The sequence below is a fragment of the Microtus oregoni genome, unplaced genomic scaffold, assembly GCF_018167655.1.
Source record: "Microtus oregoni isolate MIOR12 unplaced genomic scaffold, Mior012 000058F_ref0000040, whole genome shotgun sequence".
In the NCBI taxonomy this organism is placed as follows: Eukaryota; Metazoa; Chordata; class Mammalia; order Rodentia; family Cricetidae; genus Microtus; species Microtus oregoni.
In genome coordinates this window covers 9147269-9208216 of record NW_024543834.1, presented here as the reverse complement: position 1 = coordinate 9208216, position 60948 = coordinate 9147269, and the positions used below count along the sequence as shown (strand labels likewise).

The window sequence follows — 60948 nt, the reverse complement described above, 5'->3', positions numbered from 1 at the left end:
GAAGTATGCCTGCCATCGTCATGTGTGAGTCTGGCTGGGCAGCCCAGGGTTAGCGTTCTCCTCCGTGGGGGCCAGGAGCCTTTGCCGCTTCCCTCTTGTTCTTGTGCCATGCATGGTTGGTCTCTGCTTTGAGTTCTACTTCATGGCCCAAGAGGGTTATCCCAGCTGCAGTCATATCTGTGTTCTAGCTAGGAGGAAAGGTAAAAGGGGAGGAAGAGGGTATGTCATCTTCTCTCAGAGCATTCCTGAAGGTGTGTGTGTGTGTGTGTGTGTGTGTATGAATATATAAATACATAGGAATATATACCAATATGTGTGAATATATACCTATATTGATATATATGGGAATATATACCAATATATGGTATATATATGAATATCACACATACACACATAAATACATATAGTCTCTGATCATTTGCCACTGGCAAACTCCAAATCACATGGCTTCACACAGCTGTAAAGTATGCTGGGAGAGGTGCTCTTTCCTTACAATGGCTAAAAACATGGCTGAAATTTAGGGGATTAAACAGAAGTATTTATTGTTATTGTATGTGCAGGATATGTGGTCAAAGGACAAGTCTGTGGGGTTGATACTCCCCTTCTACCTTCAGGTGGGTTCCAGAGATTGAGCTGTGGTCATCAGGCTTGTTCACTGAGCACTTTACTGGCTAAGCCACCTCACTGGCCCAATTTGGGGGAACTTGTGTCGAGAAAGGGGTGGAGAGCAGACTGGGAAGCAAGCAACGAGGTCTTCCCAACCAGGCAGCAATGAAAGATGTCAACAAGATGCTTTATGATGGGAAAGACGCTGGGAAATCAAACAACAGTGAGGTACTGTAAGGTGACCTGAACCCAACGGACAAAACAGAAAAGGTCCATCCTTACCAAGGCATAGAAAGGACTGTCAAAGAATGGCCAGGTGGACTAGAGTTCAGTGGGACAGGTCAGTCGCTTGCCACCAAGCCTGTGGACTTGGGTTTGATCCCGAGGACCCACGTGATTGAAGGAGAGAACTCTTGAGAGCTTTCCTCCATCTCCACATATACACAGTAACACATGTGTCTCCTATTCTCCAGACACACACAAAATAAATCAATATTTTTTAAAAAAAGAATGCCGATTTTCCTAACTGCCATTGGGAATAAACATGGTTATGGGTCATTTGGAGACCGATTTGTTTAGAGGAACTGCTTAAAATAATTTATAAGAAATTTGAAAATATTTGTTTGATAATCCAGGCATTGCATTTCTAGAGGTAAGTTTCACGTACACACTTGAGGGGACTGACGTAAGCATTCACAGAAGGACGCAGTGGTAGAATACTTGCCTAGCCTGTTCTGTCCTCAGTACCAAGAAAAAAAACAAAACAAATAACAAAAGCAAAGGGCTGCCAGTAGCCTTGCATATAACTTCTTAAAACCAACAGCACAGCAACAACCAGAAACAACAAAGTGTCCACAGATACATTGTGGCATTTTTATAATGCAACAATGAGGAGGATTATAATACAGCAATTAAAATACATGAATCAGGGCTACAAGTGTCAACATGAATTAACTCTTAACATGGAACATAAATTGGGAGAGCACAGTTGTGTCTGTGTATTACTCAGGGGCCTCCAGAGAAGCAGAACTAACAGGATATAAATATCAGCAATAAGTTTACTATGGGAATTGGTACTTGAGATTATTTAGGCACAAATCACACAGTCTCTTGCCTGTGGGCTACAGATCCAAGTTCAGGTGTTGTTATCATTCTCTGAATTTAAGGGCCAGGCATTGGGGCAGAATGCAAGTCTAGTTCAAGGAGAGAGAGAGAGAGAGTGAGCGAGAGAGAGAGAGAGAGAGAGAGAGAGAAGCAGAGACAGAGATAGAGACACACAGAGACAGAGAGACCAAGATAGAGACAGAAAGATATAGAAAAGTAGAGAGACAGACAGAGATAGAGACAGAGAGAGACTGAGAGACAAACAAAGAGATAGATAGGGAGACAGAGATAGAGAGCGAAACAGAGACATTCAGAGATACAGAGAGAGAAACAGAGACAGAGAGATAGAGGCAGACAGAGAGACAAGACACACACAGAGAGACTGCCTCTTCTTGTTATTCCCCGATACTCAGTCTTGAGTGATGTTCACCTGTACTGATGGAAGTAAATATTCTTTACTCTGTCTGCTAATTCAAACATCATCTCTTCAGGAAGCACACTCAATACACGTGAATATATTTATTATCTACCTGGGCCCATTTAACCCAGTGGAGTTGACACATGAAATTTCAAAACAAAAAATGGGGGTGGTGGTGGTGAGCAAGATGGCTTAGTGGATAAGGCCACTGACTGAAAAGCCAGTCCTGACACAAATGGTAATGGTCCTGTTATTCAGGCTTGAGGGGAGTTTATTGTTGAGGTTAAAAGTAACTCAAAGTCTTGCCTAACGTGAAGCCCCAAGTGTGGTCTTTAACACTGCGTATACATCTGTGCAACACCCAGTACTGGGAAGCAGAGGAAGACAGACCACGGTTCATGGTCATCAGCTACATAGTAGGTATAGGCTAGCCTGGGATACATGGGTCTCAAAAAAGAAAAAAAAAATCAAGCACATCTTTAATCCCAGCCCTGGGAGGCTGGTCAGGAGGACTGCTGTGAGTTTGAGACAGTCTGGCCAAGAAAGGAAAACCCTACCTGGAAGCAATACAAATGAAACCAGTAATATAAACAGATATTTTTTTTTTGTTTTAAATGCTTTAAGAATACAGAATGAGCTTGGCACTCTTGCATGTGCTGTCCTGTGCAGTACCAACCAAGCCCTGGGATTTATGCACCTACTGGTGAGCCCAGGAATCTCGTTAAGAGTCCAGCCCAGCCTATACTTCTTCGTCATTTCTAGGGTCCTGCTTTGTGTAGATAAAATGCTTAGTGTTTTACATGTGTTATGTCAGAATACTTAAGGAACTTGCCTAAAGTTACAGGGAGAGTGGACAATAAGATTGTCATGTATGGCCGGGCGGTGGTGGTATATGCCTTTAATCCCAGCACTTGGGAGACAGGCAAGTTTCGAGGCTAGCTTGGTCTACAGAGCAAGTTTCAGGACAGCCAGAATTGCACAGAGAAACTCTACCGGCAAAAAAAAAAAAAAAACAAAAACAAACAAAAAAACCCAAAAAACAAAACAAAACAAAAACAAACAAACCCAAAAAACAAAACAAAACAAAAAAAAAAACAACCAACCAACCAAACAAAACAACCCAAAACAATCGACTGAACACAGAGACTGTCTTCTGTGGTTCTTATCCCCAGACCTTTCTTATTATCTACTTTTTTTGTTTATTTGTTTTGTGTTTTGGTTTTTCAAGACAAGGTCTCACTACACAGCTCTGACTGTCTAGGAATTCACTGTGTAGACCAGGCTGGCCTCAAAGTCATAGAGACCCACCTGCCTTTGTCTCCCAAGTGCTGGGATTAGGGGCATATACCATTATACCAGGCTATTTACATTATATATATTTTTTGTTTTTGTTTTTTTGGGGGGTTTTCGAGACAGGGCTTCTTTATAGCTTTGAAACCTGTCCTGGAACTAGCTCTCGTAGACCAGGCTGGGCTCGAACTCACAGAGATCCTCCTGCCTCTGCCTCCCAAGTACTGGGATTAAAGGCGTGCGCCACCACCACCCGGTTATATACATTTTTTCTTTTTTTGTTTTTCGAGACAGGGTTTCTCTGTGGTTTTGGAGCGGTTATATACATTTTTAAAAAAACAGTATGGACATTAATAGATGTATGTACACATATCACTATGTGTAGCGTATGTTCTATATATTAGACATTTTTACCTAAAACACACATTTCGCCTCAAAATAAGTTTTGGAAAGCTTTACATGCCAGGAGTTAACCATCTTCATTTTAGAACTACTACACAGAATTCAAATGTGGGACCACACACAGTGATTTCACTTTCTCTTCCGTGATGGACGTTAGCAATGCCCTCTGAGACAGTGGGAAGAGGAACGGCCTAGAGAAGTCAGTCTTCGTTGGTGAGAGGGCTGGTGCATTTTCAGCTTGACAGATACAGTCAACCTCCCTCCAAAGAGACGAAGAGATGTTAGGTTCCCATGCAGGTGCCCCTCGCATGCAGCCCTACAGTCAGGTGCTAAACTTCCCACCCACTCACCACCAGTTGCTACCTCAACCAAGAGTGGGCATGTCTCCCAGTGGGAAGCCATATGTGTTTGTAGGAAGAATAAGAAAGTGACCCATAGATGATCGGCTTGTCCTTGGAGGAACTTTGTTAAGAAAGAAAGAAAGAAAGAAAGAAAGAAAGAAAGCAGCAGACTGAGGGATTCACCAACGATGGAAAGGAAAATATTTAATAATCCATGGTTAGAACACAAAGCAAGATGTCCTTGTCTGAGGCCCTCTAGCCTCAGAAAGGCTAGAGCCTTTCTTCTAAGCCAGGCATTAATTTCCTAGTATCCAACTCTTTTTGCTTTATTTATTTATTTTTTCAAAACAGGCTTTCTCTGTGTAGCCTTGGCTGTCCTAGAACTTGTTCTGTAGATCAAGCTGGCCTCGAACTCACAGAAATCTGCCTGCCGCTGCCTCCTGAGTGCTGGGATTAAAGGTGTGTGTCACCACTGCCCAGCGAGTTCTCAGTCACCAGCCCCCTCTCTGCACAGGCAGAGGTAATCAACCACAGCAGTGTGTATTGGCTGTAAGAGGTGCCAGCAGGAATGATCCCTTAGATGTAAGGGGTGGTAGAGGCAGAGGCGCTCTTGTGGACGGAGGGCGGGGAGGTGTCTGGGCTCTAAGGCCAGTAGAGCTATCACCTCCTTTCTCTGTATATATGCCTTTTTACATCCTCTTTATAGGCGTCCTTTTCCTTGTCTGCCCCCAAACAGACTCATGGATCGGAGGTAAATTTATTCAGTTTGAAGGAAACATCAAACTGGTCATGTTTAGAACATGAGACACCCCCGCCAATCCCTTCCTGTTCCATTTCCCCCCCTATTTTGAGAGGACCAGAAGGTAACATACCAGGTTGTTCTATTTTTTTTTCTCCGTATTGGGTTGGGAGGATTGAAGAGCTGACTTCAGACCCTGGAGCCAGCCTCCACGAGGGACCTGCTTTTGGGGTCTTAGGCTTCCCTGAGCCTTGCTATTAGGGTGCTCCTTACCAAGACCCCGAGGATCCAAGCAAGAATTCAGCAGGATCTATAGCCCATAGATAGACCTGGGTAATTTGGGACCTGCTTGCTAAGGGAGAGTTTTCCGATGTCATACACTGTTGAGTGCTGGGCTATGGGCCACTGCTGGAGGCCTCTGTGTGTGTGGGGGGGAGGGGGGTGTTGGGGTAAAGGTGGTTACTGAACTTCCAGAAGGCGGGCTCCATAGTGTAGTCTCTACACACTGGAGACTTCTAAGAGCTTAAGGTGTCTTTAGCCCTGCCCATGGAACAAGGATGAAGAAGATGCCGTCTTTGGCCTCTGCCTTTCAGGTACGAAGGTCCTTTGGCACCATCTACAGATTGAAGGCAAGATAGGGCCAGTTCTTCCCCTTTGCTCTCACTTCAGTTTGCCACTCCCGCAGGCTCTCTCGGCTCTTTTCTTTTTTTAATTTTTATTTTTTGACTGACGTGCTTGAAGGGTGTTGGAAACCGTGGGGTCCAGGCCCCATAGAGAATCGTTAAGGAACAGGAACTCAACTGGAGCTCCTCAGATGCCTGAGGTCACCTGGAAACAAAGAGACCATTTATTTTTTTCCTTTGGTCTTCGGCTACGAAGAGAGAGCGCTTTGTCTCTTATAGAAAGACAACAAAAACTTAAACAAAACAAAACAAAAAATTCAGCTCTTCCAGAGAGCTTTAAAAGACCCAGAGTTCCCAACACTTTGCGGGTAAAGGCTCCAAGACACCAGGGGCCCATCCTCAGCCGGTGGGGAGGTGGGAACAACACATCTGTCCTTCGGTTTATATATAGCCTCATCGCTGTGGGGCTCCGTGGTGGCCCCCAGAATCTTGCTCACCTGGAGGGCGCTGGGCGCCCTCATCCAGAGGGCGCTGCAACCTAACACGCAGGGGACCTATAATCGCCCTTCTCCAGGGCAGCGCTTCAGTACTCCGGAACAGGCCGTAGTAGTAGATGCATCTGGGTCTCCATCAGCCACGCGTCAAGGAAGACACCACACGGGTATCACAGATAGCCCGCACCAGTGCTCAGGGAAAGAAGGCAGGGCTCAGACCCGCGGGAGCTCAGGAGTGGGGTGGGCTTCGATCCTAGGAGGCGTGGAAGGGGTGGGGCGCTCCAAGGGGGCGGGGCAGTCAAGAGGGCGGGGCCAAAGGGGTGGGGACTGGGGCTACCCAGGCCCGCGGAGCTGGGGGTGGGCGGCTAGTTTTTGCAACGGCCAGGAGCCTGTGGGTTTATTATAAGGCGGAGCTCGGCGGGAGAGGTGCGGGCCAGAGCAGACAGAGCCTGGCGCAAAGGAAGGGATCTGGCAGTTGGAAGCTGACTCCAGCCGGAGGAACCTGCAACCCTCGCTCAGGACAGCAGCGTGCTGGGCAGGCGTTCAGGACAGCAAAGCGCAGCGCAATCAGTAGAGCGGTCCCGCAGCTCCGCGCAACCCGCAACTCCGATCCGCGCAGCCTGCCGAGCTCCCGCCGCTGGTCTGGGAAGCATGAGGCGCGCGGCGCTCTGGCTCTGGCTCTGCGCGTTGGCGCTGCGCCTGCAGCCTGTCCTCCCGGTGAGTGTGGCCCGGGGCAGGGCTGGAAGGCGGCGGGAAGCCTGGACTCGCCACCCGCCGATGCCGTGCAGGCGGCGGCACGTGGAGGGGGAGGGGAGCGGGACTTCTTCCCGCGCTGCCTGGCGGATCCAGGGATGGTGAGCCCTTAAATAAGGACTCCTCTCCCAATTCCCTCCACGGTCCGTGGGTGCCGCGCGAGTCCCACAGCTTGTGGTAGGGGCTGGGGCGTCCCGCAGAGTGGAGCCTTCACTGGTTCCCGGCTCCCAGTTAAGTAAAATGACTCCACATGGGTCTGAGTCCGCCGGCCTGTGGCGGCGCCTGGAGTCACTCTCTCCCGTGGCTGTCTCGCTGGCCACCTCAGCGGCCTGGCCTCCGCCAGTGACCCGAAGGGATGCAGTGGCCATGGCCACAACGCCCTTTCCGCAGACCCTAATTCAAACCAGACTGCGTCGGCTGCGCCCCCAGCGCCGGGGAGCCCGGGCGCCCGGCCCTTTGCACCCGGACAAGTTTGGGCGCAGCAGAGCCGGCGTGGGAGCGGGAGGGGGCGGACGTGCGGGTTGCCGGAGGGACCGGGATCAGGACTGTGCGTGGGACACAGGAGGGTGGCGTGGGGCCCTTGAGTTTTTCTCTGGCTGTCCCAGGTGAGCTGGGCCGAGCCGGCAGTGGGAGACTCCGGGAAGTTGGCTTCACAACGCTAAAGATCCTAAGAACCTAACTTTGGGGTCGCTGAAGTTGTGCTGCCCCCCGGAGGGCCTCCTCCGCATGGCCGGCGCTGGGGACCCTCCCCGCGAGTGGACCCCGGTACGGCTCTTCCCCTCCCCCGACTCGGCTTTGTGCTGAAGCCGCGCGCAGGGAAGGCGGGTCCCTTGGCCCGCCCAGTAGGGCCGCGGGGAAAGAGGGACGAACGTGGAGCTGGCGATTGGTGGGGGGAGGCCTCTGAGTAGGATGCAGCCATCCACCTTTGGCGGGGGTCGGTCTCTCTAACGAGCGACTTGGCCGACAAAGAGCTTGTCGAGGGTCCCCAGAAAGTGCTCTCCCGCCCCAGACGCCGTCCGCTAGCCCGCCTTCCCCAACGGGGGCGCTTTGTTCTCAGCCCCTATAACCCTTCCCTGGGAACCGCCCCGCAGCGCCGGCCCTTGACGTGGGCTGGGTCCCGGGTCGCCGCCAGGTGTCAGCGCTGCCCGCCGGGTGTCCACGCCCCTAGCCCCCGCACCCACTATGGAGTACCGGGGGTCCTTTCGACTGGCCGGCTTGACCATCCCCCTGAGAGGCAGAGACGAGGTGCCGAGCCTCAGGCTTTATCCTTTCCGGAAGTGGCAGTCTCCCACCGCCACATCTGGTCTGCTTAACTTCGATAGTCCTGGCTAAGAGAGGCACGTGCACAGGGAGGGAGAGCTGAGCGCTGGTAGACACCCAGGTCGTGTGCATATCAAGTGGCACCTGGACACATCCCCGATCACTGCTAATGGGCATTGTCTTCGCCGCTTCCCAGGTGACTCCATCACTCTGGAGTCCGAGAGGACCTCGATACCTATCAAATTGCAAATGAGTTGGGGGGCTGTAGGGTGCTGAATCAAGGTTCTCAGGGAGGGATATGGTTTCCAAACTGAGTCTCCGTTGCACTCCCTGCTTTAAGGTCCAAGAAATTGCTCTTGAGGGTTGTGGTTTCTGTGGGACTCAGATCATGCCTGGAATCAAAGTTACCACTGTGGAGAAGAAAGTGGAGCCGCTTGGCTTGTCTCCCTGACCCGCCTGGCATTACCTCCTCCAGCCCGACTCTCCAGGCCCAATGTGAGGCCTCACTGGGGCAGTAGAGATGCTGTATTGCATTTCTTTGCAGCCAGGATCTGAAGAGGTGTCGATCGCTTTCCTGCTGTCTTTGGTGAGGCAGATATTCCTGTGAACTAGGGCCCTCAAGCTCCCGTTATCACGGCTGGGTAGGCAATTGGCAGCCGTTTCTCTATGGACTGTGTTTCCTTTCTGGCCTGGGAGCTTGAGCCCTCTAGGCAGACCCAAGGTGAGAGACCTCCAGACCTGGGAGGGCTTCCTGGAGGAAGGGTTTGAGCTGATTCTGAGCTCAGTCACTGTCTGAGCTTTGGGGACAGACTCCTACTTGAAGACAAGGGTGTACTCTTTGCTTCTTATTTTATAAAGTTGGGTTTGTTCTCTTCCATAAAAAACAAAAAACCATGTTGGGTTAGAAGTGGGTACGTAAGACTGAGGGCATTTCCAGAGCGTCCCCCCCCCCCCCAATAACGAAAGCAGTTGGGATTTGCTTTAAATGGAAGCAGATACCCAGAGGTTGCCAGAGATCTTGTCCCCTTCCGAGGGCTCCCTTAGCTCCTGTGGGAAGCAGGTCAGAACACCTCTGGGGACCAGTGAGTGGGACAGAGAGTGCCTGTTGGGTGTCTGCCTTTGAATGGGCCAGGGGAGTCTGCTGTGAACCACTCCCCAGAGACTGCAACAGGTTTGTCTAAACTGTCCCTCAGTGTGTGTGTCCCCAAGGTCTTTTGTTTCAGCTATGTAAGGAAAAAAAGTCACTCTGAAATAGTTCTTTGCTGTTTTTTCTTCTTTCTTTCCTTAATTATTTGGACTAGTAGAGACATTTCCCCTGAGGTCTGGCAGAGTGGGAGGGAGGGGGGGAGGATGGGCCCAGCCTTTGGAGGTGATGTCACTGCTGGCTTCAGCTCCCCAGAGAGGGTGGAGCTGGTTTTAGCCTACCTGTGGCTCCTGATGGGCCCCAGTAAAACCTCATTAACACACATTGGTGGGGAGCAGGGCCTGGAAAGAATGACAGGAAAACTTGGTTTTTGCAGTACTTTCTAGACGCCTCCATCCCCCCTCCTCCCAGAGCTGCAGCAGAATTTGGGATTCCTGAAATCCTCTGAGAATGTATCATCATGGTAGTCAGACGCTTTTCCCTGAGTTAAAATCGCCTCCTTACAAAGTATCCTTTTTTGTTGTTGTTTGGAGACAGGGTCTCGGTTATTGTAGCACTAGCCGCCCTGGAACTCACTGTTTAGACCAGGCTGTCCCGGAACTCACAGAGATCCACCTGCTTCTGACTCTTAAGTGCTGAATTTTTTTTGTTTGTTTGTTTTGTTTTGTTTTTCGAGACAGGGTTTCTCTGTAGCTTTGGTGCCTGTCCCGGAACTAGCTCTTGTAGACTAGGCTGGCCTCGAACTCCCAGAGATCCGCCTGCCTCTGCCTCCCGAGTGCTGGGATTAAAGGCGTGCTCCACCACCGCTTAAGTGCTGGATTTAAAGATGCATGCCACTACTTCCTGCTTTTACAAAGCATTCTTTCTTGGAGCAGAATTCTGAAACCCTTATTTCCTCTCCGTTATCCTCAACAATAAAAGGCTAGTTGTTTTTAATCCCTCATGATGCCAGGTCAAGCAGTCTCCTGGTTCTGTGCGGCTCTGCAGAACACGGTGTCCTCGTGCCTGATGGTCTTTACTCTTAACTGCCCCTTTCCTTCTTATACTCTGGTAGTGACACTGGTGTGCCCAAGCGCAAACACATTTTCTCTTCAATTCTGGTTTATTTTCTTTAGCAGGCCGAAAAACAAATCAGATTGGTTATAATTCTTACAAGAACAAAGGTCTCACCTTTGGGTGACTCTCAGGCTGTGTGAATTTGATACCCCTCATGGATCTCTGTTGAGGTCGCTGCAGTGTGGTGGTAGACTGGACAAAAGGGAGCTGTCACCCCTACAGTCTTGGACCTGGAGTGATGTGGAGGCACTAGCTAGGTGAAGGACTTAGGGACCTCCCTCAGTGAAGACGTGTACACAGTGCCAGGAAGCATCCGTGAGCATGAGCCCCGGTTCCCTAGACGCCTCTCCTCTTTGAGTTTTGGGCTCCAGCTACCTCGGACTAACAAGGCTAGCTCACTCTATGTGTTGATTAGCAAAGGCCTTTGTTTTTGTTTTGAGACCGATTCTCAACTCTGTGGCCTAGCCTGGCCTTGATGTCTTAGCCATTCTCCTGCCTCGACTTCCAAAGTGCTGACATGACACACATGAGCCCACCGTGCCTGGCTGGGACTCTTAGCTTTGGTCTTTTCCCCCCTTCTCTTCAGCGTATGTTTCTAGTCTGTGTTCTACACAGTTGAGCCCCCATGCTGTCTGGCAGGTCAGAAACAGCTTTGGATCAAGTAGCACCCCATACTGAAGCTCAACTCTGCCACTAATTTACTATGTAATCTTAAGTGACTCACTTTCCACTCTGCCCATCCTCGTCCGCAGGACAGACGTTGCCGTACCTGTTCTTTCTGCCCTCATTCTGTCATTTCCTCAGAGATGGTGTGAAAGTGCTGGTACTGAAAGTCCCGAGGAAAGACAGCTCTTGATACTAGTTAAGGTTACCTTTGATTGCGTGCTTGCTGCTTTTCCTCCTGTCCAGCTCAGTCTTTCCTCCTCAGCCTTTATGATCCACACCATCGCCTCATCTTTTGAATGGGGAAGAAACGGCTTAGAGAGGCCAGCCCTCCACAGAGAGGAAAGTGGCAGAAACAGGCCTTTTGGTATGAGGTTGCTTGTGTGTGCTTGCGTGTATATGTATACACTTAAGTATATGTATGATATAAATATGCTGTAGCGTTGTCAGTGCCTACAACCTCAAGACACCCTGCATATGAGGTCTGGCTGAGCCCTGTGAGGCCCTGCCTGGTGTTTCCAGGTCTTACTTGGTTGTGAGCACTTTGTGTAGAGGGGGCACTTGGCTGGACTGAGTTGGCCTACACTGTGCCTTTGGGCAAATCCTGGGTACTGGGCAATACCCTGGGCCTTGGTTGGGTGTACCTGATGGTTGCTTGGGTACAGGCAAGAGCTCTTCATAGAAAGGCAAGGTCAGGAGACAGCAGTGGAGTCCTGACAGTGGGCAATATGTACCCTAGGTTACACAAAGTTCACACGCTGTTGACTGAATGCCAAGGAGTCTGTCTGGGCAGGGCATGGAGGACACACAGATTTAGCAGAACCTTTGTAAGCCCTGGGGAGGTGGGTATCCTGGCCACAAGACTTCTGGCTCCTATGCTGCACACTCCTTCTGGCTCTCTCCAATGCCGGGGGTATGATAGGGGAGTGTTTTGGACATTAAGTTATGTCTAGTCTAGTCCCAAAGCTCACAGAACATACTGTTTCCTAGTTGCCTTTTTTTTTTTTTTTTGCCCCAATTCAATGATTTTGAAGTGCTGGGTTTGGAAATTCCCCTGAGAGCCTGCTTTAGTGCATGCAGAGGGAAGATACTGGAACAGGAAGTCTAGAAAGAGTGCTTTCACCTCCAGGACCTTGTGCCCTGGAGCAGAGTCAGCACGGTGTCATTTCCCTATTGGTTATTCCAGGAGAGACTGAGTGTTAGGTGGAAATGCACTTTCTAGAACCTTCTATCGAGAATGACAGGAGTACCGTGGCAAGTGCCAAAAGTGCATGGGTATTTGTCTTTTACCATAAGCAGATAGCTTCTGGTGCAGACTGTAGACACATGAGGTCCTTAGAGTGAGACCCCGAATTTGGTGCCATTTCAGCTCCAGAGGGACATTGGGGGTGGGGCTGGGCAGCCCGCTCGCTCTGGGATGGCTTGCTTTGTAGATACAAGATACTGCTGCCTGTTCTGTAGGAGCTTTCCAGATTACTCCCCATTGTTGATGCTGGGGAAGCCCTGGCAAGGGGTGGGTATTGGAAGAGGGGCGTCCCACCGCCATCTGTGTGCTGTGTGATTGGGGAGTCAGGAGGCCTGGTGAAGGCTGCAAGTGGAGGCAGGTTTCACATGACTGGGAAGAACTCAGGAGGAAGTCTTTGGACCACTGACAGGTGGGTGTGGTGGTGTTGGTCTTGGTGGTAGACTAACTCTCCTTTTAGAGATTTGCCTAGGAATCTTTCCTGCTGACTCTGGAACTCAGAGGCTTCCAGAGGTAGCTTTGCTGGGAGCCTCTCAAGGGTCTCAGACTGTCTCCTGGTGTTTGTGGCTTCGTGGGCTGCCTAATTATATAGAGAGGTTACGTTTCTCTGGCCTCCAGCCCTGGGAAAAGTTCTGCCCAGTGACTCACCTGAGGCCTGCAGCCGTGTGTGTGCTCAAGCACACAGGCATGCTCAGGGGCTGCAGCCATGCCTGCACAGCCCTGGCGGTCTCTTTCCACCAGGCTTTCCTTTGACTTCTTCAGCAGTGGTAGAAACATCTGGGAAACCTGGTCACCTCTTATTTGCAGCCCCCTCCTTTTCTGGGTGTCTTCCCCCTTCTGAACTGCGCATCTGATGTTCTTTGTATCCCTGGCTTAGAAACATGCAGAAATTATTCCTTTCTTTGTCCTAGCCTTGTCCCTGACTTCCTTGTGGTCCAGGTAAGTAGTTGACCCTCTGGGCCTGTGACATCTGCTCCAGGACCTCTTCCTTCCCACTCCTGCGTCTTTAAGAGTCATGCGCTAGCAGTGAGACCTTGTCTTGGGATAGGTAAAGGTGGCCCTGCAGGACCTCCCAGACTGCTTTTGCTCTGTCCTTATTCCTTCTGGGGACTCATCAGAGACAGCTGGCTGCTCCAGGGGTCTCAGGAGAGACCACTCTGGAAACAGAGGTGAGGCAGGTTTTCAGATCTGTGCCCTTGGCATTCATTGTGGGAACTAGAGTGGATGAAGCCCTCTGGGCCAGGTCAGACTGGGGGTGGAGGCCAGGTGCTGTTCTCTGCACCCACACCCAGGCACCCTGGCATCCTGGCATCCTCCCCAAGGTCCGCTCATCAGCAGGAACGAAAGCTGTGCCGGGCAGGTTGGGGCAGTGGGCAGGTGGGCGTGTTTATCACTGCGCTCATCAGCTGAGTCACGATGCCCCATGAATCCTCCCTGGAGACTCACCCAATCCACCTTGACCCACTGGCGCCCACTGGCATGAGGTGGGGTGGGGCAGGGCAGTGAGACAAGACAGGCCTCGGGGGGCCGAGAGGCAAAGGGGAATTCATTGTCTTCGGGTGTTCATGACCTATCCTGGCTGTGTCACGGGGCTTGTGGGCGTCTCAGGTGCCACCTGGGTCTCTGCTGCCCTAGGAGGATTCTGCCTGAAATGCCAACCTGGCTAGAATACCTGTTGGGGGTACCCAGGGAATGCACCAAGGGAGAGTGCCCGTCTGTGGAGTAGACCCACCATAGTAGACCAGAGACAGTGGTGAAGGGCATTCGAGACTCAGCCCTCTCCTGGGTCTCCCTGGCCAGCTGGAGGGTTTTATCTCAGAGTTTCACAAGCCCTCATAAGATCTACTTGGGAGCCTAGACTACAAAGCAGACTTCGTTCATGCTTTTAGACTTGCCAGCGTTTTGGCTATGGAGAGTGCTTGGGGAGGGTCTCGTAGATGGGGCGTCAGGAAATACAAGATGGCCTTGTGCCTCTGTCTCCAAGGATGGTAAGAGAAGCCTTCCAGTACAATGACAGGGACGAGATACCTTTATCTTTCCCACTTAGGTCTATCCCAGATTTTTATGTGGCCACAGAGGCCCCGTTCTGTCTCATGGAAGGGCAGGAACTGGGCCTGATGCCTGGATCTGCTCACCTATAGCCATTGGGCAAACCAGGGGAGGGGGACCCAGAACTGGAAGGCTGAGAACACTAGTCATGGGGTCCTAGGATGGGGCTTCTTTGGGGGAACTTGGGGACTGATGTCTACCAGTGGCATCCAGTGTGTGCTGGTCCTTGGTTGCCATACAGCAGTGGCTAAGGATGTTCCTGGGGCTTCACTGGTTGGGGACATGATTGTATCGGAGGGGCACAGAGTAATGCTAAGGTATTCTCTGCAGCAGCCCTTGGCCTCGCTGCTGACCCGGAAGCACTCAGACCTTGGAGGTCCAGGTTCCTAGGAGAGTTCCAGGTGGATATGGGGGTCAGGTTTGGGCTCGCAGGGCCCCAGGCTGTAGAGTGTCTAAGGAGCCTCCAAGACCGTTGTGGGAGCGTGGAGGCTGACGTCATTTCAGCTTCTCCCAGAGAAAACTGAGGGGTGTGGTACAGTGTTCCCAGGATGGCATGTTGGGGAGTGATGGGGCCCTTGTTTCCGGGCCCTAGGTTTGGTCTGTGGGCTGTGTGGTCTCCCCTACCTCCCTGCCCTTGCACTCTGAAGGGCATTCCAAGTAGGCACCGCATTCCCTCTGTTCCCCCACCCCCAGGAGGAGGCTGGCCTGGATTGTAACTTCCTAGAAGTGGTCCTGAGGACTCCATTGGTGGATCTGAGGCAGGACAGGACAGGCATCCACTGGACTCACCGGCCATCTGTCTTTCCACAGAAGTCTGGGTCTGCCTACCTTTGGGTGTCCAAGCTCACTCGTATCTCCGGGGCTTGAATAAGGGGCTCCTGGAGGATTAGCTGGCTTCTTCACCCAGGGTAGGTTAGAGAGAAGTGTAGGGTAGAATCTGGCCCACCCGGACTACATCCTGCCTTTTTTGGTTCCTATGCCATCTTGCACATAATTCTGCTACGCCTCAGTTTTCACACTCGTGAAATGGGGTCATACTATCCTGCCTGGAAGGACTTTTGAATATGTGAAGTGGTTGGCATTCTCTGTCGTCTGGCAGGGGCTCAGACTATATAGGAGTACTGAGTATGGGCTACACCAGCGGCTGTGCCCACGTAGGAGAGTGTAGAGTCTCCTTCATGTGAATGACCCTCCTGATCTTGCCCCGGGAGTGTTATTGTCACAGGGTCTGCAAACACGGCTTTTGTCCTTCCTCAGAAGCCCAAACCTTTTCTGACAGTCCAGACTTTCGTCTTCACTGAGTCTCTCTATGAGGCTGGGCCCTGATGTGAGCTGCATGGGCTGGGCTATCAAAGGTGGAGGAAATGGGGGAAACACAGGCACCAGGGAACGGTTAGCGGGAGACTTGGGGGAACAGGGTTCCAGTTGTAGGGAGCTGTAGGTTACCTTGAGAGGAAGCAGGTTTTCTTTAGACGCTAACACACTGGGCCAGAGTGCAAAGTGGGTGGAGGCCCTTGCCCTGAGCCCACTCAGTGCTGGTGAGGGCTGCTCTTCTGTGGAGTAGGGCTCTGGGCTGCGTTGTGATGATGACTGGGGTCTGGCGAAGCAAATCTGCCTGGCCTTTCTTCACGCTGACGAGTGACTGTCCCCTTTGCCTCAGTGTCCACACTGTGTAAGGTGGGCACAGCACGAGGGCCCGAAAGTGGCTTTAAAGACAGGTTAGCTCATTGAGGGAAAGTGCTCAAACCGGTACCCCACGTGTTACTCAAGAAAGAGTGTCTGCTGATGACTGATTTCCTAAAGTCTCGATTTGCTTCTGTGCCTCATGTGACCCCCAACAGCCTGGGTCACGTGCCGGCTACAGCCTGGGTCAGGTCCTTAGTTTCTCCCACCCACTGCTGGCCCCAGGACCTAGGTAGCTGAAGGCTGCCCCCATATTCCCTGTTAGTCACCTTTGTGACTGTGTGCTTGTGCGAGCCTCCAGCCTCTCCAGGCTGTGAGGTGTCAGCGAAAGGGCCTAGGGTGTTTTGTTCCTGTGGGGCTGGGGCTGGTCCAGGAACTGAGGAACCCACCCACCCTTTCAGCCACAGGCTCCTCTCAGACTAGCCCACCCTGCCATGGGACCCCTCCCAGAGTGCTCTGCCTTCTGCTTGCTTCCCTGTGGCTTTGGTGTCTTTTCTGTCTGAATTGTACTTTTCATACGTGAGAGGGGGAAGGCACAGACATCTTGTAGTTCAAGAGGGAAGGGGAATGTAATATATTTCCTGGGTGTTTCCGTCACCTGCCTCCTGACAAAGGCTATAAAGACGTTTGCTCTTGGTCCCTTCTAGTCTCCCTTTGATAATCTTTTTCGGTTACAGCTTCTACCCATCTGTAGAACCCCAGTTCCCGAATCGGCCCCTCCCCCATAGGAAACTGATTGTTCTAATGTGAATGACTAGTACCCCTTAGTCCCTCCCACGGGCATTTTAATTTTTTCGGGAGGGCATTGCACAACTGCAGGGACTCAAGAAGAGAGATTTGGTGGTTAGAGTTGGAGTCGCTTCCCCAGCCTCCCAGCTGGAGCCCTGGCTGCTGCAGGTGTGTCAAGTGTCTGTGTCTCTGAAACCCAAGGACACTTTATTTAGCCAGTTCAGGGGTCAAAGGGCCAGAGAAGTCCAGGAGGCACCGGTGTCGGGTCCCCATGCCCCTCTGAGTCTATAATCAGCTAGGTAGCAGTTTTTGGGGGTGCTGGCAGCCTAGAGGTGATCATGGTGAGGGTTCCTGCACTGCTCTCTATCCTCCAGACTCGTCAGTCATCTCCAGTCCCTTGGCCCTGGCCAGCAAGATGTGCCCAAGGGAAGCCGAGAGGACCCAGTTTCTCTTTAGGTAGCCTGGGGTCAGGACGATGGTGGGGGTGGGGTGGGGGACAGTGCAAATGCCTTGGCTGCCCCTTTCCTCCACACAGTCTGCTACCCAGAGATCCTTTGATTCCAGTCCTCTCCAGCAGCCTCCTGGGCCTGCTCTTTGGAAGTGGCAAGAGATGACATCAAGTCACTGTGTCCAGTGTCCCTGCCCTCCACCTAACCACCACTGTTGGATGTCATGTTTGTGGTCTGCTGCCTGTCACTTCAGTCACGATGGTGTCTGGTTGACCCTTGAGAATGACCTGACCCGCCCAGCCGGAGAACATTTAGTATACAAGTCGTAGGCTGGACCCTGGAAGCCCTCTTGCTAGTGTTCTGTCAAATCCCTGTGGTATATGGATGGGTAGCCGAGTCAGGTTTGTTCCAAGAAAGGAGAGCCCAAATTATAAGACAACTTTTTTTCTTTTTTCTTTTTTTCTTCCTTTTTCTTTTTTTTTTTTCTGGAACTAGCTCTTGTAGACCAGGCTGGCCTCGAACTCATAGAGATCCGCCTGCCTCTGCCTCCCTAGTGCTGGAAAGGCATGCGCCACCACCTGGCTAAGACATCTTTTTTTGCTATTTTGGGTTTTCTCATTTTCTCTAAGCATATCCAGCTAGTCAGGGCCCAAGGGCTTGAAGAGAGGTGGTGGCCGTCAGGAGTGGGGTTCTGTCTGGCTCCCTCCAGGAGCAGTATCTGGTAAGAGGCTAGCTGGGCCTTCGCCAGGTGCCCTTGCTCTACACTGACTGAAATCTCGCCCTGCCTGTCCTAGCTGGGTTCTGGCACGAGGGACCTGTGGAGGAACTGGTCTTCCAGTCCCAGCGCCACACCCAGATCTCAGCTGAGCCTGCTCAGAGGCTAGTCCTGGCATGTGGACTGTAGGGCAGGTGCCAGCCACACAGGGAGGTGTGGGCATCAGGGTGTTCGAATGACACTGACCTATTGTGGGTCCCGAGATTGGAGGTATGGTACAGGGAAGGGGCCTAGTGCTGGGAGACTTGGCTCTGGCATTGACCTTGGTTTGCCCTCTGATGTTACACTAAAGGGAGATGCTGACCAAGAGGGGTTATTGCAACCGTGAAAGGATACTGTCTTTGCACTCTACCCATTCCCAGGAGTCGCATGACACGCACAGGGTGACTGGCAGGTGTAGAGCAGCGATGGGGATTGCTGAGGTGGGGGAATGTGTGTGCACCCAGGGGATCCTGGGAAATCGGTTCTGTCTGTGGAAATGCTGCCAGGGTCTGGGCCATGGAGGTGCTTCGGGGTCCTGTGCTGCCTAGTGAGGCAGCTGATACTCCTCTTCACCTGCCTGTCCTCACCTTGGCTCCACCCTGGGTTGGGCCTCTCCCTCCCTCCCTACTGGGTCACCAGTCACCTTCTCTGCAGGTCCCAGCTTGACTGTTGGTGGAGAGACAGAAAGCTGATAAATCATCGTGCCTGTCAGCCGGAAATTTGGGTGTTGCCTCAAGGCACCAGTGGGGGCCCTCCCTCCTGGAGGTGGCTTTAGGAGGGGCAGGGAGGGGGGTTCTGGATCTTGAGGCTTCCCTATCGTTTCTTAGGTCCCTGAGAGAGAAGTGAGAGACTGGGTATCACCTCAGCATGAAACTCTGGCCTCTAATCCTCACACATTGTCCAGCATGACCCGTGAGGTCCTTAAAAGAATTCAGGATTATCCAAACAAGCCACGTTATTCCCTACCCACACAGTGGGTCCGGAGACACACAGGGAGTTTCTCAGACACCCAGCGTGGGAGTAGTTGAGCTAGGACTGTCCCAGAGACCCTCGTTGGAGATGTTTTGGGACAATCCACCCTATCGCTACATGCTCCCAGCACTTCATCTAGGACTGAGGAAAAGGTGACCGTGGGAAGGGGAACAGCCAAGACCCCAGGCTGAGGACTACCAGGATAGGAGGGAATTTTAGCCATGTTCTTTCTTGTCTGCTCTACCCTTCTGGAGAAACATTGCACCTTGTAGCACAGCTGCCCCCGAGGCCCATCTTTTACCTTTGGGGCACCCTGGGATAGCTCAGTGTCGCTAGCATCTTCCCACTGATGTCGGTCACATTGCACTATGGGGCAGCTAGGGTGAGGGTGTTGGGCTAGGAAGTCAGCTGCTTGGGAAAAACAAGGTTGTTCCTGGTTGGCCCTGGCAGGAAGGAGGTCCTTGCTTTCCTTGGTGAGTTCAAGGGCCTTTGGAAGATCGAATGTTCCCTCAGCTCCTTGGTGAAGTAACTCCTTGCACCACGGTGTTTGATGGCTGAGAGTGAAGACATCCGAAGTAAAGAATAATCTGGAGCCTTCCCAGGTTGCTTTGCTCCTGGCTCCGACTTACTGACTCTCTTGCCCACTTGGTGCCTTGTCTTTGAACACTGAGTTCAGTCAGAGAACTGGAGTTGAGGTCTTGCCTCCCTCAGCTCCTGGCCACGCACCTGTACCTGGACCCTTGTCTCAGATGACTGCTCTCGGAGTACAATCTGACATTGTGGTAGTTCTTGGGGTCCCTGAAGACAGGTGGTGGTTTGGATGTCGTTCTCTGGTCATGTGTCCAGTTGCACAGAGGGAGGTGAAATCTAGAATTCTGTATAGCTCAGAATCCTCAGCACCCCAGAGCTGTGAATTCTGTGGGGAGAGGACTTCCTCATAGCTCTTATTTCCTTAGGTCTAACCAAGACACTGGGGCAGGGGTAGATCTCTTGTATACCGTGAACCTGCTTGAAGCCTCCTGGGGTGCTGGTTATGGCGTGGAGTCTTGGCTGGATGAGAGTGAAAGGTGTTTATCCTGGTGTGCCCGTGGGGCCCGTGTATCCCTGCCCTTCTCAGCGGTGCGTGTTGATTGGACGGAGATCGTGTGACTGGAGCCTGGGCTTCTGGAACAGGTGTGGAGGCCCCAGACTAGCTGGGATCCAGGCTGCCTGGGAATGGCTGTGACCCAACTGCTTTGATAACAGCGGCCCTTTGTCACTGGCTGTCGTGACTAATGGGGCTTGTTGATTCAGTGACTAGGCTCCCACCCACGGAAGCTGGGCTTCTGTCATGGCACCAGGCAGCCACAGACAACCCATAGTTCTCCCTCCCTTTCCCACTCCGTGACCAGACATTCCCAGCACTGCCCAAGTGAACTGTCTTATTCTCTACTGGGGCTCTTCCTATCCCAGCCCCTGAGGCTTCTCCTTCCTGAAGCCCCTGTGGTGAGGCACTGGGTCTGTGCCCGGAGCTCTGTTGGGGCCAAGCCCAGTCTATTCCTTCACTTGTTTATACCTTCAAGTTCCGAGGTGATGGTTACAGAGTTTTGAAGTTACATTTTAATAGCAAAATTCTGTGACCTTAAAATTTTTCTTTTCTCACATCCCATTTTGTGTGTGTGCCTGTGTGTGTGTGTGTGTGTGTGTGTGTGTGTGTGTGTGCAGACATGCATGTGGAGGGAGGTCAGAGGGCAACTTGGGAAAGTCAGTTCTTTCCCCCTACCATGTGGGTCCTGGGGATGGAACTTGGGTTGTCAGGCATGGAGGTGAGTGATTTACCCTTAAAACACAAAGTATCCAGCCCTATGGAGTCAGTAATGCTTTGTAAGGCCGTGTGATTTAGGTACCACTGGTGCGGTGGTAATACCTTAGGGCACTGATTGGAAGCCACGGATACCGTTGTACCTGGTGGATGGGGGCCAGATGGGCATCCTCTCCAAAAGTCCATAATCCCTGAGCCTCTCAGAGACACCCAGTTTGTACTGTGCTTTGGGGCACAGCTGAGGTGGATTCATACTCAAGATGCCACGACAAAGTGCTGGAAGCCAGACTTCCCTCAGCCCTAAGCTGCCAGAACATAGGACTCCATCAGACTGCAGTGCCGGCCACTGAGGGTGGCCTTCCTTCTTGTCGGTGTGGGTGTGGGAGCTGGCAGGAAGTGACTCCGTTAAGCATCCCAGCCAGCCTTCTGCCCACAGCTCCCAACATGCTCTTCGGCAAAGGCTTGCAACTGGAGGTGAACTCTCTCCTGTACCTTGTCCTGACACACGTTGAGTCAGGACCTAGTGTGTGCCTGGTACCCACCTGGGTTGCTAGGCAGGGCTAAGCCCACATCTTGCTTCCTGGTGGTCCAGCTGTGGTTAAGAAACTGAGGCCATTTTGCTTGAAGCAGATGGATTCAGCCAGGGGAGGTTGGTCTTAGGCCTGGGGGTGGGGAAGAGAGAATTGTTCTGTACGGTGTGGGGACACTGGCCTAGATGGCCTTGGGTAGGTCCTTCACCCTGGGAGGGGCTGTTTCTTATCTGTCAGAGATGGTAATCTCAGGTGGACCTGGAGGAGCTGCTGGGGAGAGGTGTTGGAACCAGAGAGTGCTGGAAATTCTCTTCAGCTGGAGGGAAAACTGAGGCCTTTGCCTTTTTTTTTTTCCTGCACTGGGTCCCTGACTTGGTTATCTCAAGAGGGTCCTTACTACACAGCCCCAAGGGATGCCCGAAGCAGATGTCTACGCCCCACGTTTCTGCCCTCCGAACCTCTAACTTTGAGTTTTCAAATAAGGCAGCTTCCAGGCTCTTTGCTTCAGTGGGAGGGAGCTAAGTGGCCCTGAGTTTCATGGCCCAGACCACGAAATTTTTTCTTACAATGAGGTCCCTGCTATATTTTCTTTGAAAGTTTCGTGTGTGTGTGTGTGTGTGTGTGTGTGTGTGTGTGTGCGTGTGCGTGCGCGCGCGCGTGTGTATGTCTCTACACACCTGTGTCCATGTGTGGTGTACATATACCTCAACAGGCATGTGGAAAAGGTCAGGCAAACCTACAGGTATAGGAATCTTTTCCTGTTTTCAGTTGAGTCCCAGGATCAAAGTCGGGTCACCCTTACCTGCTGAGCCATCTGAACGGCTGATTTTTTTTTTTTTTTTTTTTTTTTTTTTTGAGGCCCACAGAGGAGAAAGATAAGACTGACTTGCCTTTACCTCCCTGAGTGAGCAGCAAGAGATGGGAGACTCAATGGGAGTTTCTTTATCCCTAGACATCCCTAACAGTCTGGAGGAATCCAGGTCAGAAGCCATACTGGGGAGGGCCCTTATGAGCCCTCAAGAACACAACAGGCTTCTTAATGGTACCTGAAGTTACATCGAAAACTCCAGTCAGCTGGAACTAGGGGAATCAGGGTTCAGACCACCTCCTCCCCACCTCCCACCCTGATTTCTTCACCGGCCGAGATTTTTTTTCTTCCCTCCCTTGTGATACCACTATGAAGGTCCCAGCTGAGGGTGGAGATGGGGCAGTCAGGGAATTGCTCCTCTTCCCTTAGCAGAGGACAGGGGGTTATAGGATGGGGTTACCCCACCACCATCACCCATTCCCTGACCTGAACCTGGTTTGCTGGTTTCGGTAGAGATTTGCTTTAGAAGCTTGTTGTGTAAACACGATCATAGTGTTGGATAAACTCAGCAAAGTCAGGGGGAACAGATTGCTTCCCTGTGAAGAGCCCGCGTTATCTAGCTCTAAGAGAAGCCCTCCCTTTTGGGAAATTGCTGGCTTTGGGGACTTCTCTATGGAGGGAGGAGGCTAACTGCCTTATGTCTGTCTGGACCCCACCCCAGTATACATTCACAGCCTTAGCTACCTCACGTTGAATAAGGTCCGCACCCCTGGTTGTGACTTAGGCTGCCCTAGTTCGATCCAGGACCTCTGACCTATCTCCAGTTCTCCCTCCCACAGAGGGAGTCCATGGGTTAGGAGAGGGTGGAGTTGGGGCCTAGAATGAGGAAGAAGTTTTAATCTTGGGGTCTGTTCCCATCTGGAGGGCGCTGTTCTCGAAGGAGGCAGTCACAGAGATGGCTACCACGGGAATGTGGGGTACCACCTGGAGTAGCATAGGCGTGGTGTGGGTGGACATGTGAGGGGGTGGACTCTCAACTGACCTATGGATGGGTCCAAATGAACGTCGTCTACTGCAGTGGGTTCTCAACCTGTGGGTCGCAACCCCTTTGGAGTCACAGACCAGCTGTTCCCATTACGATCCGTAACAGTAATGCAATTATAGTTATGAAGCGGCAGCGAAATAATTTTATGGGCGGGGTCATCACAGCATGAGGAACTGTATTAAAGCATCACAGCATTGTGCTGTCGCTGCTCATTGGAGCTGAACCCCAGTGAATCAATTCTTTGAAGTTGGGCCTGTCTAAGCTCAAAACCTTTGTCCCAAGGGAGGAGAGCATGCTTTTGCTTTGTGCTTCTAAAGGAAGTTCGGTATCACTAGCAGCTTCTGCACACACTAAACTGCCCTCAGTAGCCTGTAGGGCTTACACAGCTTCTCCCATTTCCCCAACAGCCATGCCTGACTCTTTCTGCTCTGTTCTATTCATGAGTGAGGCCAATAGGGCTCTCTGGGTCCTGCCAAGCTTCCTGGACCAAGGTGACCCTGTTTCCTCAGTGCTAGCTTCAGCTGCACCCCTCTGGATGTTCTGTAGAGGCTTAGTGAACCGGCTCTCTCCTGCCTCCTCGTCTCTTGAAATTCCATCTTGATCCTATGCCCTCTTGTTCATACAAGCCTCCTGGCACCGGGAGTGGCCACAGACCCCAGAGTCCCTCACCACAAGTCAGGCAGCTCTCACTCGTTGCTTAGAACAACGGGCACAAACACTTGTTACCTACCAAGGCTGTGTGTTCCTCATATAGAAATTCTGTGACCCTTTTGTAGTGCAGACGTTAACGCTGGCATCCATTTTACAGGTGGGGAAACTGAGGCCGTAAGATGCCTAGTGACATTCTTAAGGCCACTCAGCTGGTGAATGACAGAGGTCAGGGGGTCTCAGGGGCCTTTAGTTGAACAATGCACTTCTTTTTCTGTTTTATTGAGACAAGAGTCTCTCTATGTAGCCCTGGCTGGCCCAGAAGGCATGTAGACGAGGCTGGCCTCAAATTTGCTGCAATCTTTTATGTCAGGATTGTAGGCATGCACCACTCCTCCCAGCTGTTCTATTTTTTTCTTTTTTACTCCATTCTTTGTTCTGGTCTGTGCTGGCGCCCTTGAAAGATGGTCTGTACTGAGCTGGGTTATTTGGGCTCCCACGTCTCACCTACTTACCTGGGCCTTCTGTACCTGGTGTCCTGGAACCAGTGCTGGGAGCAGTCATGGGCCTGACTCTCTGCCCCTTTCCCAGCCTGCCTAGCTGGGGGCCGTGTTCCACATCCCCCATCCCTGCTCAAGTCCTGTGGGATTGTGTTTGCGCTCCACCACCTGCAGCCCCTTGGAGCTGGAGCCGGCAAGGCAGGCCACATTCCTGCAGCTGCTGTTGCCAAGGAGAGCCCATCCCAGGCCTACCGCCCATTCACTGGAGCCTCCAGAATGCAGGAGTCTTTTCAGATTAGCGTTCACTGTCCCTGGCCCAAAGGGCACCCCGGCCTTTTTTCACTAACAAGACCAGGATACAGTCCTTCCTGTGGTTGAGAAAACGGTCCTTGTGACCAGGCCTGGAGCCACCCTGTGAGGGCAGAGCTGCCTCAGCACAGACAACTCCGCCATGCCAGGCCTGGCCCCGCTTCTCATTCTTGAGGCTTCTGCGCCCACACCCCAGGGTCTAGCTTAACTGGATGCTGGTTTTCTAAGTATAAATTGTTTCTGGAGGGATTGTGAAAGTTCCCCACTGGTGGCCCCCAAGTATGATTCTCAGGGTGGGATCACCCTATGACCTTCACAGGGACTGCAGTTTGTGTTCCCTAGTTGGGTCCCCTGACTAGACAGAGTACCCTGGGGTCCCCATACTTGCCCCTCTGCCTGGCACCAGGTTAGGTCGCTATAGCATCGGGGATATGAGTAGGACCAGGGGCTTCCCAGAGCTGAGAGCTGCATGCAGTGGGTTCCTGCAGGTGTAACTGGGATGGTTGGCTGAGCCTGTTCGGCTGCCCAAGACGGGAGCTCAGTGATTTGGGGCATTGGCCAAGCTTCATCTCAACCCCCTTTTTGATCTTTTCTAGCAAATCGTGGCTGTAAACGTACCTCCTGAAGATCAGGATGGCTCTGGGGACGACTCTGACAACTTCTCTGGCTCGGGCGCAGGTAAGGTGGACCCAGAACCCTGAGATGGCTAAAGTGTGTGAGCAGGCAATCACTTAGCTTTAGTGAGCCCCCTTCCTTCCCCATCCCGCCCTTAGCCATCGGAGTCAGAGGGACAGTGCCCCAGGGAAGAAGCTGGTGTCCAGCTGCTCACAGTTTAGCTAAGGGGAACCCCCACAGAAAGAAGTGAAGTGGCTCCAAGATGCCATAGGCAGCATCTAGAGACAACCCTTGGAGAAGGTGTTTGACTCCATTGAGCCTTGGTGTTTCCATCTGTGATATGGGAATACTTTGACCCACAGGCTCTTGGGAGCTGCAGGTAGCACAGAGTCTGCTGTCTATAGGATTGCCCTCACTTCCTGTCCTTGATTCCATCTGTCTAGGGGAAGAGAAGGCTTTTTGTTACAGCTAGCCTAAGAGGTCTCCCAGTACTGAGGTGGGGAGTATTGAAAAGGGAAGTCGGAGTAGCAGTGGGAAGCAAACCAGAGCAAAGGGCTGGGAGATAAGAGATAAGATGTAGCCATGTGTTCCTGGGCCTTTGGGGAAGAGGGCAGGGTAGATGAGTGTCCTGGTTTAGGGTCCTATCATCTATGATGCCATAGCCCATTCTCCCAGCAGAGCCCCTTCCCAGATTCCTTGTCTCTTCCTCACAGCTGAGAGAGCAGGCTGCAAAAGTGCATCTTTTGTGGCCTTGTTTTCAGAGTTCTGCCTTGGCTAGTTCACCCTGGAGGACTCAGGCCCCCGTCTCCTCTTAGCATGAACTTGTCAGGCTTGACACTCGGGGACCTCCCTGCCCTGACACCCCCACTTCTGGCCCTGTAGGTGCTTTGCCAGACGTCACTTTGCCGCGGCAGACTTCTCCCAGTTTGAAGGATGTGTGGCTCCTGACAGCCACACCCGCAGCACCAGAGCCCACCAGCAGGATTGCCGAGGCTGCCTTCACCTCCATCCTGTCAACTGTAGAGAAGCCTGAGGAGGGAGAGCCAGTGCTTGAGGCAGTGGACACTGGCCTCACCGCTCAGGACAAGGAAATGGAGGTCACCACCAAGCCCAGGGAGACCACACAACTCCCAATCACCCAACGGGTCTCAACAGTCAGAGCCACCACAGTCCAGGCTGTCACATCTCATCCCCACAGAGATGTGCAACCTGGCCTCCATGAGACCTTGGTTCCCACAGCACCTGGCCAGCCTGACCACCAACCTCCAAGTGCGACAGAAGGAGGTACTTCTGTCGTCAAAGAAGTTGTCGAGGATGGAGCTACCAATCAACTTCCTACAGGGGAGGGCTCTGGCGAGCAGGTGAGTGACTTTGTATTTCCTGGGTGGCCACTAGTACCTGGCATCTGGCATCTTTCATCCTAATGTCCTTTGCCCGTTAAAGCATATTGTAGTCTTGGCCACAGTGATGGAGTAACAGGGTTCCACCTTCCTCCTGCCCTGAACAAACTGATTACAAGATTAGCAGGAGGCTCCTTAGATATCACTCAAGAGCTAGCCACCCAACGTTACACCAGGATGACTTTTCTCTCTTAGAGCATCCTGGGATTTTCATACAGAAATGGGTGTTTTGTGTCACTCAGGGTGGTGTCTGTGCCAAGGTCCCGAGTGTGATTGCATTCTATGACAGATGGTGGCATAGGTTGGATGTGTCTGATGTGGGGTGGGAGGGGAACCCCAACAGGGCATGGCAGTGCTCCAGGTTGCTATTGTGTCAATGGCTCCAGCCCGACCTGATCCCAGCTTGGCCTCCTGCAGGACTTCACCTTTGAAACATCTGGGGAGAACACAGCTGTGGCGGCCATAGAGCCTGACCAACGGAATCAGCAGCCAGTGGATGAAGGAGCCACAGGTGCCTCTCAGGGCCTTTTGGACAGGAAGGAAGTGCTGGGAGGTGAGTCTTTCTTTTGAGTAGGTAAGAGAAGGCAGGCTGTGGCTCTGTGGTAGTGCGGGGTACAGCCATCCTTGGCTATGGGGTGGAAGGAGAAGGCGTGAGTATGGCCCAGGCCGTTTCCCGTGTTGTCCATAGCTGCTCAACTGAGCCAGCCTCTGTCCACTCCCTAGGTGTCATCGCCGGAGGCTTGGTGGGGCTCATCTTTGCCGTGTGCCTGGTGGCTTTCATGCTGTACCGGATGAAGAAGAAGGACGAAGGCAGCTACTCCTTGGAGGAACCCAAACAAGCCAATGGCGGCGCCTACCAGAAACCCACCAAACAGGAAGAGTTCTACGCCTGATGGAGGAATGGTTCTCCCCCCGCCCCTGCCACTCACTAGGCTCCCACTCGCCTCTTCTGTGAAAAACTTAAGGCACTGGCCTCCCCAACACTGTGTCGCCTCCTCAGCACCCAGACCCTTCCAGCTGGTCCTGCCCGAGCAGTCCCAGGGTGTGCTGGGAATTCATTCTACTTCTTTGACTTCTGCCTAGAAGCTTGGGCGCAAAGGGTTTCTTGCATCTGACCTTTCTACCACAGCCACGCCAGATGTCCACTATTCTGACTTGGTTTCTCCAAACGGGAGGAGACCCAGCTCTGGAGAGAAAGGGGACCCAACTGCTTTGGACCTAGGTGGCCTATTACGGCTGGAGGATCCGAGGGACAGGAGAGGGGCTTCGGTTGATATGCCATAGCACTTACCCGTAGAAACCGCTATTGTTGGCCATGCTGTGGTAGGGGACGGAGTTCGGGGCTCCTTGGAATTCACTTCACGTTGTGGGGAAGCCTACTTTAGATATCAACTCGTTTTTGCACATGTTTTCTCTAGTTTCTCTGTTCAGAACCCCAGTAGGCTTTACTTCTGGGGTAAGGCAAGTCAATCGACTGTCCCTCACCTCGCTTCCCTAATCTACATTCGGGAGACAGCATCGGGGTCATTCAGACTTTTTCGTTTTTATTTTTAAACCTAGAAGAACCAAATCCAGATGCCAAAATGTAGGCTTGGTTTGTGTGTTGTCTCTTAAGTTTGTCGCTCATGCGTGCAACAGGGTATGTATGAACTATCTGTTTGGTGGTCCGTAAGTAGGCTGGGTAGTCCAGGATGCCATGGGGTAGCCACCTCTTGACCAGTCATGCCTGTGTGCATGAACTCAGGGCCATGGCCTGGGCCACTGCAACATTGGACGAGCCTGTGTGAGAACTTAACTCCTAGAGCACAGTCGAGGGATGGAGGGGAGAGAAGACTGAAGTGGGGGAGGGGTGCCGAGGGTGTCTAAGACTCTCCCATCTTTGGTACCATCTCTGGTCACCTTTCTCCTGGAAGTTGACAAGGCGCATCTTGAGTATGGCTGGCACTGGCTCCTCCATCGAGAACCAAGTTCACCTTCAGCCCCTGTGGCCCTGCCCCAGGCTGGAGTCAGAAATCCTTCCCAAAGAGCAAGAGTCTTTGCTTTTGGCAAAACGCTACTTAATCCAATGGGTTCTGTACAGTAGATTTTGCAGATGTAATAAACTTTAATATAAAGGAGTCCTATGAACTCTATTGCTTTTGCTTCTTCTCTGGGCTGGTGGTGTAGACGTAGCCAGCCTTTTCTCAGACCCTGGCAGCTCAGGGAAGCTTGGCTCAAGGCTATGTGCCTCCAATCTCTGAGAGGTAGGATCCTGGGTCCAGGATTCCTCTGATTTTTTGTTTTTGTTTTTGTTCTTTTGGTCAAACTTCTTTTGGAAGTTGGTAGGATCAGCCAAGGTTTTACAGGGCCTGATGTCCGCTCTTCTGAATGGTTTAAGTAGCCAGGACTCTAGCGTAACCTGACCTAGGGTCACGCTTGGTTTGCAGAGCAGACACCTGGGACAGGCTTCCTCCCACGTGTTTGCTGGGGCACTTCCGAGGACTCCTCGCTCAACGATGTTCCAGCTGCTGGCGAGGCTGCTCGGGGGCTCAGTTAGACAAAAGACCTGTTCCCTCTGTTTCGTTCCAGAACTTGTTGCCAGAACGTAATGGCTGGATGTGATGTGGGGTGGGGGTGGGGTCAGACCGGAGACAGCGCTCAGCTGAGAGCTTGAGAGACAGTGCCCAAGCCCCAGGCTGGGCTCGTTCGTGTAATTGCAATAAATGGTACGTGTCCATTTGGACAGCAGACTCTTTGGTGGTTGTGGAGTCTCTTCTTGTTTCGGCCATGTCCTGCTCGGTCTGGATTTTGGAATGGGAGTTTAACTGACCTGGGTTCTGGGCTTGGTACCAAATAGCAACAGTTTCTGCTGTCCTCTCTCAGGCCCCAGGGCAGGACTTTGGGCTCACCTTCTCCCAGGACTCCCGGCTTTGCACCTGTCCAGCTCTCTAAGTGTGTCGCACCAGCTCCAGCTGGATTATCCCGTCCCCTGGGGTCATGAGCACTCTGCTGTCGCTGAGTTTCAGGGTTTGCTGTTTGTTCTGTTTGCTCATTGTGCAACTCTTAAAACACTCTCACTGGCAAATGGTCTTATGGGGTAAAGGTTTGCAAGTATTGTCTGTACATTGGGAAGAAGTGACGGCGAAAAACCGGCAAATTGAGAAAACACAGAACACTGAGGAGCCCCCCTCCCAGATTATGGGGCAGCTAGCTATCTCCTCTCAGTCTCATCTGGTCCTCGGTGATGCAGGGCAGGAGGAACTGTACCTGTTGGTACAGCAGGGCCTATGGGCTCCGGTTGCTTAGCACATAAAACAGTCTCTTCCCATGCGTTATACTCCAAGAGTAGAGCTGGTTGCTGAGCCTAGTATCACCCGTGCCTATATTACCAGCGACTTGGAAGACCTGGGGAGGAAGTTGGTTAGTTGAAAGTTTGCCCAAGTTGCAGAGCGAGTTCAAGGTCAGCCTGGGCAAATGACAGAGGCCCTGTCTCAAAAGGAAAAGAAAATAGAAGGGCTAGCAAGATGGCTCAGTAGGTAAAAAGGTGCTTGCCACTAACGCTGACAACTTGAGTTCGATCCTCAGAGCCAGAGCCACCTGAAGGGAGAGAACGAGCAGACAGCTGCAAGTTACCTTCCGGCCTTTGCATGCACACACGAGCACCCTCCCCCAGCTAAATAAACAAAATCATTTTTCCTATTTAAAAAGTTATATAATGTGTTTTGATTCTGTTCTCCCCAACTCCTCCCCACATCCCTCCTCAACCAACTTCTCTCTCCCAAGAAACAAAAACTCAAAACAAGCAACAAAACATCCCAACAAGGAAAAAAAAAGTAAGTAGAAAAGTAAAAACACAGAGAAAAAACATGGGCCCGGGGCCGCTTTGGTGTGTATGGTCGATATACCAGTACACCGCCATGCCGTTAGAGAACATTTATTTTCGTTTTCTCATCAGGTATCCATCGTAAATAGCTTCCTGATAGCGTTTTGGTAAGGGGTGGAACTTTGTGTCCACTTCCCTTTGTCCCCGGGTGATTGTGTGTGGTTTGAACTTGTGTAGGTCTTGTGTGGGCGGTCAGTCTCCGAGTTCCTATGTGCATGCGCCCCGTCGCGTCTGGAAGATGTCATTTCCTCCGAGTCATCCACCACCTCTGAGTCTTGCATTCTTTCCATTTCTTCTAAGTAGAGCTCTGACCTTGCGGGGAGGGGTTTAGTAAAGATATCCCATTTAGGACTGGGTGCTCCAAAGTCTCCAACTCTGCATATTGTCCAGTTGCAGGTCTGTCTTCATTACCATCCACTGCAAGAAGCCACTTCTTTGATGATGGCGGGTGATGTCCTGACCTGTGGGATATATATCTGTATGTCATTAGGAGTCATTTTATGGCTATGTTCTTTGACAGAATAATAGCGATAGGTTTTCTCCCACAACCCACAACTCTAGTTTCAGTTTCGTGGCTGTTTTAGCCGTGTCAGGCATGGGTTCCATCGCATGGAGTGAGCCTTAAGTCTGATCAAAAAATGGTTGGCTCCTCCCATGACCTTTGTGCCACCGCTATACCAGTATATTCTACAGGCAGGTTGCTGTTGGAGATCACAGGGTTTGCAGCTGGGTGATGCTGATGAGGACTGTTTTCCTGCAGTACCCTGTGGAGCAGCGTCCAGGCCGCTAGTTGGACAGAGTCATCACAGTTTCTTCAGAAATTGAACATTTTTTTTTTTTTTTTTTTGGTTTTTCGAGATAGGGTTTCTCTGTGGCTTTGGAGCCTGTCCTGGAACTAGCTTTATAGACCAGGCTGGTCTCGAACTCACAGAGATCCGCCTACCTCTGCCTCCCGAGTGCTGGGATTAAAGGCGTGCGCCACCATCGCCCTGCGAAATTGAACATTTTAATTAAAAAAGTTTAAGCGTAAAGAGGGCTGGTGATGCGTAGTTCAGTGGTAGCACACTTGCCTATCTGGCCTAAGCAAGACCCTAGCTTTAGTCACTGTCCCTGAGCTCATTCATTTGTTCCTTAAACACCGAAAGCAAGAGTGCTGGTTCTTCCCCAGCCCCTGGGCTGGGTAGCAAAAACAGTGATGGACTTGGCCTCTGAGCTATCCATTAATTTTATTGATTCATATTTTACCCAAGACCTCCAGAAAGAAGCTAAGATGTGGGTGGACTGTCTGTCCCCACCTCACTCCAGCTCGCTGTCCTGTGTGCCATTGCCCCCTTTCCCACTTTTCCAAGACTCTTCTCTGTAGGGAGCCACAGGGCACATTTCTGTCCCTTCGTCCCCAGCTCCCGCCACTGGAATGAGTGTGCTAGTGTTCCACGTAGGAGTCAGAGTCATGGAATTCCCCTTCGAGGGTTCTGAGTAACTTTCTGAGCAGGGTTCGGCTGTATCGTGTTCTTAATTTGCAGCTGGTTTCTGTTGGAATCGCAGCCTGCGCCTTGCTTGCCTCTGGGGTTTTGCTCCGAATGTCCTGTCGCATTCAGAATGAAGATCCGGGACCTCTGTTGTGCTCTCGAGGATGCCAGAGACAAAGGACAAAGCGGTGGCCAATGCAGAGTTCTGTGGAGGCTAGTGGTGATTGGAAGCATGGGGACATTGGTTCAGCTCAGCGTCAGAGTCATTGGAGCTCTCACCTGGGCGGCCCTTGGACCGAGTCTGGAGGAGCAAAGTGTAAGTGGCCTCTGACATAGAGAAGAGGCACTCCAGGAAGAAGGCCCACCTCAGCCAAAGACAGGGATCCAGATGCTCGCGCTGACTGGAAAGCTGAAGCAAGCGCAGGAAGGGCAAGACTGTGCAGTCTAGCGACAGCTGTGTAAAGAGAAGGCCTTGCAGACGGTTGGGGGAGGATGGATGGAGGGCCTGGGTTGAGACACAGAGGCAGAACTATCGGCATTTTTGAAGCCTGTTTCTGGAGGATCTTGCTCTCCCTTGGGAGCCTGAAGGGAGCCCAAAGGCAAAGGGGTGAGATAAGCCTTCTGAACTAATGGTCTCTGTGAGGAGAGGTCACGAGGGGAGAGGGGACAGCAGCCTTTGAGGTGAGCAATCTCGAGCCCTCTGCTGGTCTAGGCACTGATGGTGGTTGGTCCCAGAACAACACCTGGTAGGACAGGACACACATGTAGGCAAACAGGCTGCAGAGGCTCAGAAATCATGGCCACTTTAGAGGCATCCCATCCCCCCTGTGCCTGTCAAGCTGCCTATGTTCCTCTTGTCCAGCTTGGCTCCTGAAGCATGATGGGCTTCACTGAGGGTGAGATTCTGGTCCCTGGAGGTGGGAAGTGGTCCTGAGCCAGGGGCCTAGAGGGGCTTAGAAAATACTTTGGCTGCAGAGTTTCAGGCTCTTCCATCACCACCTGGCTGTGGCAAAACCTTCTGGCTTCCTCCCTTCCCCCTCCCTTATTACCTAGCACCACAGCTTCCCCTTACCTGTGTGCCTACCCTTGGCCATGCACACTCTTAGGATGGAATTGCCCCATCAGGTCCTCAGCTGTTTTATTCAGTGGCCACTCAACTTCAAGTTGGGAGAGGCACATAAATAACCCCACTACTTCCTGGCCACTCTTCCTTTTACATCTCCCTTGCTAAGATGTTTGCTGCCCTGGGAGTTCCTTGAAGGCAGAGAATCGCTGTGCAATGGTCTGAGCCAGCAAACTCTTGCAGGCTTTGGGGGTTCGCCATATCTAGCTAGGATGCTATCCTCCTCGGAAGTCCAACAACTTTTAGACATGAATGAATAACATAAGCTATCCCCCTCCACCCATCTAGAAATAGAAGACGTAATGGTGTTGGGGGGGGGGGATATTGGAGTGCTTCCAGGCTGTTGCATGGAGTGCCAATTCACATGAGTATTGGGAGACCTGCATGGCAGCAATTACTGAAGGCATTTGTCTCTCTCTGGCTCCGGTAAAACCAGAGCAGGTGTCTGTCAAAAGATGTGCACGAGAATGCGCCTAGCATCTGCAGCCGTCGTACACCAGACACGGAAGCAAATGTCTCTCGGCAGGAGTGGAGAAAAGTAGCTGGTGGCATATCCATACACAGGAATACTATTTGGCAATAACCAAGGAATCAAAGTGCCAAGGCACTCTCGGCACAGGCAGCTTACGAACTGCTTGAAGCCGGAAGCCGAGGAACCTAGGTTGCATAGTCCAGCTGTCAGAGGCTAGTTTACTTATAACAGAAACCAGTCTGGCCCTCTAGCCAAGGGTGTGATGTTGACTAGGCAGGACACAAAGGAGCCTTCTAGGATGCAGGAAATATTCTCTGGTTTGGTGTGGGTGGTGATTACAAGGGTGAAGGTCTACACAAATAAACCATCAGTCATGCGCTTAGGTATTGATTCCGCCGTAGGAAAGTAGCTTATCAAAGGGCTTCTGAGACTCTGATTAGCTTCCACCGTAGCCTTTTCAGTAGAATTAGGGAAGCCCACATGCCCAGCGTTTTCTTCAGAGTCCCAGAGGATTCTAATTTATGGATGGAGAAGCCCAGGGCAAAGCTAGCCACGGTTGCATGCCAAGCAAGCCAGTTGCTTGTCTGTGTCTGATGGGGTCTGGGAGTGGACTCCTTTCTCAGCTGTGGGGTGGTGGACACCACACAGAGGGCAGCACCGGTGACCCCTCCTCCCTCAGCAGCGACCTGGCCCCAGCTCTTTCTGTGCTTCCTGGAACCTGCCTTCCCCAGACGCTGTTCCCAGCACTTAAGGCTGAGAGCTAAGCCATTTCTCCACTCCAGGAAAATATTTGTTCAGGGACTTGGCACCCGCAGAGGAGGAAATCAAAGCCACTTTGGAACTGAGCAGGCGGCCTGCTGCCGGCTGCTTTGTCTGCCCTTGCAGATTACCTCGGCGCTGGTTGTGTCTAGGGCAGGGAAAACGAGTGCCACCTTGCAGAGGGGCCAGTGTCAGCTCTTCATTTAGTGTTCAGTCACAAGCCAGTTTCGCCAATCCAGGCTGGCAAAGCTTCCTCCATGCCAGGCTGGGTGCTGGGCTTGACCTTGCTCTCCAGGCTGGTATAAGGGACTGAAAGAGGCCAGTCAGTGGGAAGCCATGCTATCGCAGGAAGAGCCCGGTGGTAGTGAGAAAGGCACTAGGAGCCAGGCAGGGTGATTCTGTCCCTGGGGGCAGCTGTACCTCAAGTCAGCTGGGGAAAGAGGAGCTGGCAGGGCTCAGGGGGCATCTGGGAGGGAATATGGAGCAGTACAGCATGGGCAAAGGTCCCAAGTCAACAATGCCCCACTTCTTAGGAAGTCAATGGCATCGGCTAGGTTTGCAACCAGGAGTCCAGGGAGTGGGAACTGGAGAAAAGGTAGGCAGGGAACCTCCCATGACACCAGTTTTAGAGTGTGTGGACTTTATCTCCAGGGCAGAGAAGGGAGGTGGCTGTTGCAAAACATTAAAACACATTGATTTTTTTGAGTCTTTTTTTTTAATTTAGAAAAGTGTAAAAGATAAAACTAGCAGAGCATGGTGTCACAGGCCTATAATCCCAGTTATTCCAAAAGGGGAGACAAAAGGAACTGCAAATTTGAAGTCACTCTGGGTAACTTGGGGACTGCCTGTTTAGAAATGGGGGAAGGGAGGAAGGAAGAACAAGACAGAATGAAAGAAAGAAAGAAGGAAAGAAGGTAAGAAAGAAAAGAGGGTGGTGGTGGCGCATGCCTTTAATCCCAGCACTCGGGAGGCAGAGGCAGGCGGATCTCTGTGAGTTCGAGGCCAGCCTGGTCTACAAGAGCTAGTTCCAGGACAGGCTCTAAAACTACAGTGAAACCCTGTCTTGAAAAACCAAAAAGAAAAAAAAAAAAGAAAAGAGGAAGAAGAAAGGAGTGGGAAGGAAGGCAGGCATGGAGTTCAGAGCTTGTCTAGCACACACCAGGCCTTAGGTTTGATCAGAAGTATGAAAGAGGGGTCGGGGAGAAGAAGAGAAGGAGGAGAGAAGGGAGGGAGGAAGAGGAATGGATGGAGACGACAGAGCTAACCTTATCTCAGTCCTACCATCTAGATACTTCATGATGACATTTGAAAAGTTAAAAATACTTGTGGGCATGTGACCAGAAGTCCAAACAGAGCGAGAAAGAACAAATAGCAAGCGAACTCTGCCTCCCCACCTGTGGCTCAGGCCAAAGGCAACTTCCTTTAATGGAGTTTCAGGGTACATTTCCAGAGTGTTCTTTCCATGCATGTTCCTGCGAGGGTAAGCCTATGCTTTTAAAACTTGCACAAAACGGCCAGCTCTCTACACGGGAGATCTGTGTGGTTTCCTTTAGCATGTCAGCACCTGCGGAGGGCTCCGCCCTGTTCTCGTAATGACTGTGGAGTACCCTCCGTGATGCAGATAGACTGACGCCATCCCGATTCTTTCTCCTGGCAGATACCAGGTTAGCAGGCTGAGGCTGCTCTCCTTGGGCAGTACCGCACACAGCTTCCTGAACTACCACAACCTCACACACTTGAGGAGTCCTTCCAGCCAGGGGTCCCAGATGGGTGGAAGGGGGTGTTCTTCACACCTGTCTTCTGAAACAGCTGTCTCTGCGCCCAGACTGCAGCTAGAGTCTCAGGTTCAGCACCACACCTTATCAAATGGGCCCATCTGCTTTTGTGTGGGGTGGAGATGGCATCACGAGTCTTTTCATTCAAATTTTTTTAAGTTGATGATGAAGTGAGGAATCTTGCCACACTTTTTTACGATTCATGTTTCTGTGCGTGTGTGCACACGTTCAAGTGTGGTATTGTGTGCATACATTATATATGAATACTCAAATGTGTGTGAGTCTAGATGTGTGCATAGGTATCTGTGTACATGTATGTGGAGGCCAGAGGTGTATATAGACATACATACTTACATATATACCCATACATAAAATGCAAGATGTGCGTGTGTGTGTGTGTGTATTCCAACTTGCATTTTGACTCAGGGTCTCTCACTTGAACCAAGAACTCACTGATTTGTCTAGTGTAGCTAGCCAGCTTGCTCCAACAATCTCTAGCCTGTGTCCTGCCATCTGGGACTGTAGAAGGCTGTATACTGAGAATCCACTCGGGTCCTCAAGCTTGCAAGGCAAGTCTTTGCCCACTGAGCTATTGCTGCAGTCTTTGTGTTTCTTTTTGCTATTCTCCCCACCTCCCCCCTACCCCACACATTCAGGAAATCTAACTTTTCAGATTTGGAGTTCACTTTCCTCACCAGCCCCTTTCTTCCCCTTGGATCCTGGGTTCTCAAACACTAAGATACTGGAGGGATTAGCACGAGTCTTCAGGAAGTCCCACTATTGTAGAAGGAGCAGCGGGCCGCTTCCCACTGCTCAGCTCCTGGCTACCAGCTAGCTTTGCCTAAAATAATTACACGGAAACTGTATTCTTTTAAACACTACCTGGCCCATAAGTTATAGCCTCTTACTGGCTAATTTTCATATCTTGATTAACCCATTTCTAATAATCTGTGTAGCACCACAAGGTGGTGGCTTAACGGGAAGGATCTTAACCTGAGTCCATCTTGGAGACGAGAGCTATAGCATCTGTCTCACTGCCTTCTACCCAGCATCCTGTTCTGTTTACTCTGCCTACCTAATTTTCTGTCCTATCAAAGGGCCAAGGCAGTTTCTTTATTAACCAATGAAAATAACACATAGACAGATGACCCTCCTACATCACCACTGTTTCAGTATTAGGGGGCTTGGAGATTCAGGATATGAAGACCACAGAGAAGGATCTGTGAATGGCTTGTGAAACCTGTCAAGAAGGACCTGTCAGTGGGTTGAGTGGTTTTGGCGTAAGTCCAGGGTTCCTTCGGTTCTGTTGCCTACTACCCTGGCAAATCCAGTGAGTGACAAAGCTGGACATGGTCCTCTGTGTGAACTACCCAACTAGTTATCCACATGCTTGATCATCTGTGCCACGTCTCTCCTTCTCTGGCTGTGTGGGGAATGACAGGGGACAGGGCAACAAGAAAGGGGGCAGTTCCCTACTTTAAATACTATGATCCCCTAAGCCATGTCAACAACCCAGAAATTCCAGGATTTCAGCACATAGTAATACACTGACCCACATATGTCTTCTTGGAGTTGAGCCATTAAATCCCCCAAAGGGAACAAGTGCCCCGCTGAGCTGAGTACAGAGGTGTGTGGTGTACAGGGTCTTAGGGCCCTAGTTGGTGAGGGGGGTTAACTGGGCTTCTGGCTTCAGTTCTTTTCCATGTAGACTCTAGGACTTGACCTAAAGGAAATACTTAAAAAATACTCCACAATGGGAAATTCTTTTTTTAAAATTTAATATATTTAAAATTCCCTCTTGGTTTTGGTTAAATTTCTTTTATACTTTGTATTTACAAGTTAGGGCAGATGAAGGGGAGAAGCAGGGCTTGGCCTGTAGCTCAGTGGTAGAGTGCTTACTTTATGTATGAGACCCTAAGCATTGCCAAGAAAAAAAAGACAGAAAGGAGCTGTAAAAGTTTCCCTTTTAAAACCATATAAAGCGTATTAATAGTGGCTCATGTCTTTAGTCCCAGCATTCAGAGGCAGAGGCACAGACCTCTGTGTTTGAGGCCAGCCTGATCTTTGTACTGAAACCCCATCTCAATAAAATAAACATATACATAAACATATATTTTATGAACAGTAGACTTGCCCCTACTGTGTATTTTTTTTTTTACAAATGTGCACACTTTGTGTCTCTACCCTATGGTTTGATGTAGATTTACTCTGCTCCCCACACTTCTCCATGCTCCTAATGGTCAATCAGTTCTCAGATCTTTCTCTCCTCATAGTTTTGACATAGGTTTCCAGATAGTCTGTGGGTGAAATCCGTTAGCACGAGTCATCTGAGTCTAACCTCCCCAGGAGACAGCACTGGGTTTATCCCAGTTGGAGATCTTAGGACCTTGTTACCTTTGTGGCTGCACAGTGTTGCCCAGTCTGGATAGTTATGTCTGCATAGTGTTATGCAGTCAAAATACTTATATCTAAGAGCAAATCCTGATCCAGAAGCAGGGTCCACTCTAGAGGGCAAAAAGTCATCCTTGAGAATCCACTAAGGGGAACTTCTGCCCATCTGCCTGCCTATCTTCTTTCCTGACTTCTTCCTCCTGCCTACCTGCCTGTCTGTCTTCCTGCCTGTCTTCCTGTCTGCCTTCCTGTCTGTCTGTCTGCCTGCCTGCCTTCCTGTCTGTCTGCCTGCCTGCCTGCCTTCCTGTCTGTCTTCCTGCCTGTCTTCCTTCCTGTCTGTCTGTCTGCCTGCCTTCCTGTCTGTCTGCCTGCCTGTCTTCCTGTCTGTCTGTCTGTCTGCCTGCCTGTCTTCCTGTCTGTCTGCCTGTCTGCCTTCCTGTCTGCCTGTCTGCCTGTCTGCCTGCCTGCACGGATGTATTGAAATCTGCACACCCAGTGGACAGGCAAGAGTGAGTTTCAAGTCCAAACCTGTGCAACTGGAGGTGTCGTGAAGGGGATATGGTCACTTCTTTAGAGTCCACAGAGGAAGACAAGATGGGGGTTCAGGCAAGGTTCCTGAACTGGTCGCATAAGCTCAAAATCCGGCTTCAATCCTTTTTCAGGCAAGTGAACTATCTCCCAGAATGCCACAGGGCTGAGGCTCCCTATTGGTGGTACTTGGTCTCAGTCAATGATGTGTGTTGTGATTGTACCAGTGACAGCTCAAGGCTGGAAAGGTGTTAAGAGCCCCGGGGTGACTATCTACCCCACTATGCTCCCCTCAATTCCCCATCTGCACCTCAGCTCCCCACCAGCTGGAGAGTGTGGTACATCTTCTGGGACTCTTCCAAGATGTGGTGATCATGTCTACCGGCAGCCAGGCCTGGAACTGATGATGAAGATTCTAGCATCCTCCTTCATGCTTGATGCTCCCTGCTGCTTAAGGGATAAGGGACAGAGCCTACACTGGGCCCCTTGGTTCCTAATGCAGAAGCAGCCTGGACCGCCCGTGTAGGTCCAGCCTAGCCACCCAAAATAGGCATGTGGCCTGTGGGTATGTTCTATTCTGGAGGAGGGGGACTTCATTAGCTCCTGGCCTGTGCCCTCAGGTTCCCAGGGCTATCTTAAATGCTTGTCGGTTATTCGGCGTCTCTCTCTTCAGTGGCAGGTCTGCCACTCCCCTGAACCCATTAGTTTTTTGGTACAACTGACAAGGTCCTTCCAGTTTGAGGAAGCTGGAAACTCTTCATTGCTTTGACCACTAGCCTGGTCACTGCTTCTCAGAGGAGAGCTTGGGTATTCCTGGGATGTGCCTTGTAGCGATAGTTCACTATGACGCTGGTGACCCAGGCTCACCCCACTCCAAGCAGGGCTTCTGCCTACAGTGCTCAGCTGTCACAACCATCACAGTCTCTCATGGTCTCCCAGACACTCTAGGGTTGCTGGAGTGATGCTCTAACTCTCACCCTACAGATGAGGAAAAGGAAGTGTTCGTGGAAAGGGGAAATTTTGCACAAGGCTGCCCACAGTGGGGATGGAAGAGGGAATTCTGGGCAAAGCCGTGCCTGCAGGTGACTTTATCAGCCTTGCTTTTACAATCCCCGTCCTTACCTGTGCCAGACAGCAGCCTAGATCGCAGACCCGGGTGTCTAGGTAAGTTCTGCCGCACTAGCAAAGGACCTAGAGCAGAGTCCACTGCCTTATGGGAAACCCAAGGATGTGCGTACCTTTCTTCAGGTTCCGCTGAAACTGTGAAAAAAGACAGGCAAATGGACTTTCCTGATAATTGCTACCCACCGGGATCTAGATCTCTCCGAGTGAGAGCTAGTATTACTTACATGCCTAGAAACCACTGACCTTAGACACACCCGCCCTCGATGTTAGGGGAAATGTGTAATTCCGAAGCAGGGTTTGGCCTTAAACCCCGTTCCACTTGCTGCCTGACTGTAAACTCTTCGGAACCTCAATTTCCTTGTCTGGGAAATGGGGCAGACAGCACTCAGCTCATCATTAGGCCTCAGGTATAAATTAAGGTAATGTTTGTATCTGCTGAGCAGTTGACTGGGGGCTCTCTGCAAGCCTTCCATAAATGATAGCGATTACCCACTCTGGTGACAGAGGCTACCTGGACAGGTGGAGGGACTCTTCCAGCTTCAGCTGCCCTGCCTAACCTCAGGCTACTAACCCAACCCCCAAAGCCCGGGAAAGGGTGGTCTGGAGAAGGGCCTGTAAGTTGCATCGGTCCGTGATGGTGATGAGCCCCGCATGAACCAAACAGCCAGGAGGAAGATGGAAGCTCATTTCTTCCTCACCTCTGGCATCTCTGTGCCTCTATACCAGTGGCATAGTTCACACCAGAGCCTGGTGGCCACGTCCTCCCGGTAAGGGGACTATGGACAGCACAAGCTCTGACGATGCTAGCCAAAAAGTTGGTTCAAGCTTCCATAAGGAAGCCTAGGAGATGGTCCTGGGTTCAAAGGGAGATCTTCTCCTAGAGCTGTGTCCGCAGCTCACTTTCTCTACAATCAGTGGGCTCTTCAAGGTCAGGGCCCAAGACCCATGGTGAACAGAAAAGGAGCCCATCGTCCCACGGCAAGGACCCCCATGCATTATCAACCACAGAGCGGTTCAAAGGCAGTGTTGTAGGTAGAGCTTGTGAGCATGCGGCATGGGGTGAGAGAAGTCTCACTACAGGAACAGGCACTGAATCCCAAGTTCTTGAAGAAGTTAGCCAGGCAGGGCACAGGGTGCTCTAGGCAAGTGCTAGTAACACTTAGGAGACATTCAGTGCACTGAGTTTGTATCGGGGGTACGGAAGTGGTGGAGGATGGAGTTGGAGGGGTACCAGGGGTCAGGAAAGGAGGTGCAGAGAGAGAATGATGCTGAGCTCCTGTTGACTTAGGAGAGCCGATTGTGTTCAGAGACTTATATCGGTGGTTTGAAGCTTGACCACAGTGGCGGTACTATTTACACCACGGGAATGGACAAGAGCCATGAATCAGAGGCTGTATTTAAAAACAAGAAACCAGGAGGGAAGAGTGGCAGTCTCCAGTGAATTTTAAATGAGGGCAAGGGATCGTTAGCTTTGTTTCTTAAAGGGATGTTCTGGTCTGGCTGCTGTAGTAATAAAGACAGGACTTGGATGACCTATCAAGGGGGTGCAAGGCAGAAAGAGGACAGACTTCTGCTTGGTAACCTAACTCCTGCTGTGTGGGGGCTCAGCTTGGGGGTGGGGCACAGGATTAGGCCCTCTCTCAGCCTTCCTAGGCTGGAGCCTGAGAATCTGCAATAAAACTCTTAATGAAAAACACCTGGGCTCTGCCCCCTAGCCAGGCCCTGGGATGCTGACGGGAAGGGGATTAGAGGACGGAGAGAGGACCATGCACTCATTTCCATCCATGTGCTCGTTCATGCATTAACTTTGGTCTCTCCCGGCATTTTGCTCCTGGTCCTGGGTGTGAATAAGGAGTAGAGGGAAGGCGCTAAGGGACACAACAAGGAACAGCTTGTAGGGGTCATTATGGGGGCGGCTGAGGTCACCTGGGCTACAGTACCCCATGTCTATGGTTGCCAGACTGTGTAAGGTTCTGATTCAGGTCGCAGCATCAGAATCACTACTAGGGTAGGTCATAGGCTTCTCCAGTCCCTCCACAGAATGCTCTCTCTCTCTCTCTCTCTCTCTCTCTCTCTCTCTCTCTCTGTGTGTGTGTGTGTGTGTGTGTGTGTGTGTGTTCAGGGTAACTTGTGAGAATGCAGGAGGGATGGAGGCTGACCCTCTTTTGTCCCTTCTCCCCAGGACACATAGGGGAAGGAACCACTGAGATCCCAAAGTGGAGATTTGACTGATCCCAGAGCCCATTGGGGTTTGGCCTAATCTAGTCCTGGCTTTCCATTCAGGAAGGGGCTGAACTACTTGCCTTCGGCTCTGTCTTCTGAAGGAATATGCAGCAGGGAATGGACTAGCTGGTTCAGAAGCAGCTGGGACCTCAGGGAGTATCTGCAGAGACCAGTCAGGTGGGTCTCTTGGGAGGACGCTACTCTGGCAGTGGACACCTGAGTTTTAAAACTTAATTTTGACTGGTAAGGTTGTGCATCTTCTGAGCCCTTCTTCACACTCGAAGTCTGTCCCGGTACAGGTGACCCCAGCAATAGTTACCGGGTCTGTAGAAGCATGTGACCTCTGTGAACACTGGAAACAGCGCCCTTCATGGGCACAGGGAGCTTTACAGGCATGTGATTTTCATTGTGACCAGGAAAGAAGCTATTTCTCCAAGCAGCCAGATGCCAACCACCAATCACCCTGACAGACACACAGTAGCCCAAATGTGCCCACCAGGAGCCACCAGAGAGGGCTCCTTTTGTAAAAAGTAGTCCCTGCTTTCTAAACCCTCATTGCCCTTCCCCCACCCACAGACTACCCTCTTTCCCATTCTCAGTTAATAAACACCCCTTGAAAGGATGCTCAGGACTTTGAGGGCAGGGACGGGTGTGGTGAAAACCGAAATCCACAAGCTTCAAGAGTTCTGAGCAGCACAGCCCCCTGCTGTCAACACTGCCACCGGCAGCATGGAGCAAGGGCAGCCCTTGGAACCTTCTGGACACCATGTGAGGACGGAAGCCCAGGCATCTGGGGATGAAAGGCGCAGGGCCAGCTGCAGCCCTAGCCACCACCCAGGAGGCAGCAGTCGGTCTTGTCAGGGTTTCCCTCTACGGCCATGTGGTTTCAGCCCACACCTCCTGCCCCACAATAGACACATGGCTTCTGTAGCATTCACAGATCGTCCTGAAGAGAGGAACTGGCCTTGCTACCTGGGTTGTAAATGAACAGGAATATTTGTGGGCATGGCTGAGTGGGTCTCTAGAACCCATCCATGAAAGAATCTACAAATCTAAAGGCTGTACTGTGTGCGGCAGGAGCCTTCCCTGAGGCAGCAGGCAGAGATACCCCTTTTCATGTTTGTGGTACTACATGAAGCCACCCTTCCCTTTGTACCCATGACTGTTTCATCAATAGTTGGCTTCTACGAGGAGAGGAACAGCAAGCTATGACTGGAAGGAGCTTCCTTGATGGGCCGCTGGCTAAAACTAGGTCCTAGGCTTACTCTAGAAATTGGATGGCTGTTAGCAAGCTCATGCAAGCTGAGCCTCAGGCAGGCCTTCTGAGAAATCCCACCTGGATTGGCTCCCTGAGTCTGTAGGCCATGAGAGTGAAAGCAGGGTTGAGGGGCTTAAGGGGCAGAGCTGAGGCCCTACCAAGCATCAACTGGACATTCAGCTCCAAGCTTCTCACCGAGATCGTATCCCTGCCCTTAGAGATGCCATCATCCCTCTAGAAAGACATGGCCGACCTCAGGGCCTGGCCACTGTTGACTGGACTCAGCACCGCCATGGCGGGGGTGGGGGTTGGAGTAGGGTAAACTGGTCTGGAGAGATGGGCAAGATGCCTCTTCCCTGGAAAAGCCTGCAAAGCTGCAGACATTAGATACAAAGTTTGGGCAGGAGGTGAGCTGATGGGAGACAGAAGCTTTCCTGTGGAGCCTCTCTGCACGGAGCCAGCACTGCTGGCAACACCAGTCTCAGTGTTGCTACAGCAGCCAACCCTGGAGCACTCGCCGTGGACTCTGTGGGGCAGGGTCTATAGTGGGAAGCGTATGCTGACCTCCGGTTCCCAGCTGGCTTTTCCACCGTCCTCCTCCTGGCTTCAGAGCTACTTCCTGTGAGGGTTACTCAGTCTGCTGAGGCCTCCAGATGAGATGCAGGCTAGCTGACCCCTCCCACCATCCATCTTCATTTTAGAGGGACAATTAGGTTAATCTGGATGCTTCCTCTGTCCTGTACAGGAGAGATTCTCTTTGCACCTGACGATCTGCCCTACCGCTTTATTTAGGACACCGAGTGCCAGCCTCCCGCTGAGTCCCTAGAGATGAATTCTGTGGCTTCTCCCTTCTCTCTTCCTTGTGTCTCCCACAGGGACTGCCCTCTGCTTTACCAGTTACTCTCTGATCCCATCAACCCTCACAGAGAAGCTGTCCAGGAGGAGATAGCCACTGAGCTCGATCCCGGAGTGCTAGGAGGACCTGTCTGAAATGTCAAAAACTTCTGAGGAAAGGGGACTTCGAAGCAGCTTGTCCTTCCCCCACCCTGATAGTCCTCTGCTGTGACCCTCATAGTCTTCAGGTGTTCCTCAGGCCTGAGCTGTTCAACAGTTTCCTCCAGGGAAGCTCCCTGAACAACTCAAGAAGGCACACAACTCAAAAGATCTTCAGGAAGTCCCCGAAACCTACCAGGTTCACTAGGCCCCACCCTCCAGAGTAAACTTTACTGTTACTTTTATTAGCTGAGCGTTCTCAGAAGCGCAGAACCAAGCTGTGGCTAGTACACTCAGAGGGCCACCTGCCTGGAAGAGGTTTAGATTAACTTGAGGCACCTGGGAAGTCCACTCCATCCTGTTGAGCCACCAGCAGGCTGTGCAGTCTGCTCCAGGTTCCCAGCTTTGTGAGCTGTCACCCATGCTGGGATGGGCTTGGGTGATGCAGCTGTCTTTTGAATCACTGCTGCTCCTGTAAGTCACCCCTCACCCATATTCCTGTAAGTGACCCCAACTTGGTTCATCAAGTTGGACTTGGTTGCTCTCAGTACTTCGGTCTGGCGTGAGATTTCCATCTGGGCTGAACAGAAGTGTGTCACGTCTCCCTAGGAAAAGCTTTGTCACACAAGAGCCTGACTGGGGGGTCAGGGAGTTTGACAGTGGTCGCAGGAGGTAAAAGTACACCGAGGAGGTCTACGTATGTGACACAAAGGGTCTGTCTGCCTGATGAGTCCCCAGGTCGAGGTAGCTGCCTGGTGACTCAGCCATTAGAAACCCCCAGGGCAAAGCAAAGATACACAGAGAGACGCTGGCAGGACCCTGCCATAGCTTCATTCCTCACCAGCAGGAGTATAATATCTGGCTTTCACGCCCACCTGGGGGGGCTCTCTGTTGCACCCCTCCCCCCCTTGGGTTGTCCCTAGAGGCCCAGGTAATGGTAGCATGACTGTCTTCCCTGTGCTGAGCTGTCATGGGACTGCTGGGAACTGCTGTGAGTGGCCAGTGCCTATAGCTGGGGCTTTTACCACATGTACTTAATAGCAGAACTGCTAACCGGCTCTGACCTGTGACAGTGACACCAAAAGGCCCCTCCCCCACCCTGCCAGTGAGGCCGAGGACTTCCTGGAAATAGGTTCAATGAAGGGATTGTGATGTGGAACATTTGATGTGACCTGAGAACTTCCTGTTCAGATGACCCCTTGACCTCCTTCCTGAAAGTGTCCTGGTCATGGGTAGGATGACCCTAAGTCAGATTTGCCTGAGTAGAGTTCCTCCACCCTGGACCCTTGGATACAGTGCTCTGATTTTCCAGGCCTCTTTGAAGGGCTGCCGTGTGAAGCTGCCTGGTGACCCGAGGGATGTTCCTGGGGAATCCCAACAGGAAGTGGATTGTCCCAGAGAAGGCTTCTGCACCCATGCTCCCTCAGGGCAGTGGGAAAACAGAAACACAAAAGGGATTCTCTGGAGCTGCTCCAGCCTCCTGCACAGGGTTGACTGGGGTCTCAGAAGGCTCCTCTGGGCCTTTACCACCATTTTCCTGTATAAATGATGCTGTAGCACATAGGTGTGGGTTCAGCTCCGGCTCCCGAACTTGCCTCCCTCCCCAGCAGTGAGCCTCATGAGTTTTTGAAGCTGCCAGTCAACACCATCCTGTCTGCTGGGTTGTCCATACCTTGTGTGAATGTTGCTTAACTTTGATTGAACACTACCCTGTCTGTTCTGGTGTAGTCTGAGCCCTGTGCGTGCTGATAATGAAGGTCATTGCCCCACACCTATGGTAATGGGGAATTTCACATGGAAAGGCCTTACATGTATATCATGGCTGGAGTCTTGAGGAAAAGGCAGTAGCAGAAAAAAAGGTCCTCTGCCTTCTTGTATAGCATCATTTAGTCCCATCTTCCAGATGAAAAGGAGTCTGGGTCGCTGTCCTTGCCAACAAACACACCCAAGCTCTGCATTGAGAGGTATGCCAAGGAGAAGCCTTGATCTGAGGCTAGATCCAGGATGCTCTCTAAGAAGAAAGGCCTTCCTGGGGGTTTTAAACATTAATTTATTCTCATTTTGTGTGTATGAGAGTTTTGTCTGTATGTTTGTCTGTGTGCCCACAGAGGCCAGAAGAAGGCATTGAATCTCCTGGAACAAGAGTTATTGGAGCCGGGAGGTGGTGGCGCATGCCTTTAATCCCAGCACTCAGGAGGCAGAGGCAGGCGGATCTCTGGGAGTTCGAGGCCAGCCTGGTCTACAAGAGCTAGTTCCGGGACAGGCACCAAAGCTACAGAGAAACCCTGTCTCGAAAAAGCAAAAAAAAAAAAAGAGTTATTGGCAATTGTCAGCTGCCATGTAGGTGCTGAGAACTGATCCTGCGTCCTTTTCAAAAGCAGCAAGTCCAAGTTTTTATAATTATAATTACTGAGCCATCTCTCCAGCTTCCTCTCTGAGCTTTCCAAGGCCCTAGTATCACATGTGGCCTTGACAGGTCTAGGGACTTTCTCTGGGCTTCACTCTTTTGTTTTGCCCTATTGGGGATAAAGTTCACCCTCCCCGGTCTTGTTAAAGGCAGTGGGTCAGCCTGAGTCCTCCAAGGCTTTCGCTGTCTGCCTGTGAAGCTAAAGGCTGAATCAAGCCTTGCCCAGACAGTTGTGTATACCAGCCCCATAGACTGGGCCCAGAGGAGGCAAGCTGAGGGCTGAAGGCCAGTCACTCTCTCAAGAGATGTGGTAATCCTCTTGGTCCAAGAGAGAGACACACTGTTCAAATCACCACCCCCCTTAAAGGCAGAGAATGTGAGATAAGCCACCAAGGCCACTCCTGAGTTGGACAACAGTGTGGTGTTACGTGTTGAGAAAGAGCAGAGGGCCTTGGAAGTGGGTTCCAAGAGAGGGTGATGCATGGCTGTGGGCAGAGCAACGAAGGAGCAGCGTCGAGTTGTTTGATTTCCTGGGAGAAGGCGAAGTGAATAGTGACTCAGTTGAGAAATAGCCGGTTGAGTGTTTGTTTTTGGAAGGACAGTGTCATGAGCAGGCAGTGCAATTATGAGACCTATAAAGAAAGATCTGGGAAGGCCTCAGGATTTAACCCTCTGGCCGTGACGTGTTTTTGTCTCAGCACTCAGACCCACCCTGTGGGAAAGCCTGGGTTTGACCCCTACCTCTTAGTATTTTAGCATGGGTCCCTCACAGGAAGACTTAAAACTCCCAAGTGGAAGGGCTTTGCAGGCTGGTGGGAACCCTCCACCCAAGTTTACTGGCTGGCTGCTCTGGCTTTACGTAGCTCATAGCCTTTCCAGAGTTAGAATTCTCCTACACCTCTCCTGGAGGTCCCAGCATGCCCTGTCACTCCTAAGCAAGCTCATGCATCTAAGAGTCTTCTTGCATCTGAAAGGGACCCCTCTTCTTGTATCCCTTTTCCTGGAGATGTGTGAACCTCTGCTCACCCTGTGTAGGGCTCTAAGGGTAGACCCAAGAAATGATTCGAGCTCCTGAACAAATGAGTTGATCGCTAACTTACAAGACCATGTAAGACCACCCTCCAATACGGATGACCTCAAAGTTTCATCAATGCAGTCCCTACTGTTTCTCAACTTTCTGCCTCCTACAGAGTCGGGCATCCTCTTTAAATGATGTCTAATTGGGGCCATATATGGAGCTGGGGTGGGGCATGCAGGCATGAATGACTGGAGTCTCAGGTGAGGGTGCAGTGATCCTCTGCCTTTCGCTCAGAGGACAGAGTCCCAATGGCTCTCAGGTCATTCTCAGTGTGACGTCTCACCGGGGAGAACAGAGCGGATCATTGACATCTTCCCACCTGGATGTCATGCTGCTCTCTTCTCTGTGTGGTCCCTCCCCATTCCTACTACTCTGTCTGACATGGCAGCGTCATTTCGAAGACTTTCTGGTTAGAGTCTGCAGGATCTCTCACAGAGAGGGATATGTAAATATATGCAAATAGGGATACCATACCTCCCTGCTTTCCCATTAGTATCGATTACATGTGTTTTTCTTGTCTCTTTGCTCTAGCTAAGACTTTGAGCACTATATTGAATAGGAGGGAAGCAGCAGGCCCTCTTGTGTGGTTCCTTATTTTAGGGAAAATGCTTTGGGACTTTCCATATGGAGCACATTGATGGCTATAGGTCTGTCGTGTATTGCCTTTGTATACTGAGGTATATTCCTTCCATTTCCTGAAGTTTTCATCACAAAGGGATATTGTACGTTGTCAAAAGTCCTCTCTATACGCAATGAGTAATCATATGGTTTCCGTCCTTGAGTGACAAGACTCTCAACACACGTGCAGCTCAGCTGGCTAGGAAATACCTCCTCCTTACTTTGCCTGTGCAAGTGGTCCACCTGGCAGCATCAGATGGTAGCCTGTTACATGTTCATTGTGTGTCTTAGGCAAGGGCTCCCGAATCTCTCATCTCTAGAGTGCTGGTTATAGCCTGGTGGTGGTGGTGGATCACGCCTTTAATCCCAACACTCGGGACGCAGAGACAGGCGGATCTCTGTGAGTTTCAGGCTAGCCTGAGCTACAAAGTGAGTTCCAGGACGGGTTCCAAAGCTACAGAGAAACTCTGTCTCAAAAACAAAACAAAACAAACAAAAACCCTCTGTTGGTCATGAAGTGATCTGCTTCATAGACTTCCTGTGAAGGCAACAAACGAATAGAAAACAAACAAACCAACCAATAAATAGAATAAACATACCTAGGCTTAGAATTAGGTTGCCATCTAAGACCTTGGCACTGACCCAGGCCTCTCCAGTCTGTTCTGACTCTCCACTAGCATACACGGTAGAGGCCTATTCAGTTCCCTCCATCCCAGGTCACAGCCCCGGAGGTTCTCAATGGAGGAGGACGGGGCTGCAGGAGGCAAAGGTGGGGAACGAGGGTATCCTTTGGGGAGAGGGCTCCAGGGTGGCCACAAGCCCCAGGGCTTTCAAGTCTAGGTTTCAGGAGAAGAAACAAGAAGCAGTGTTCCAAGTATGTTATAGAGCTTGGGGCCGCCAAGGCTGGGTTGGTAAATCTGAGACAAAAACATGTCAGAATTTTTTTTTGGTTTTTTGAGACAGGGTTTCTCTGTGGTTTTGGAGCCTGTCCTGGAACTAGCTCTTGAAAACCAGGCTGGTCTCGAACTCACAGAGATCCGCCTGCCTCTGCCTCCTGAGTGCTGGGATTAAAGGCGTGCGCCACCACCGCCCGGCTCATGTCAGAATTTTTTAGAATAGGCTTCTTTCTTTCTTTCTTTCTTTCTTTCTTTCTTTCTTTCTTTTTCCCCCGATTGTGGAGAAACCATTGTCCAGAAAGCCTGAATGACCCTTTATATCAGCTAAAACCCTCTATCAGACCAGCTTTTACTGTTTATTGAAGAAGGGGGTGGCTTGGGAAGAAATCCACAGCCCCATCTATAACACCCCCAACTCTCCTACCTTCACTGACAGCTGTTTTTTACAGCCCTGTCCCTGCACCAACCTTTTCCAGACTTCCCAGCCTCTGATGCTGAGAAGCCTGGAAATGGTACAGTTCATTTAGGACAAAGGACTTTAGTACTCCATTCAACAAACAAGAGGTCCAGCCTTCAGGGAGGTGGAGGAGTGGGCAGGTGTGGAGATGGCAGGAGTCCACATTCAGTCTTGGCACACAGGAGCTCTGAGTTCACCATCTCCATACGGCCCCCTCGGGAACTGGAGTGCTCCCAGGGAGGGGGCCCCGGGCACTGGGTGTGGGGTGCACATGCCTGGGACATGCACACACTTGTGCTTCCCCGTGACCAGACCAGAGGTGAAACCATGGGCAAGGCTCAGGGGGACCCAGGAGAAGAAGAAGAAGGTTTTCTCCGGCTTTCCACCCTCGGATATCCTGAATAAGAGTAAGTGGGACCCGGCAGCTCCTACTTGTTCCTAGGCAGTCTTGGCTGGTGCTTTATAACTGAGACAGTTGGAAAGGGGTCAGGTGACACTGTTTGTGGGACATCTCCAGCTGAGTTGAAAACGTAGCGAGCACCACAGGCCTAGAGGCTACAGAGGGGAACTGGCCTAGCAAAGACTGTAGTTATCACACCTAGCCTGACTGTCCTTTATCCCTCCTGGGAATGACTCTGGCCCTGCTCTATGGAGTCCCTGGAGCCGGGCAGGCGGGTGTGGCAGTCATTGTGTAAGGGGTGAGCTCACCCACTGTTCCGCCCCAGCCTGCACCAGCCTGCCCGCTGCTGGTTAATCATTGTTCAGGCACCCTGGCAGGCATGCAGGGTGCAGAGAAAGACATGATGGGGCAGGGTTGCCTCTGCCAGGTCTCAGCAAAGCTTTCTCACTCAGCAGGCCTGAGCTGGGCTGTTCCTCTGGACCCCACAGAGAACACTCTGCAGTGGGGCTGAGACCTCTTCTCTTATTTCCTAGGTAGACCTTAGGTAAACAGTTCTGAGTGAAGGCAAGAACACACTTCTTGCATTTCCTCTCTTGGAGTAAACTCAGTGCAATTTAGTGGTATAGCTAGGACAGACAGCACTGCCCAAAGGCCTTGCCCCAAACCCCAGTGCCACCGTCTACTAGGTGACCTTTGTCAGGTTTCACGATAGTGGTCATGGTTTCCTTTCAGGACTGTGAGGGCCAGAACACTTATAAGGTGATTACTGTGCCAATAACTTGAAAACCTAGTGTCTTGAACCAAGTCTAAAACCCTCATCGCTGGGCCTAGCTGGTTTTCCAAAGGGAGGAGAGTGGTCACCAGGTGTGGGCTGGCCTGATTGTAATGCATTGTCTAAGCACCCTTCAGTGCCCTCTTGTGAACTGGAATAGTTCTCCCCAGTTCTCTCAGAAGAAAATGCTCAGATTCCAGGGTGTGGGGGAGGCGTGAGTGTGAAGCACCTTCCCAAGGTCACACAGTCTAAGCGACGAGGAAGGTGAATTTTCACCCCACACTCGTCTGCGCTCGGCTCTCATGCTCTCACTATCTCCCAGCCCCGCCAGGTTTACAGATCAAAGTTGCAAATCTGAACTTGTCCGGCAATTAAATTCTGCCCACGTTCTCTGGCACTCTCTGAGCCCACGTGGGGGTGGGGGCGAGGGGTTCTGCACTGACTCTGTGAGAAAGACAAGAGACCAGCAAGGCCTCGTTCACTCCCCTGGGCCTGAAGAACCCCATCCCCCTGCCCATGTGGAGATGGGAAGAGCTGGCACAGGCTTGGCTCAGGCCCAGTGCCACTGCAGCTGAGAGTCACAATATTTGCCACATTTCTTCATCTGTCATAGTTAGATGGGGTGAGGGGCACTTATCTAGAGATTACAGGGACCTGGGATATTTTATCTCATCTCACGCTCCTCCATGATGCTGTTACTAGCTGGGGTAGAAGCAGAGACCACTGTTGGGGGACGGTACCAGGGACATCCCCTGGGTACCAGAGACATGTCCTGCAAGCCAGATCTGTGGAGCATTGTTTCCCAGGAAATGGTATAGCCATCCAGACGTTCCTTGGACTAATTCAGACGTGTGCCTTAAAGGACAGTCTTGGGAGCCAGATGGCTTGTCCTTGGGCCTATGGGGTTTTTGTGTCCCCTGTCCTTTGGAACTAGCACACAATTGAAGGGGAAGCTTCTGAACCTCAGACCTCTCTCTGGGGTCCTTGAATGTGTACATGTGTATGTGCATGCGTTTACAGGGAGGTGCATGTATGTATGTGTGTGTGTGCTGGGCGACAATGCTTCTCCAGAACAGGGAAGTTACTTGAGGTCATTCCACAAGAGGTTTTGAGACCTCTTCCTGGGTCTCCCCCTCCATGGTATGCTGACATTCCTCCTGTGGTATGTCCCTTCCGCAACCCCAGATCTCAGCACGCTCTCATCCTTCCTCCCTCTGTATGCAATCTCAGACTATACTCTGAGATTTACACACTGTCGAGCTGTTGGTGCCTGAAAATAAGGCTTTCCATGAGGCCTCATGGACACTCTATCCATTCACTCATCATCCTCCTGTTCCTATGGCCTGTGATCAGGAAACCCAGCGTTGGGAAGGAGATTTAGGATGCAAAAAGAGGTTGGATGTGGATTAAAGAAATTGATGTGCCAGTCTTGATTGTCATGGTGAGTGACAAGTCTCAAGGTCTCTTACATGCCCAATGTACTTTACAGTCCTTGGGCCCAAAGTGACCCTTCGTGGCCATGATTGAAGCCATGGAGACCCAAGCACGGCATCAGGAAGTGTGTGTGATACATGATGCTGTGCCAGGAAGGCATGTAGAAGGTGCTGGAACAGTCCCGAGGAAGTGAGACAGCGCCAGCCTCCTCTACTGTATCTCGCATTCCCATCACCTGTGTTATCTCACACCTGCCAGCCCATGTGGTTGTTTAACAACACATAATGGATGTACCTGGGAGGTAGGAGAAAAATAAGCAGATCCTGAAGGAAGGGGAAGGTTCTAATCTCATCTTCAATTGCACACAAACATGCCCACTAGCCTCCAGTATCATCCCAATCTCAGCAAACTTGGCCTTTCAACAGTCGTGGCGTTCTTAGGCAAACAGCCCTATTTGCAAGGATCAAGGAGAAGCCGAGGCTTCTCAATCCTCAGGCGTGTTACAATGAAAGCCAACTGTGTCCAGATTCTGCTACAGTTCTTCGAATGACAAGTGTGCACAAGTCTGTCACTTTAATCTCCTCTCTGTCTGTCCCTAGACATGTCAACAAGTCCATCTGTGTGAGTTCAGTCCCTAAGACAGGGTTCTGTATTGTCGACAGGACCGGCCAACCCTCTAGCTGGGGATGGGGTACAAGGATGCCCAAGAGAAGCACTTAGAACCAACTGGACTCCTGAATGTCAGGCGGCCAGACTTGCCAGATTCTACTCTTGTCCAAGTGTAAACATAGTTGCTGCTGTCTTTCCATCCACTTCTTAAATGTGACATGGTGATAAATTGTCTGAAATGTTTTATACTGGCCAGTGGATTTGGGGAATAGATTTGAATAACTGTTTGAGGCTCTTCTGCTCACCTCTGCAGTGTGAGTTTGTTGAATAATCACCCTTGGAGCTCTTAACTCACATGTGAGATCATCCTCTGGTTCATTCACGGATAGTGCCACTAGCAGAAAGATCCTCACTTCAGCATTGCTGGCCGGAGAGTCCTCTGCTGTGAGGCTGGCCTAAACCTCTATGTTTTTCGTAGCTTCGTTCCCAAGATCAGACAGTGAAAAAGACTTCCACACCTTGGCAACTATCCCCAGGACACAAAATCTTTACTGCTGTAACCCCACTGGAACAGAGTGACCATATTTATTTATTTAGAGACAGGGTCTAATTATGGAGCCCTAGCTACTCTGGAACTTGTTACGCTGGCCTTTAGCTCACAGAGCTCTGCCCGCCTCTGCCTCCCGAGAGCTGGAATTAAAGGTGTGTGCCACCATGCCTGGCTTGGATGATTTTTGTATTAGAAACATTTAAGCAAATATAAAACACAGAGAACAGTGTGGTGGATCTCCACTTAGTCAGCAGCAAACCTCATCAAGTGCCTGCTCCAATTTCACTTCATGTCCCCTCCCACCCACTCCCTATTATTTGGAAGCAAAGACCAGACAGCTCATCTATATCTGTTGAAGTATCTACCACTGAAAGGTGAAAAAAAACTTTTCAAACTCAAGTATACTGCTATCATAGCTTAAAAATTAAAAGCAATTATATATTTAATATTTAATTTAATATAAAACATCCAGTAAGTAATGCTGGCTATTCTTAAGGATGAAGTAGACCTGTGATTTAATAGGATACCTGAAGAGCAAGTAGGAAAGGGGATTGCCCAAAAGAAGAAGAAGAGAAAGAAGAAACAACCCAGGACCCGCCCACACTTGAGGCAAGTGTTTCCCTAAACATTGCCTTGACACACACACAACTGAAAGGTTATTTCCCTGCTCTGAATCTCAACTAAATACAAACTCCTAACTCGTCTGCCTCTTCGGGTCATTGCCATGGCTCCATGTGCTTCTGCCTTTACCTGATGTACTGGCATCCAGAGATGCCGTCACTCAGGGACACTAGGTGCTTACTTTGTTCTGGGGGGACTGAAATGATGCACTTCCCCCAAATTCTGAGGTTTGTGCAGTCTTAAAGGAAATCTGGGCAGCATCCCACACGGTGAGACACAAGGGGATCCTCAGAGAGCGGTTTGTTTAAGACTATAGCACTCCCGCTAAGGCCCTCTGGAAGAGGCAGAATTCCCTCAGCAACCAGGTTCCCGGATGACCTTCACCTCACATTTATGAAGCACATCCAGGGCAGGGCATAGCTCTGGAGGATGACAGTAGCCGGACTGCTTAAGACGAGATGCACAGATAGCCGGGAAATGCTTCCACACCCTGCAAGGACCTCACTGTGGTCGCAGGCCACATGACCCGGACAGGCTGCACACTGGTACTACTGCGGCTGCTCACCACCCTCTAGTTCGTCTTCTAGACAAACCTTGCCTGGGTGCTGGCAGACCCCATCATTAGCCTCTTCCCACAGTAGAAGGCAGTCCAGTCTATCTACCCAACATGGAGATCTTTGCTTGCTTGGGTCCCTCTACAGAAATGCCAGAACTTGGTCTATCCTTATATGAACTCCTGATTGCCCCTTCCCCTTTCTGGCCTTTAGAGTCCATTCCTGTGAGGATATCTTCATTCATTAAACAAATAGCTATTGAAGACCTACTATATGCCAGCTACAGACCTAGGGACTGGACTAGACAATAATAAAACACCCTCCCACTCCCGGTTTGAAGGTTCACATGCTGCAGAACATTGTGCCCACCCCAACTGTTAATGATGGTACGGACAGACTTAGGGCCGCCACTTCTCAAATGTGCTCAGATCCTTATTTCAAATTATTCACCTTTTCCCAAGAAACCAGGTTTGTTGACCAGTATGACTTAAGAGCGAGTTCTTGGGACAGTGAGACGGCACACTCTGTAAAGATATCTGTCACCAAGCCTAGTGACATGAGTTCAGTCCCTGGGACTCACATTGTGGAAGGGGGAACCAACGCTTGCAAGTTATTTCTGGATTCCAGGAGTACACCATGGTATATACCACACACAAATACACAACACAAAAATAAATAAATAATATAATTTTAAAGCATTTTTTCCCCTAAGAGAGCTCTACTCTTATGCCACAAAAACTTGTCCTTGAGCCATCTAGCCCCAATATTAAATTTTCTCCAAGAAAAGTAGGTCAGTTTCAAGGTGATTTTCCTTTCCATTGGAAGGGACAGAGCACATGAGCGTGCATTCTCCCCCCCCCCCCCCCCCCCCGTGTGTGCCCGCCTGCACCTGTGTGAACTGTGGAGGGACCACTGGGGGGGGTGTCTAAGTTTCTGCAGTCTGTTGAATTCTATGAGGATTCCATGTGGCTTCTGAAGGGAGTCTATCAAACGTCTACTTGGATTCCATTAAGATAGCAGAAGGATGCTATGTTTATCCACAAGAAGTATACACCAATCCTATAAAGATCCAAAGAGGTTTTCAACCACGAGGCTCCCAGCCTTGGCTTGTGGGTGGATGAGCAAAGAGATTTGCCTTCAGCGGCCCCCCCCCCCCCCCCCCCCCCCCCCGCCCTATAAACTATACTGCATTGCTTTTCCGGAGGCCTCCTTCTGGTGCCCTGCACAGATTCAGTTTAATGAGATGAATTAAAAAAAAAAAAAGAATAAAAGGAAAACCCCAGAGCAAACAGCACATGGTGTACTTGGCAGAGGGCATCTCTGACATGAAAGGATGTTGGGGCGCATCAAAGGTGCCGGATACAGACGCGAAGCGCCTGCCCCTCCTGGGGCCAGTGACTTCCAAAAGGAATCAGGAGAACCACTTCCGGCATCCTGGCCGGCTACCTCAGCACTCTTTTTTCCTGAGTTTGGGTCTCTGTTGTCAAAGCTGTCTTTGCGAGCGCTAGTTGGAGGTGCAAGCAGATAGGCGGCTTCTTAAGCTCCACCCACACTGGGCCACAGTTACCGGCCGCCTGTGGGAGGCTGGGCTGCTCCCAGGAGCGCTGGCTCCTGGTCAGCTCTAGGCAGGTTCCCACAAGTGCTGTTCTCCATCCCTGGGTTGTGGAGGACAGCTGCAGACAGACCTCTGGTCAGGCAGCTGGGAAGAATCAAGGGAGGGAAAAAAAAAAAAGCAAGACTGCTTGAGCCAGTCTTGGGAGTAAGAGGAAAAGAGATGCCTGACAGCCACTGGCTCAGTTCCTGCAGGTCAAGGCACTGTCTTCTGGTTCATCTTCCCTCCTCCTAGACCCAGCGCCCTCCAGTAGAAATTTCTATGCTGGTAGAAATAGGTCTTCAGTGTTATGATAGCTAACTCTATCCAACCGCCAGCAATCAAATACATCTAATGATCGCTTAAATAGCCATCTTGCAACTAAGGATCTGAATGTGTAAAATTGCCGGTTTAGTAGATTTAAATATTACTTTATAAAATGAGTGAGCGGCAACCCCATTGTTTCATTTCATTCTTTTGACATAGGATCTCATGAAGCCTAAGCTGGCTTTAAATTCACCACGGAGCAGAAGGTGGCCTTGAACTTCTGACCCTCCTGCTCCTATCTCTCCAGTACGGGGATTACAAGTGTGCGCCCCTCCCCCTCCTCTTGTATGCAGGGGTGCAGTTTGAATCCTGGCTTTTTGCATACTAGATTAGCTCTCTAATAACTGAGCCACATCCCCAGCCTGCAGCAACCAAGACAGGGCACGTGGGTGCAGGTGGCACATACTGGTTGTCTCTCACAGGTCAGCAAGCTCTGTGTCTATACAGGACAGTTCTTACCTGTCTGCAGTAGTGATTCCTGTTGGTACACTGAGGGTATATGACCAGAACTGTGGGCATGCCTTGCCTGTGGATGATTGGGGAAGTCTGTGTTGGAGTCTGCACACAGCTCCCTACTTGTGGGTGAACCTGGGTAGGTCTGCTCCCTGCAGTAAGAGAACAAAGGTTCGCTATGCCAGAGGTTTAGTGACTTTCAAGTGGCCTGGGTATGGGATAGAAGAGCCCTGCAAGGCATTATGGACTCTTTTCCTTGCCTGTCTTGCACACGCATCAGGCCCACCCATGGTAAACAGGTCAAGGGAAAATATCAGAGACAATTATCTAAATGATAGTGATGAGGTACTTGGCTTTGTGGCTAAACTGTTAATAGCTTCAAATCTCAACTCCATTACCTACAGCCTGTGGGCCTTTTTGTTGTGTCAGCTTTGAGCTGGTGTGAAGAGCTTGGGCTTGGGTGTCACTGGAGACTTGGGTCTAAACTGGTAGTGGTTTGGAGTTGACGTCTATGCACTGGTGAGAACAAGCTACCGAAGTCTCAGGGATTTTATGTGCTAGTTGATAGATATATCATTAACAACTATCATCAAATAAATTACATTAAAAGCAAAGGTAAAAAGAGGATTTCAAATTCACCACTCTGCAAGCATTTTACTATTAAGAGTTATTTACGTAACTGTCTATAGACTGACATTTTTTTTCTATGCTGAGCATATCAAACCCAGGCCTTGTACACGCTAGACAAATTCTCTACCACTGAGCCTTATAGGTAGGAACATGAATCACTTGTTTGCCCACATTTCTGGGTTTGTTGACACCGTGTTAGCAAAGTCATGGGAATATTTATGCTAAGTAAAAGTTGGCAAGCAACAAATGACGGCTTGGTTTTTGTTTTATTGATTGTTCATGCATAGAAATAATAGTAATAGAAAGTAATATAAGGGAAAATAAATAATGCAGATAAAATCCAATTATACCTTTTCCAGTTATTACATTGTCAAATTTAAAGATAAAGGAAATAGTCACACGTTGGTCCTCTTCACTGATCTAGCAAAGGTGTCCCTCATGTTGTAACTATACACAGCTGGTTTTAAAACATTTTTCAGTGCCCTCCCAGTTTAATAGCTGTGCCAGTTTCTGGCCTCAAGCGGTGCTTCTCTGTGGACCCCAGTGTCGCTGGCCATCTGTAAAATGTAGATTTAAAATGTCACGTGTGTGTGACAGACTGTCAGTACCTTCCAATATGCCTTGCTCTTTTACTAGGGGTGGGGGGGGGGGAGAGGGAGAAAGAGAGATTGATTACATTGTCAGACTCCTTTGCAGCTAGAGTGCTGGAGTTGCGCTCATGTCTACCTGGGAGACACATAAATTTTGGGGAAGCAGAAATGAAGGAAGTCATGTCCTTTGTCATCAGACAATGTTGTGACAGGGTCACTTGGCATTTCCTTTGACTCGTCTAAGCAGCCGAAACTGTCAGGCTGAGATTCCATGGCCCTCACTGAACCTGAGGGAGAAGTAGACACTCAGAGGGTAGGGGGCAGATAGGCCCAGACGGGACTCCACTGCTCCTACCTGCTCCTATGGCTCCTAGAACCATCAGCCCATGTCCCCTTCAATACATGCTGCCCAAGATAAAGCCCGCTTCTCACTTCTGCAGCCCCCCCCCCAGGTCTGTGTTCTCCAGGTGGACTCCCCTCCTGGCCGAGAGTGACCCTCCCCAGACCACTTAGCTCTACCCCACCCACCAGCTGTGTGTGTTCCCCCTCCTGTCTCTGATACCAGGAAGGAAGTTACACTTGGAGGTGTACCCACTCCAGTCCTGGAGATATTTTCGGCTTTTCTGGTCTTCAAGTTGAACCCCAAAATGTCTCTGGGTTTTTTATTAATTGTGCTACATCATATGGGAAGGCAACACGGCTGATCCAGCACAGGAGAACCTTGGCAGTAAGCACTGCAGGGCTCTTAGCACAAGCCAAGCTTCTCTTGGCCCGGAGGTGAGGTCTTGGAAGAGGTGCAGGCATGGGGCATGGCACCTGGCTGTGTACCGGCTATCCTGGGTACGGATCTGAGGTCAGAGTTAGTGAATCCATACTTTATTTCTTGGTCTACTAGTTTGTCCCTCACATGTTTATAGATCCAGGGTTTTTATAGATGTGTTTTATGCGTGCCTGTAGGTTTTATCTGATGCTCTTAGGCCAGACCTTCTCTGGTCAGCCAAATGGTAGGTAGGGGAAGGCCTTGATCTCAGAGTCCGGAGCTGTGGTTTAGAGTTCTCACCAGCCCCAGACTGTGTTGCATCACCCAGACCTGCCCTTTTCATCTCTAGACCCTGCTGTAAAGTTGGACATCAACTCCCTGTCTCGCGTGGTGATTTAAAAACAGGCTGATGATCATGTTTATGTGTCTTTTGACATCCTCCCTCCCCACCTCCCAGGAAAAGCTAGATGCTACCACACCAAGTTGTGTTTAGCCTGGGTTTTCTGCAGGTGGTCAGGGTTGCTTAGCCTGACCCAGGTTTTTCTAGAAAGAAGGTATGTCCTGAGACCAGGAAACCAGTTGCCAAGGAGGAGGACAAGGAAGGTGGATGCTCTTTCTTCTGGGTGTTTCGGGAGGAGTGGGATGGTGAATGGACCCTGGAACATGGAGCTAAGGCTATCCTGAGTGGTGGCGGATGGATGACCAGCTATACCATCTCTCTGCTGCCCTTTCCCTTCCCGAGAAGGTTTACCAGGGAAGGCTTCTTCTTTGTTTGGAAAGCCCAGAGTATGGTGAAGTAAGTAAGGGTCTTTGAGTATCTTATCAGGTTATGTTCTCTGACCTAGGTATCTGTCCTGGTACTCAAGGAACCAGAGTAGAAACCCTTCTACATTCTCCCTCTGCTTTTTCATCCCATGGCAATCTTGCTTGATGCTGCTGGTTCAGTTGAGTGAGTAGTCCCATGCCTACCTCCGCCCCACCCCACTCTACCCCAAAGCCCTGGCTGTCCTGGAACTCACTCTGTAAACCAGGCTGGCTGCTGGCCTCTGCCTTCCGAGTGCTGGGAATAAAGGTGTGCACCACCAATGCCCTGCTAGCCCTGTTTCTTACCATTTGGGGGGGGGGGGAAGGGGCTCACCCCTGCCTCCTTGGGCGGTGTCCTTGACCTTCTTCCCCCACAGTTCTCTGTATTCTAGGAGTCGTAGTTTGAGATCAGTTCTGACAACGGGCTCTCCTCTCCTATCACCATTTCCAGAAGATTTGACCAGACTTGGCACAGGAGAAAAAGCTGAGTCTGCCTAGGTCTGAGCCCATAAAGGGAACAGCCAGCTGCCCGCGCCCTGCATGCCAGCCTGGATTTCCTATTAGACGCATCTTTACGGCAGGAAAGCCTGCCCGCCAGAACCTGGGGCTGGCAGCTCCATCTTACCCGTTCTGAACCTGGATGTCTGCCCTAGCAGATGTGATTTAACTTGCTGCAGGAGAAATATCTATAAAAAGTTAACTATTGTTGTAAAAGCGGCCCATCAGACCCAGGGCAGGACTGTTGGAGAAACGCCCAGCCTCTGGGTCATTCTCATCTGAGACCACGACCCTGCTAGCCAAATGCATCTTTCTCCCTGGACCTCTTCCCCACTCTTGATATGAGAAGGGTGTCAGTCACAAAACTGTCCTGATGGGCAAAGGTTGGTGCGTCGTTGCTGTTGCATTCCTCAAAGGGTCTCCCTCAGTAGCCGGGTGTAATCCCCTATGCGCATGCGTATGCAGCTGCAGCATTTGGGGAGTGGCCTGA

The 60948-nt window shown here is 51.0% G+C and overlaps 1 protein-coding gene across 1 annotated transcript; it reads left to right on the top strand.

Annotated features, from left to right (window-relative positions):
• The first annotated feature begins 6511 nt into the window (after positions 1–6511).
• Positions 6512–29120, top strand: Sdc1 (syndecan 1). The gene is made up of 5 exons (XM_041639442.1): positions 6512–6734; positions 25013–25094; positions 25914–26392; positions 26849–26984; positions 27155–29120. Exons 1-5 carry the CDS (start codon positions 6669–6671, stop codon positions 27322–27324), a joined length of 933 nt encoding a protein of 310 aa, XP_041495376.1. The 5' UTR covers positions 6512–6668; the 3' UTR covers positions 27325–29120.
• The last annotated feature ends 31828 nt before the right edge of the window (positions 29121–60948 follow it).

Bases quoted from the DNA above. Each gene is read 5' to 3' on its own strand.
- Sdc1 (XM_041639442.1), top strand. From the start codon at position 6,669: ATGAGGCGCGCGGCGCTCTGGCTCTGGCTCTGCGCGTTGGCGCTGCGC. The intron at 6,735-25,012 runs GTGAGTGTGGCC...GATCTTTTCTAG, and splicing joins GCCTGCAGCCTGTCCTCCCG to CAAATCGTGGCTGTAAACGT. The intron at 26,393-26,848 runs GTGAGTGACTTT...GGCCTCCTGCAG, and splicing joins GGGAGGGCTCTGGCGAGCAG to GACTTCACCTTTGAAACATC.